Below are 71,757 nucleotides of genomic sequence, written 5' to 3'. Positions count from 1 at the left end.
TTCTGGATCTGGCTGCCAGCAGTCCTTAAGGTTCCTTAGCTTGAATCTCTGCCCGCTATTACATGGCAGTGTCTCTCTCCTTGAGTGGGCTCTTTCTGGTTTCTGCTGACCTCAGGCTTTGTACTGGGTGGACTTCTTCAACTTCTGACTTCCAGTTTCTTCTCTTTATAAGATCTCTGGAAATAAGGATTAAGACCCATGCTTATTCAGTTGGGCCACACCTTAACTAAAAATAGCATCTTCAAGAGGTCCTATATATAATGGATTTATACCCACAGAAATGTGGATTAAGATTGAGAACAAGTCTATGTTGGGGTACATGAGTCAGTCTACCACAGCCCTTGTGACAGTCCATGTACATATAACTGAGACAGCAATTATTGACCGAAGCATCAGGGTGGGGTCCCGCTCTCCTGAGGAGTGGCCTTCTCTTGGCCTGGTGGAACAGACCAGTGTTGGCCATCCTTGGCTTGAGAGGAAACAAAGGGTCTCATGCCATTCAGACCTGCTTCTTGGAAGCCATGATCATGGCAGGTTGGGATTGAAACTCAGGTCTCTTCAAGCTGCATGAGCTTCTTCAAACCACAATCTTTTTTTCTCCACCAAGGCAGAGAGAATGGGGCACCAGAAAGGTTAAGTTTCAATGGTAGAAAGGGGTGTGGAGATCTGCTCCAGGAGAGTACCCTACATACAGTGCCAGAGGGGGAAAGACAGACAGACAGACAGACAGACAGAGACAGAGATGAGAAGGTGGGAAGGTGCTTCTGAAGAAAATCTTTATGTTTGTGGCCAGCTCTACCGTGGTGACTCGGCTGTCACTCCCTACATTTCTGGGATTCTGAAGTTTAGTTCTCCCTTCTGTGATCTGACAACAGTCAGACTGCTCATGGGGCAGCTCGGGAAGCCCCAGATGGGAGCACTACCTTCTCAGGTGCCTCTTAGAAACTCCTGTTTCCTGAGAGGATGGAGCATGAAGGAGGCTGGTCAGTAGGAGGCTGGGGCTCTCTGGGCATCAGAGGCTCTTGGTTTGTAGGGACCTGTAGGCCCCTTTGACATTGACATTTTTAAAGAAATACTATTTCTTGTGGGGTCTTAGCTTGTGCCTGCAATGCCCATTCCCAAATCAACACAGATGATGTTCTAGTCTGGGGTGTGGATGGTGGAGCACAGGACTGTGTTCTAGGCTTAGCTCTGTGGTTAAGCAGTTGGGTAACCGTGGGAAAGTCTCTTTGGCTCTAAGCATCAGTTTCCTCACCTGTCAAATGAGAGACTTGGCCAGATTTAAGTGTGGGAGATTCTCATCTCACAGTGTATGAGGTTGAAGAGAGCAAAGCAGTTTTGACAGAGGAGGTTGTGTCTTCCTTGGTGAGTTTAACAAATATTCTCTTCATGTGAAACTATGTCCCTAAGGAGTCTGAAAGGAAAAGCCAGTGAACACATGGGTCTCACAGAGTATGAAGAGCTGCTGCTGAGTTCCCAGGTCTTTTTTCCCCCAGTTTGCCTGGAACTGAGCGGATTCCTGGTATGTGGGACGTTCTGGGCTAAAACCAGGAAAGTCTTGGGCAAACCAGGACAATGTGGTCATCCTAATTGTTCTCCAAACTCTCTGCCCTGAGGCTTGGGGCAAGGAACACATCCCTCCTCCCTTGGGCTAAATCCAGATGCCCTTGGCTCAGACCCGCTAGAGTCCAGCTCCGGGCCTGGACATCTCCCCTGTCTTACCCGTGGGCTTGGCGTCATGCTCTCCTTTGTATTCTGCAATTCATCCCCCTTACCCACTCTGGGAGCCAGATGGTCCTGGATTTCAATGCTTGGGTAGCTTCTTTGACCAAAACTTGTTAACTGTACGTTACAAAATGACACTTAGTGAGCTTTCATCAGGCGCCAGGCAATGCCCCAAGAAGTTTTCATGTAAAGTAAACAAATAAAGTTCTCATTATTTCTTGTAACAACCCCACAAGGAAGGTATTATTATTATTATCCCATGTCATGGCTGTGGAAACTGAGACACAGGGGTTAAGGAACTTGCTCAAGAAAACATACCAGTAAGAAGAGGAGCCAAACTTTGAACCCAGGCAATCTTTCCTTCAAAGTTTTTGCACCTAACTACTACAGGAAACAGCCTTTGTAAAAAGAGGCTGCAGTGACTTTCCTATACCTTGAGGAGTTTGGGGGGGGGGGGGTATAAAAAGAGATGTGTGCACAGTGATTCGCAAAGAGTAGGCACTCAATGCTTATTAATTCCCCTCTCTCTTCTCTTATGAAAAATGGGGCATGTGGCCACAGGGAGTCCTGGTTAATGCATCCATATTATCGTTAGACTCAGGCCCCTCAGCATCCCTGATGCTTTGGGCAGGAGGTGTGCATGCTGAAAGTGTGCTTATGATGGGGGTGGCCAGCGATGGGGGGTTGGGGGGAGTTGGGCAGGCCACCTGCATTTCTCTTTGAGTCTCGAGGTCAGACTGGGGCTGAGTCCTGAGCCGGCCCAGGAGCCTAGAGAGAGACAACAAGGCCCAGTGTAAAGCCCAGGTCCCTGCAGCGGGCAGGGAGCCAGGGGGCTGGTGGCTCCAGGGCCTTTAGGAGCATGCCCTGTGCCCTGGACTGGGGCCTTGGCATGCACCCAGTCCCCGTCTCTGCTGCTGCCCCAGTGCTAGATGCCAAGCCCTGTCTTGGGGACGTGGAACCAGTCACACAGTGATCCCTGAGGCCATCCCACTTGACCCTCCGTTCCAGGCACTGCTCCACCACACCTTGGAATGAACGGATGGAGCAAACCAGTTGTGGGGCATGTGCCATGCACCCTCTCGTGCCTGCCCTGGGCTTGCACTGGCCTCTGATGGCTTCCTGGGGGAGGCAACCAACGGCGAAGAAGTGAGCTCTGGGGCCAGCCAGACTGGGCTCCAATCCTGACTCCATTTACTAACTTTATTACACTACTCAAGACACTTTTCCTCTTTATGCCTCAGTTTCTTCATCTATAAAATGGGGATAATAATACTCATTTCTGAGCTTGTGGCTCAGGTAAAGGTGCTAACATATCTCCTAGGGCTTGACATGGAACAGGGGCCCCTTCCTTGTCTTCTCTCCTTGGAATCAATCACTCCTTGTCTGATTAAGATGCTGGTCCTGAGGCTGCCTTCCCCGACCACCTGCTTTGTCTTCTTTGAGTCAAGAAGCATTAATGAGGGCCCAAAGAACCCGGGGGCCGTCCCAGTGCTTGGAGCCACGGCTTGGGAGGCCAGGCTTCCCTTCCAGCAGCCTTAAGAGGGGACGCCCAGCTCGGCCAAGTCCGGACAGCAGCGACGGTCTCCCTGCAGGGAAAGTACCCAGTACTGTGGGGCCAGATTCTTGTGAATTTCAGTTATGTCTCCCAGGAACTAGTCCTGGCTTGCTTTGATTGATTTTTTTTGGCTTTCAAGTTATAGCACATGGGTTTATGAATTTCAAAGCCCTCTGGTGAATAGGCAAATGACTTTAATTTGAGGTGTAATAGACAGGTGGAATCAACACTCTAAAGCCAGTAGTATAGAAATCATTTGGGTCTCTTCCATTCTGAGGTCCTTTTAGGATGTGATGTTGAAGAGAAAAAAACATTTAAGGAGGAAATTCTACCAAGAAGAAACTTTGTTTTCCTGTGCTTGGATGTAACACGTATTTTCTGTGGTGGGTTTAGCAGGAGTGGGTTGGGGGCTGTTTCTGGGACCACAGCTGCATCAGCCTTGGATCAGAGAGGAGGGTACAGGCCAGCTGTACACTTTGCTAGTGCTTCGTTTGGTGATTCCTTGTCTATTTTTCTTTCTTTTTCTTTCAGCTCCTCATGGACCTTTTCTGAGACACTCTGGTTCAATAGGAGAATGGCCCTTGTTATTCATGATAATTGAATTCTTAATTCAATATCTTAATTCTTAAGATAATTGTTAAGAGCATGGGCTTTAGAGCTGGGCAGATGTGGATCCAAATCCTGAATTTTTCTACTTGCTGAACTTGTGACTATGGATCACCTTCTCTGACCACTTGCCCTGAAACTTGGTTATCTCACCTGAAAAATGGAAATAATAGCTGCCCCTGCTTCATACTGCCAGGGAGCAATACATAATACATAATGGCACAGTACAGTCCATGTCATTTATAAACCTTTCAAAGAATGTTTTAGTGGTACTATCAATAAACTTAGGAGCTCCAAACCATGTTTCTAGTATTATCAATAAATATGGGTGCTCCAGCTCCCCAGCAACTGATAGGTCACATATGGTCCCAAACTGTGCTAGGTGCTCTGGGGTAGGGTGGGATGGGGGGAGGGACAAGAAAAAGATCAGCTTGGGCCCTAAGGAGCTCTGAGAGAGACAAGACTTGTACACAAATAGAAAACGATGAGCTAAAGATCTCAGCCAGTGTTTAATAGTAAGATTCTGAGTTGAATAAGGCATGTGACAAGCGGAATGAAAGGGCAGGGAAGAGGTCTGTTCTGAGAAACAAGGAGGTGCTTAGCATTTACTGAGCATTTATCATGTGCTAGGCTTTACAGGCTTGGGTCCCTCAATCCTTACCATGGCCGTGTGATTGCCCCATTTCATTTCCAAGGGCTCTGAGGCTCAGAGACATGAAATAACCCACCCAAGGTCATACAGCTCGAATAGGCTGGAGTTGGCATTTGAATCTCAGGATGCAGGACGGGTGTGGGATGGCTTTGCAGGCAGAGGTAGAAGGGGAGCTCTGTTCTTTGGTTTGCTGCTTTATGGGGCTATGGAACTGTGTCCCATTAGGATACTAGGGGTGCTGTCTGGGGCAAGGGGAGGTCCCTTGGGGCAGACCGCTGGGCTTGTCATGCCTGGCAGGCTGTGGGCCTCAGTGCCAGCCAGTCGTGGCTGGTGGAGACCACACACGGCTTCTGCCTTGCCACAGCTCAGCCATGAAACCAGACACGCACACTGGCCCCACAAGGCGCCAGGAATTTGCCTTTTTATCGGGCTGGGCACATTCCATGGCCAAGTAGCCACCTGGGTTGCCTCCGTCAGGGTAGATCCACTTCAGGCTGTGTACGCATTTGCATTGCTGCCTGTCCTGCGGGTTTTGCAATTTTTAGAGTCTGATCTGGCAACAGGGGGCCTGGCATGATGGGCTGCTGCCCTCCCCAAACCCATGGAACTTGGGCATCTTAGGACAAGTGTTATTCTGGTGTAAGAGGACCTGGATTTGAATCCTGCATCATCTTTCTTAATTGTATGAACTTGGGCAGGTCACCTCACTTCTCTAGGCTTCAGTTTCCTTTATCATAAAATGGGAATGGTAAAAAAAATCTACCTCCCATTTTGTTTTCTCCCATTTTGTTTTGAATATTAAATATTATGAAGAGCCTGGCCTACTTGGTAGATGTTCCATAAATGTAATTATTACTTTTAATGGCATTTGGGTCAATTCTTGCTGCTTCTGGAATATTGAGAGTTTTGAACTCTAGACTAAATCACAGGCAGCGTGGGGGGGGGGCGGTGAGCAGGGATGAGTGTGGGGGCTTCCAGCCCAGCATCCTTGGTTGGCCTCAGAGGGGCACCAGCTTTAGACCCTGAGCTGTGAGAGGGTAGTTGAGCAGAGTTGGAGTGTGTGGAAATCTTGTGCTTCACCAGGTTACTCAGAAAGGGTGATAGTGATAAAACTTTGCGCCTGAAAATATCTCTATTGGGCTGAAACCGGCCTTGTCAAAAATATTTCTCAGTTGGGGACTTCAGTCTCCGAAAAGAGACTACAGCTGTAAAAATGCATTTATGTATGTATTTGCTTCACATCCATTCTATCCAGGGCCTACTGGAAAGAGGATGTAGTATGTAGCTGACACAGCTGAGTTTAAACAGCCAGTTTACCCACCTGCATGACCTGGGCAGATTCCTTAACTTCTCTCTGCCTTTTTCTCATGTCTGAGAATTGTGTTTCTTTGCTCTGTTCTTTTTCTTGGAATTTACAATCGTCCCTTGAGGCTGGTATTATTAGGATTGTTATAATGATAAGCAATCAAGTTAATCAAGTTAAATGACTTGCTCAGGGTCACTCCTCTAAGGCAGCCAGTGTGAAGACAAGGAGGGGCAGCAGGATGGAGCCCCACTCGTTGCAAACCTCAGCCTGGCCCTCAGGGACCCTGTGTAAGGAGGTGAAGCCCAGCTTTCCAGTTTGAGACCTTGAGGCCCTCCCCTGGCTTCACAATCATGGAGCTTTTCTGAACTGAATTCCTGTTCTCTGGTAATACCAACTGGATATTTGCATGGTGTATCTCCCAGAACAATCTCAGGCTCAAACCCTGATGTTTTAGGAGAAGCAGGTTAATTTTATGAGGCCCCATTGGTCTGTTGCCAAGGAGCAGAGGAGGTAGACTGACTATTTTGAAATAGTTGTAAAAATTGTCTGGACATCTATTGCCACAAAGGCTCCAAAATGACTTGCAAGGCGTTTCCCAGGAGACAGTTTAGGGGAGGGTGGGTCTCTCTTGAGAACAGTCTAGGTTGGCCTGGGGTTTTGACTTTGGTCAATTGAGCCTGACATCAATTTTATTCTCAAAACCCTGGTCGGCAGCCCACAGCTCGGAAGCACCAGTCAGGTGAACACAAAGCAGATTTGGATGAGCAGGTGAAGGAGAGACCTGGGACTTACTCTGGCGCTCATGAGCTTATATAATGCCACCTCCAAAAGGAGAACTTTGCTTGCAAAGTCTTAGAAAGCTTTCAGGAATCAGGCCCTGGAGTGAAGCCATCCAACCTAGAATGAACTCTCAGAGTAATGTCATCACGTGAGGATGATTGGTATTTGCCTTCATTTTATATATTTGGGTTTGTTAGATTAGCCCTACAAGTGTATACTGTTTCCTTCCGGACTGTTAATGTAATGTGTGTAGCTGCCTCCAAGTGAACAAGCATCTTTGGACCTTCCTTCTCAACATGTGGTCCAGGATCAGCAGCCTGAGCATCACCTGGGAGCTTGTTAGAAAGGTGGGATCTCAGCCCCGCCCGCTCCTGCAACATACTACACCAGAATCTTCACTTTCGTAAGATCCCCTGGTGGTTATCGCACCCATGAAAGTGTGAGAAGCACTCACAGCCTCAGGATACGGTGGTGAGGCCTAAGAAGAATTGAAAACAGATAAGAGATTCACAATTCAGTCCATCCCTTTTTTGCCATAGAAACATACTTCTTATTATTTAAAAAATACTTAACTACGCATGATGTAGCTAATAACAATGATGAACTCACAAGAACTGACAACCTAAAAGTACTTCTAGTAAACAGCGAGGTTTACCTGAAACCGAACAACCAGGCACACGTCATGTACTTCGTCCACTGACCATTACCTTTTTCGATCTCACACTTAGACTTTCGGAGTTGCTCCACAGTAGGAGGCCCTTGAAAGTAACTCAGCAAAGGCATTTAGTCACCCGTGAGCAATTATTGGAAGGGACAAAAATAGCAACCATTTATTAAGTGCTTCTACTTAAGTGTATTTCTATTTTTTTTGTACTTCTATTTTTTTGCATCTCCTCTGATTTACTTTACAAAGGAGTTAAAAAAATACCACTGCCCAAATCCCATCTTAGAGGTTGTGATTCATTAGAACTTGGGCATCAATATTTTTTAAAAACCTCCCCGGATGATTATAATGTGCAGTCAGGGTTGAGAACTACTGAACTAGATGGTCTCTATGTCCCATTCCAGCCCTAAATTATTATCAGTCAAATTTATCTAAACCCTTCTTGAAACTATTTAAATGTACAACTTGTAGGGGTAATACACGTTTTTAAGGCGTCCTACTCACTGCGTAAAACTTTTCTTTTGTTTGTCCTAAAGGTACCCCTTATTTTGGGTGACGGAACCTCCAGCCTCTTCCACTTTCAAGCATTGTCCACTAGCTGTATCCAGCCGAAGCTGCTGTTTTTCAATTAAAGCTCTTCTCCATGATTTGCACCTCCCACCTGGGCCACTGCTTATTGGCTGCAGCTCATCTCCTGTAAGCCCTGGGCCTCTGGGAAAAATTCAGAGTACTAAATAATACTGTTTCACAGTCCAAAAGAAAAGCACCATAAAATGAAACTTCTCACAGAGAGCCACCTTGAGAATGCACCCCAATTCCTAGTCTAGCTCCCCTGTCCTGTGCTTGGTTCTCCTTTCAGGGAAGTCCCTCTTCTCTGCATGATGGCAGTGAAATTCTTTACTGCTCCCGCCCCCTTAAGCAAAGTGATGACCTACCCATGACTTGATCCCTCTCTAGGATTCATCCTTTGCCCTCATCAGGGAAGTCCCTAGGGCTTCAGTAACCCACAGCAGAGCTCTTCTAGGGATCTCAGTGATTCACGAAGAATTACACAGTGGGGAAAGGAGGTGGTGGTTTCAGCAGGAGAGTCCCCAGTGAGCTTTGGCACTCCAGGTCCAATCCTGATGGGTTTAGGGGCAGGCATCTCCTCTTTCCTCTTGGTTACCCAGCTCAGCTGGTAATGAATGGATCACACACACACACACACACACACACACACACACCATTCCACATTACCCATGGACGAATAGCATGTTCTCTATCTATATTAAGCAAGAAAAGCCATTTCCTAAAGTACTGCATCTGCATAATGGGCACAGATTCCTGCTTTCCTTGAGTTTGGTGCTTTATTATTATGCAAAGCCATGTCAGTCTCAGATTTGTTCAGCCCCCAGCTCCTGTATCCTGCCCAGAGAACTACAGGAACAGGAGAAAGGGGACAAGTTATCCTGCCTCTTAAAGCACAGCACCACCTGCCCCTGGCCACACTAAAATCCAGCGCCCAAAGACTTTGAAGTATCCCGTAGACCAAGTCATGTTTTCTGGCCAGGGCATCTCTGCACCACTATCTGTCAGAGGAAAGAGGCCACGAGAGAGTTACTTTCCAGAGCAGCCCTGCCAGGGGCTTGGGCTAAGGGTTATGTAGCTTTGAGGACTTGGAAATGATGGTAAGTCCATGTTTATCTTAATCTATGTTATTCAGAATTTTATTGGCTTTGATCATAACTCCTTTTTAGCTTTCATGTTTCCAGACTGAATAATGGTTTTAAACATATTTTCTATCAAAAAGCAGCACACCCCTGTCCTTTGCTTTCAGTTGTCTTTATCTATACTTTGCCCCCTTGATATCCACCTGCTGGCTAGGCCTGCTGCCAACACATCACTTCCATGGGCCATTGCTTGAGGTAATAATTTCCAAATGTTTACTACCTTCTGTTTTGTCTCATCTTTTCTCTCTCAAGCTTCAAGTTTTGACTCTTAACTTAAGATTCCCAAGAATTTGAAAACCTCCCATGACTATCCTTCTATCCTTACTGAATTCTCAGTTTTAGATTTAAAAAATCACATCCCCCTTTAACCTTTGGCTTTGCATTTTGAAAGCATCTAAGCAGGCTTGCACATGATAAGCACTTAATTAATATTTTGCTTTATTAATCTCTTTATTGGTTTGCAGTAGCAAAACTATTCATTCATTTAAACTTCTATTTATAATTTTATGAGGATTTGGCTACAGATATATAAGTGATTTTTTTTAGACAAAGGCTTCAATTCCAAATAGATTATCCCTCTAGGAATAATTCTTTAAAAGCATATTGAGGCAGTTCAGACTGTAGCATCTGAAAACCTGCATTGGAGAACTCTTACCCGGCTTTATAACTATGTGACCTTGGGTGAGTTCTTTAACCTTTCCAAGCCTCAGTGTCATCATCTGTAAAAACGAAGGCAGTAATAGTACTTATCTTATGTGGTTATTGTTGGAACTTGATAAGATAATGCCTACAGTACTGGCCCTAGAAAGAGCTCAGTGCATGTAATCTATTACTATCATGGTGCTGGGTCCTCCAAATGAACAATTAAGACATTGAATATGTCAGTGTTTTTCAAGCAGAGACAGAGGAACACCTGTATCAGAATCAGCTTAGGTACGTTTAAAAACTGCAGATGCCTGGGACCTACCACAGACGTTCTCACATGAGGGCATCAGTGTCTGTAGTTTTTTTTCCCGTCTACCTGGCTTCCTGGGTGTCTGTCGATTAGAGGCCCTCTAGATAGTCCCAGGGCTGCTGGTGGATGTTCAACTGCTGTTTTCGGGCTCTTGAGTGGTTTTGTGTGAGCTGTAGCTGCAAAGAGCCTGGGAGGGCAGGGTCCATCCTCTTAGTAATATGCCAGGTGACCTGTGGCCCCACATTTCTGGAGAGGTTTTGAAAGGCCATTGTAACGTGGAGCGATACATTGTGATGCACAGTAGCTAGACTAGCCCTCATCTCATATTCTTCGTGAATCCTATTCCATACCAGATTTAAGCAAACACTAAGAGAGATGCAGAGAGAGACAAGAAACAAGAAGGTAGGAAAATGCTCTCTGTTATAGCTGCAAGATAATGGATGCAGATCACTTGTAATAACAAAGGAAAAAGAAAAAAGGAAAGAAAAAGAGAATGGCATCCAGGAAAAGGATATTTTGGTGCCAACCACTGTACATCTTTGGGTTCTCTGCTCTTCGTCATTCCGAGGCAGCTGCTGGGGGTGGGCTGGAGGGTATGTAGGGACTTTGGTCTGTGTGAATAGACATTTGTTGACAATAGGCCAGTTTCAATCTAGTTCGAAACTAATAACAGTTTAGTTTTATTGGCATTTCAGAAAGGCAGCCATTGTTCTGTGCCCTGGCACAGCTACCCCGATGAGGCAGGCTACAACTTGTCCTGTTTGCCCAAGCCTTAGTTGAGTCCCCAGGGAGAGGAAATTCGGCTGGTGTCATTTTGAAAGCAAATCTGTCTTCTAATTGGAAGAGGAACAATGAGGCAGGGGTTATTCAGCTTCTTCCTCGAGGTTCCCAAAGTGAGGGACTCTGGGAGCTCCGATACACAGCGTCACTGTATCCTGGAGACAGCCTGGCCCTTCTGGGCAGCTAGGACTTAGTTGTCATAGCAACACTTTCCATGTATGACGAAGTTCAGGTTTACTAGAAGATGATTCCACAGGTTCCCCCAAGGGTCTTCACCATTGGAGGGTTTGGTCTCTATCAGACCCAGGCTGTATGACATGAGGCAGGTTAATTAACTTCTCTGTGCACCCGTCTTCTCATTTCAATGCTATGTGAAGATTAAATGAGATGAAGTGTGATAAACCTCCTAGTGCAATTCTGGCACATAGGCAGGGCTCAAAAAATGGTAGGGAGCTGAATCTTAGGACATGGAAAGTAGCACCCCCAGACTCCACTTTCAGGATTAAGTCTGTACCTTAACACCCTTAGCAAACAGCATTAGAAAAGACAGCTGGTTATCCAATCCATTTAATCTAGAACAGTATGTTCTAGCTTTGGTAGCTTAAGTACCACCTCTTCACTTTGAAAGGGATTTGAGCTTGTTCAAATAGACTAGTAAGGGAAACTCAACTCCAAAATGAAGTTGCAATCAACATAGTCAGTCCTATAAGTCAGTCTGTAAACAATGAGGTGCATATTTAAGGAACCAAAGCAGAGAGTCAGAAATATGAAGTACAACTGGATTCTAAATCTGTGACGCATCAACTGTAGAGCAGCTCTTGAGAGAAAGAAGATCAAGTGTTTGCTCAGGAAGTTTACAAAACAGTAATTTAGAAATGAAAATAATTATCTACAGTTTAACATTGCCATAGGTAAGGTGTCTTTTTTGGTCATATTAACGTCTTGTTGACTAATGTTAGCTCCGAGAAACTGATGATTCGTGGATGTCTTTCTCTGATGTTGCTCCAAGGTGTACCCCTCCTTTAGAGGTGTTTAGAGGTGAAGCAGATCATCCCTCTTCTGCCATCACATCTGTGTCTACCCTCCATTCCCATGGGAGCCAAGGTATCTCAGCATGTTAAAATAGCTTCAAATTCAGGAATAAGTGAAATTAAACCACTGGAGAGTAATTAATTAGTGAGTTCCAGAATTAATTGATAATATTCAAAACAATTAGCAACTGTTACTGGAAAATAAAAAAAATAAAACACTTAGTAATATAAAATTATTTATTAGTAAGAAAAAGAAAGAGACTTTGTTCATTATACAGAATGGTAAAACAATTGAAAGTTCCCTATAAAAATTTAAACTGTATGCATACAAAGTGGGGGTAGCACTAAGACCGGAACTGAGGACTTGGTATCATGTGAATGCGTAAGGGTTAGCGTCAGAACATTGACAATGGTGACAAGTAAACTGCCCTTGTGATATTCTGGTAACAGGTTGCATATTTTGAGGTGTCATCTAGATGGAGTAGAAAAATACATGCACGCCATGTTCCAAATGAATGTAATTTCTATTAACTATAGCAGATGTCGCAGTTTGCTTCCCTTTTGTAGAAATCGCTGGCTGCTGCCGCCGAGGGAGTGAAGTCCACGTAGTCTGTGCTTGGGTAGGGGAAATACTCTGATGCTCTGATGGCTTCCAAGTGCTCGGCCTCGCAGGAAGCGCAGTAACAGACTGAGGAGGTGGCTAAGGAGGAGCAGTTGTACTGGGTGTGCGAGGGCAGGTGAGGGTAGGAGCAGTCTTCCGAGGTATAACCACAGTTTCTGGTGTCCAGGGAGGGGGGAGAACTGTAATTCTCTGGAACATAAGAAGGCAGCTGAGCTGGCGAATAGCCATAGTCCAAGGAGCCAGAGAGAGTGGAGGAATCCGAAGGCGAACCTGGGGTCTAGAGAAATGAAAACCAAGGAACAAAGAGCTTGATAACTTAGGATCAAAAAAAAAAAAAAAAAAAAAAAAAAAAAAAATTGCATAGTGTGGGTTTATTAACTCAGAGAAAGAAAATTAGGTATAAAAAAAATCCAACCCAACCTGTTGCAGAAGTAATTTTAGTTACTGACTATATGATTTCATGACACCACATTCTGTATGTGCCTATTTCTTTCCCAACAATAAATTGCCTTGCTTCACTGGCTTCCTTTGTTATAACCATACTTTAGAAGATGCTTTGTTCTTAAACCACAAAATTCCATTGTACTTCAAGTCACCTGCACATCAAATCCTGCTGTGCTGCACAATATAAGCTGCAGGTGGCACAGAGGATGTTTCTCCACACCCTAGAATGTGGAGACCAGGTGACCCTGCAGAGGAGAACTGGATACTCCAAGACCTGAAACTGCTCTTGCTGCCATTAAAGTCTCATCCCCTCAGGACAGAGGTAACTTCTGCTTTCCCTTAGGCAAGTCCATGATTGCTACTGAGAAAGCCTAACCTGGAAGCTGGAAGGAACTGGGCAATGGATGCCCTCTGTTTTCCAGCTGAAGATATCCATATTCCATGGAGTGAATTTCCTATCCCTTCTGAAATTTAGTCTGATACCTACACAGACTTTTGATAAATCAAACCAAAAAAAGTGTTTACATTCAAAAAAACCCGAAACAAACAAAACAAACCCTTACTTTTTAAAGTTAAAAAAGCTATACAGTAAGTCTCTGAAAGGCATCTAAAGTAACTAGTATCTCCTAATGGAAACCTTACTCCGCTTTGAAGGCTAACACATTTTCAAACGTTAGAGGTCCATCAAGAACAGACGTTAATCCAAATTCTTTCAGGAATTAAGACTTCATTTTTACTAACCATCTCAGAACCGAATGAGTTCTTGTGCCTACAACAGACCAAAACAATCAGTTTGTAGAGCTGATTCAGGGACAAAACAAAACAAAACCCCCCTATCAAAATGACAGTTTGGTACTGTATAGACACAGCCTTAATTTCAGTTTCAAGAACTCAAAATTCATCGATCAACCTACATTGGGCTTCCTAAGAGCCATTGCTCACATCAGTGATTCCCAATTAGTAGATGCCTTAATTTTACAGTTTAAAAGAACATTAAATGAATATTGTCAGGAAACCTCTTTTCATTGCCACATACCAGCTTACTTAGGATATCATAATTATGCAGATATTCAAAGGTTTGTGCCCTGCCATGTGTGGCTACTTCTACCTCCATTAAATTTTCAACAGTTCTCTACTTGTTTTTTCTCTTGATTTCCTTGTTGAAACTGTTTGTATAATTTCTCATGAGATGAGAAACTCTCTTACAAAGCACTACTATCCCACAGTAAGTGCCAATCAGTTTTTGTAAAGAACTGAAATTAATTACCAGGCTCTGGTTAAAGCAGAAAGGGGCAGCCTGGAAGCTGTCTGGGAAATAGTGTTGAGTGATTTGTGTGGAATTGAGCAAAGGGTCCAGGTATGTATCTGTCTGAAGGCAGGAATCAAAGATCTGGTCTAGGCAGCTTGAGTTTTCTTCACAAGAAACACAGCTAGAAAATTCTCGGGGTTGAAGGTAATTGGGCGTGGAAGAAATCGGTTCAGGCTCAAAGTACAGTCCTACAGAAGAAAGGAAAAAGAAAGACTTTGGTTTAGAAATTGCACTTACAGATCCTAATGGAGTTCTAGTCTATATTCTGAATATTTATTTTGTCCAGGGAATAGGAGGTTTAAGAGTTCCAGAAAAGTAAATAGGCAGGCAATTTGGAGTTTTTAGTTGTCTTAGTTAATTCAAGTCCCAGTGAAATGAATCTGGTTGGTAATGTGGAAATTTGCTGTAAATATGGCTAGGGGTAAAAAAAAGAATGGTGGTCCAAGTTGTGTCCAGCTGTCCCAGTCAAAAAATGGCTCAAGCCTTGACTTTCTTAGACTATTAAATGTCAACATCCAGCCCCTATCTGTGGTTCAAGAAAACATCTCAGAGATACCTCATAGAATTATTTGAGGCTTTAAGAAAACTTCTGATGCTGTGGTAAATAATTCTCTTAATTTAGCAGTTATTGCTTCCCTAAACATTTCATGCATACAGCAACTTAAATTTTGAGGAGAGCATTTTGAGAAGTGATATAAATGGCAATGCAAACTTCAGAAATGGAAATCAGGAATGTAGCGTACAGATTAGCACTACTTATTCTAAATTACCAAAAGCAAAATGTTTTCTTAGTGAACATGTTAACATGATCGTGGAATTAAAACAAGTTGTTAAATGCCAAAACAAGAATAATTGTGAAAATGTTACTCCTTTCCTGTTTTCTTACGAATATGCCCAATTTGTGATTATCTTCTTTAAATGCTCAAAAAAGATTGGTCTAGAGTGAGTCCATCAGAGGGACTGCAGCACACTGGGGTTTTTGAAGTTTCAGTGTTCCCTGCGGGTAAGTTAAAGTGGCATATTCAATGGGGCCCTACCGTAAGCACAGGTTTCATATATAACCTCCTTAGACTTAGCTGTTGAGTGGCATAGGTAGGAGTGTTTATGTAATAGAGATATTCGTATTGGGCTGAGAACACTTACACTTGTTTGAACTTTCTGGGAAGACAGAAAAGAAGGGGAGGGAAGCCCCTGTCAGCTAGAAACTGAATGAACAGTAGCAAAAGCATCTTCTAGCACCTTGGGATGTTCCGTGCTTCATCTTAAGTAGCACACCAAAAAAGATAAGTTTCTGAAAGCAATTCTCATTTTTCAGTCAAGTTCAGTTACTTGGAGATGAGGAACCGGAATAAACGTTTAGAGCCAACTCTCTACATTTGGACAGACAAGACAGCACAGGACAGTTCAGAAATGGGGACAAAATCTGCACTTGTTTCCTTGCTGTGCTTGAATCTGGAGTCACCGTGCCTTTTCACCTTCTGATTGGTTGGTTCCAATTAAATGGCGGTGCCCTCTCTTAACCCCTGAATGAAGCAGCGAAAGGCTTTCGAGATGAACTTGGGAAATAGTTTTGAGGCAACAGTAGCGCTGGCTGTACTGACCTGCAGAAGATGGTGTGACTGGGTCTGAAATGTCGACGCTGCTGCTTCCAGACAGCTGCCAAAGCGAGAATATAATCACAAAGCAAAGTGAAATTCAAGTTCTCTAAAGGGAAGGCTAAGACATTTTGATGTGAACTATGTTTCCTTCTGCTATAAGGTAAGCCCTATTCTTTCTTCTAAAATAGTTGCCGTCATTAAATACAACCCCTGATACAGTGTATTCAAATTCAACTTTAATGTTTTCTTGGGGATTTTTCTAATTCAGACTCTCTCACTTCAATTTTAAAAGTTGTTAATTTTTAATATTACAGAAATGTAACAGCTTGAGAAAGCTCAGCAAAGAGCCTTTTAATGAAATTATCTAATTTAACATCAATAAATTCTAACATTTTTTTAATCCCAACTATTTATGACTTAGTCAATCATTTTCCCCCAAAATCTTCATACACATATGGTCTGGCTACTTAATATCAGGAATTTATTTCCCCAAAAGGAAATAATTCCTAGCTTTGTTAATCTGCATAGCTAAAAATATTCACATGTTCTTATTATCTATGAAATAGTAAAATAGCAAATATTTTCTTAAAGCCATTAACTATGAGAGGGACTTATGTACATTCTAGCTAATGGCTGGGAAATATTTCAATTTGTATGCTTTTTTTCCAACTATTTTCTATAAAAGTTTTTTTTTCACTACTCTATCTAAATAATTGAAGTTTATGAGACCGCTCATTTTTAGCTATTGAAAGTAATGCAGCCTGCATTTTCCAATTGAATTGATAACCGGGTAATTGGCTTTTTATTTTTTTAGGTTTCAGGTGGTGGCTTTCAAGTTTAAAGGGACCAGCATTGCTGTGATTCTGTGCTGGAAGCCGCACTCACCACACCTAGCTCTTGAGTTACAGGGTATACCTGCTCCCGTGCACTGAGCCACTTGGAGAGCTATGCAATCAACCACTGCTGCAATAGGACGTGATGTTAATTTTGAAAATGATCCATGCTGTAATGTCATGAACCAGGAAGCTGGAATCGTTTACCAGCTCTTTATGCAAATATTTGGCTGCAGCTTGAGCTAAGGGACTTGGAAGGAGTGGGTTTTAAAACATTCTGCTTCATTGTAGAGCTCTCCTTAACCCCATTCCTCCCCCGGATTGGCCTGTTTTTCTGCCTCCCCATGTTATCTCCCTGAGGTATGTTTACAATATCCTACTTGATATTATCTTTCTAGTCATGGGTTCACTTTCTCCTTTGCTCCAAGAACACAAAGAAAGGCACCTCTCTTTCAGATTTCAAACAGCACAAATTATCTACAATCTACAATTTATAAAACACATCGAGGCTGTTTAAAAAAAAAAATTACTGATAAAAAAACCAAAAGGGTAAATTATATCTCTTGATAAGTACTAACTCAAGTTTCTCTATAGCCTAAAGGCAAAAGAAGTGTGTGTGTGTGTGTGAGATGTCTGCAAATTGATCTGGCTGAAATAAGTTTTTTTAATCAAATTTACAACTCTGGCACACTCACTTTTCTCCTGGCACAGTTTAAGTCCCTTCTATTTGTCTCATTCTATGACTCCCATTCTTGATTGTCTTCAAACTTCATGGTACTCTGACTTTCACAAATGTAGATGAATGTCTTCCTGCTTTGTAATATTTGATAAAACTAACTCTTCCCTTGGCTTAAAGTTTCCCAGAGGTGTTCTTCAACAACTGAACAAACTGGAGATCATGTATGTTAAGCCAGAAAGAGGAGGCATAAATTATCCCCTTGCCTACTGAGTATATCCTCGCAGCCTTCCTAGAATCCTGGATTCCTCTGATGGTTTCCAGTGAGGGATTTTGCATCTGGCTCTTGTCATTAAGTTAGATGTTTGTTACTCTTATGTTTCTGTGAGGCATGGGCTGATACAATCTTTCAGGAAGCTAAGTGGAGCAGATTCCTCTCTGTATGTTCCTTCAAGGCACTGGTTCAGATGTACTGCTTTGTTATTTCTCAGGGGGAAACCGAGAAAAACTTAGATAAGTCAAACCACTCCAGGGATCAGAATCTGGTCAGATACACAAGTGACATGTTTCACCCTTGCTTTATTTAGCTCCTGAAGCTGCCTAACAGGAATGGTGGCCAAATCTATCTTTAAGATAAATAGCTATGCTCAAATAGGACTTCTCCAGCTCAAATAGGACTTCTCCAGGTGCACCTGAAACAGATTTCTACCATGTACATCAAAACTCCTTAGCGAGAGATTATATTTTGTTATGAATATCCTGAAGATTCCCCCCTGCCCCCAGAAGCATTTTCCATCTCCCTTATACTTGGTTTTATGAATTTTATAACTATCTCTGAACTGAAGTGGTTGAGGCTACCAGACTCCTGCTCAGCACAGCTGGATTGTAGAAAGATGAATTTAAGGAGCTAACAGGTGGGAAGGGTTTTTAACACTATAGAATAAGAAGATCTCAGTCCTATTTTCAGCTCTGCCATTAGTAACTTCAAGACTTTGAACTTCAGCTGCAATAGACAATACACAGATTTCTGATCTACTTACCTCCTTTGGCTGGTATGAGAATGAAATGAAGGAAGGTACATGGAAAAGGGCTTTAAAGGAACGACCACTGTAAAACCCTCTACAAATATAAGGAAGTTTTATTGTGTTAGCTGAAATTTTGCACCTTCTGTTAGCTGAAACTTCAGCAAATGTAAAATTAGTGCTGTACATGCCCACACCTGAACACACCTGTACATGCCCACACCTGAACTCAATGAGCAAAGGGTGTGAATGGCCATTACTGAATAGCTGGCTTTCCATTCCTGGTGGGAATTTTATTTTAGTTGATTTTCACAAATAATAATAACGATAGCTAACATTTACTGAGCATTTGCTATGTGAGAAGAACTCTTCTAAGGGCTTCATCTGCAGTAACTTATTGAACCCTCACAAAACTCTGGTATCCCCAATTTAAAGGGGAGGAAATGAAGACAAGAGAGATTGGCGTAATTTGCTCAGGATGCACACTGTGGAGTAGCCAAGGCCTGAACCCCAGTCCATCTGGTTCTAGAACCTGTGCTTACAACCACTACCTTACTTGCCTCCTCCCACAGAGTCCCCTTTCATGAAGAAATGGAAGTTGTGCATGGCACATAAACAGCGCGAGGCACAAAATCCATTGTGGGGCAGATGCCAATAGGCTGGAGACAGGACCAATCCCATCCAGGCAATTCAGGCCCCAGCTGTCAGATCCCACACCCATGTCCCAAGCAGCCCTCAAGCCACTGGAGGATCGGAGGCGTACAGCAATGAACTGCCCCGTCTCAGGCGATAACCCCACCTAGTTCATATGGTTCTGCTGCTGCTACCTTGAGTGCTCTTGGCAGTACTTATCTGCTTTAAGAAGGTATATGATGTGTCAGGGTACCCTTATGACGATCTTGTGATAACCTGGATTTACCTAAAGGCCTCATTATGTCTTGAGGAGGTGGTTCTATGTTCCAAGCTGTCTCCTTTGCAGAGAGGTGGTTCCTTTCTGCTCCTTTCAAAGACTGGTGATTTACAGGTAAAGGACCTCAGAAGCTAAGTTCCAGAAAAACTGGGAAGAAGGGGATGTTTCAGAGATGTGCTGACCTTGAAGGCTGCCTGAGATGAAGAGAATTACTGGGAGAGATTTTCCATAGGTATGTGAGGGCAGATCCTCTATCTTCCTAACAGAGTAACAACCTACTTACCTGCTGGCTGGACCAACAAGCTCTTTATACTCAACTTTCATCAGTGAGGGATGGGTTCCTTGAATCCTGAGCCCCTTATATGCCCCAGATGCTCTCTGTGATTTTAGGTGGTGAGCTGAGAGGAAGCTGGGCATGGATGTTATAACGAAAGCTGAGGAAGGCCAGGTTTGGGGATGGTCACTGTGGTCTAGGGGGACTTTACACCTTAATGAGGCCTAACTGGGGATGGGGAGCGGGTGAGGTGTTTGTGCTTACGGTTCCCCCGGAGGCTGCCTGGTGTGCCCTTCTCTGCTGCAACAGCTCCTTCACCGTGATCTTCACACGGACACCTTGATACACCTTTGGTTTTTCTGGGGAAAAGCAACTGAGTCAGTATTCACACAGAAGGTGCAAGTGTCGGGTTGGGCAGTGGGTGTCCTTTCTGTAGACGATGGCACCTGAGGTCAGGTTTCTAGGTTTGGAGAACGCAAAGAGAATGCTCAAAGACACCTGGGAGAGAACCCCAAATCCATCAAACTTGACAGGATGAGGAGAAATTGGGCGGAGCTCAGGGCCCCAGTGGGGACAGAACCTTTAGAAATGGGGGGCCATCCACACCTGGCACGACCCAATCCCTAGACCAAGAGAACACAGGTTTTCCTGCTCAGGAATGTGGAGCGTAGCCCAGGGTAGCTCACACCTTGGCTACCTCCGTGGGGGAACCTGGGGTTCTGGGCCCAACCTGATGGCTGGGAGAGGGTATTAGGGAACTTGGGACTTGCGGCAGGAACTGGAGAGCGTTCTCTGATCTATAGCGGCCGACCTAGCCCATCCCACGGCCATATTCCCACTGGTGTGGAAGCTCTGAGTCCTTTCCTTCGTCACCAGGCCATGCGTGCCTTCTAGGGAGGCTCTGAATTCTGTGTGCCCTTGGTCTGGAAGCCAATCCCTAGGGCAAGCGGTGGGCAGGTGGGGTTTGGCGAACCATGTCTTTGGGCCAGTGAAGGACCTGCCAGATTGACCCTAGGAAAGGTGTCCGGCGCGGGGAACACCCCCTCCCCTTCCTCCCTCCCCCTATCTATCTTTTTCTTCTGAGGTCTCTCCCTCATTCTTTTTCTCCGCCTTTCTCGCTCTCCATCATTTCCTCCTCCCTCCTTCGTCCTCCGCGCTCTTGCTCTCCCCTTCTGTCCGTCTCTCCCCCACCCCCTCCCTTTCTCGTGCAGGCGTTTCTCCGCGGCGCGCGGCCTGGGCGCACCGAAGCTCTGGGGCGAGTTGGAGCAGCGCGAGCTCCGGGACAAGCCCTTTCCAGGCTCCCGAGGATCGCGCGCTCGACTTGGAGTCTGCCCTCCAAAAGGGGCCTCCCTGCGAGTTGGCGCGGCCGGGCCGTAACGCTCCGGACTACACGGGCCTGTGCGAGCTGCCAAGCACGGACCGGAGGTGGGGGGGGGGGGTCTCTGGGGAGGGAGGCCCTGCGCGCCGGATCCGGGGACGCTGCGGTCCCGGGCCCCGCCAAGCCGCAGTGAGTAGGTCCGGCTGGGCTGCTAGGACAAAGCGGGCGGGGCCGGGCGAGCTTTCGAGGTCAGCGGTGGCCGCAGGAGCCCAGAAGGACTCCGGCCCTGACCTCGACCTTGGAGTGAGCGCCGCGGAATCGTGCCGGGAGGGGCCGGGCCCCGCGGTTTGGGTCTGCCGCGCGCGCTCAGCCTGGGTGCCAAGCACTGGTGCCCAGGACGGCAGCGCCTCGCCTGGTCACTGCGGGGACCGCAGCCGGACAACAGGGAGCACCCCCCACCCCCAGGCAAAATCCCGAGAGCTGGGGGTCTTCCCGGAAACCGAGGCTGTGTTATTCCTCGTCCAGATCCAGGGAATCCCGTGTCCAACCCGCAGGGCCTGGGCGCCGCGCCCTCTCCGCGGTCGGGTTTCTCCTCCCAAATTCCTCGCTGCGTTAAGGGCTACTCGGACAGCGGGCGCGCCGCGGGGTCCGCAGAGGGGGGCCTCCGCCACTCAGCTCTGTGCGGCCCGCACGCCCTCCTTGCTCCCAGGCTCACGGTGAGCTTCTAGCTGCCCCCGCCCCACCCCCCGCCGCCGCTTCTGGGCGCGTAGGGTCCGCGCCGGGAAATCGCAGGGACACAACTGGGGAAAAGTGGAAGGGCGGGCAGGGGACGGGGGTACGCAGACGTCCGGAGCGGCTAACTTGTCCTCTGGGCCTCTGCTCTCGGGAGCGGACACCCAGTGGGAGCGGCCACAGCGTGCGTGGCCCGTGCCCTCTCCGGATTCCCGGCCCTTACTGCTTGCCCTGACTTTGTGCCTCTCTGTTCTTGTGCAGGAAAAGCAGTGGAAATACACCTAGATCGAAACTCCCCTGGCCCACACGACCCGACCCAGGAGAAGCAGCCGAGTTACCCGACATCGTGGTCAGCTGAAGCTGGGTCGGTGGCTGGATGCTGCAGCTGCAGGGATTCAGTGCCTAGGAGGGCTCCTGTGCAAGGAGAGAAGCAGAGATGCAACATTTTTAAAGTTTCACAAAGCATCCGGCTGCACCCGGGTCCCTGGAGCAGGAGACAAACAGAATTAATGTTTTATACCTTTGGGTATAGGTTTGAGTTTTTTCCCCCTCATGCCAAGTATTTAAAACCTCTAGAAACCCATGATTTGACAATCAATGATTGCGCGATACTTTCAATTTGAATATTCAAAGGCTTAACAAAATGGACTATCTTCTGCAGAAATCCTGCACACAGGCACCCCACAGAGAGTCCAGAGAAACAGGGAGTAAGACCCTGTTGGGTCCTGGCCCTTGTTTTTATTGCATTTTGAGCGTTTTGTCCACCTTCCCACAGACAGAGCAGGTGTCCCCAAAGATGCACTGTATTTCTGCCTCCAAGGCAGCTCCAGGGGCTCTGAGTGACCTTGGCTGCCCCCCGTGACTTCCTGAGCCAGGCTGACTGGTCAGACCGAGTCTCACATCCCCAGTCTCCATTTTAAGGGAAAATCTCTTAAAATGGAGATTTGGGGGAATGAACATGGCAGCCTACGGGTGTGGCATGGCAAGAAGTCCCTCGGGGCCCAGGTTGCAGGCCAGAGGCCCAGCGGAGCCTTACCCCTGCACCTCGTCTCCTTCTGGCCCCGCCTGGCCACGTGCTGGCTTCCCTCCCCTTTTCACTCCGCTCCCTGCCTGGGTCCCAAACACCCAGGTTTCAGCACCGATCACTGGCTCATTAAGACCCTTTATTCCTCCCTATGGAGCAGGGAATGCCCATAGGCCTCAACCTCTGCAGATTTTCTGAGGCTGGAGCTTTTCCACTGTAAAATCCCCCCTCCTTCTCTCCCTTCTCACCCCTGGAGCCTTCCCTTCCTTTTTGCTGCAGGAGCATGTTGAGAAACAGTAACAAGCTTGGCTCCTGCTCATTTTAGCCAAAAGAAGGATATGGGTCTGTGTTCCAGGCTTCTCATTTCGGGGTGAAGGTAGGAAGGATTTGAGGCCAGCCTGCCCCCTGGGTCGAGGCCCGAGTCCCTCACAGTTGCCCTAAGACTGTGCTGGGTGATCCTCAGGGACTTCTTTCTATGCTTGTGGGCAATTTGGAAGCTGGAGGAGACAAGATGGGTCCAGAGGAGGAGTGAGGACCAGGCCAAATCCTCTCCTAGCCTCGGAAGACAGAGGGAGAAGATGGAGGTTCTTTATTTGCAGGCAGTTCCCTTTGCAAATAAGCTAAAATATTCCAGTGATACCAGGCCAGGCGATAGTAACAGACCACTGCTCTTTGTCTTCTACATTCTCTGAAAGTACAAAAAATGTAGGTTAGCCCCATAGGTGACTAGAAAAATATCTGAATGCCTTGGAATGTGTCTGAATACAGGGTGGAGCTTATGTTGATGGGGGAAAGGAGCTCTTGGAGTGATGAGACCCTTGGGTCTGCGCTGGATGGGAATTTCTCGGCAGCTGAAGGCATGTCTTTGGGGGAGCGGGTCAGAGCTGCGAACTCCTGAGGTGTCACTTGGCAACGGAAGGCAGGAAGGGTGGTTTGTCCCTGGCCCACCTGGACCCTGTCAGCCTCCAGGGCCTCTCTCTCCAGAGTCCCCTGAGCCTGCATCCTGAGTTCCTCTGATGGTCAGGCCTGAGGACCAGACCCATGTGGAGTGGAAGGACACTGGCAGTTGAGAGCCGTGTTTCCTCTCTTCTCTCCTGCCCTGCCTGGGCAGTGCTCTTTTGGGGACAACAGTGAGCAAAACAGCGTCTGGACCACCCCAGCCAAGCTTCTACCTGGGCCGCAGCCTGGAATTAGGGACAGTTTCTTGTCCTCATGGCTTCATCCATTACTTCTTTTTCTTCTTCCCTCCTTTTTTTTTTGTTTTAATCTTCCTTTCTGATTTGCTTTTAAAAAGCTTGTCCTTTGTCCTTTTTGTTTATTTTCTCCCCTTGCCTCAATTCTTTCCGTGTTTCTTTTTCCATGTCTCTCTTCCTGTCTCTGCTTTCCTCCATTTCTAGTCTGTGTTGCTGTTTTTCTCTCTGGCTTCCTGTGTGTGCCTCTTGTTTTCTAGGGTGCTGCCTCACGCATTCAGGCTTAAACTCCTTCCCAGCCTTTCCTTTCAGGTGGAGATGGACAGGAGGCCACTGCGTTCCTCGGGCGACATCACTGAAGCTGGTGCTGCTGATCGGCTGCTCTGTGCAGGAGGCAGGCAAGGCTGGGCCGGGTGAGCTCCTTGGAGCAAAGAGCTCTTGCGACTCTCCACCAGGAGCCTCTGCCTAAAGCCCGGCAGCAGTCCTGAGCGCTTCTGCCTTGGTCCCTGTTGCTGAGATGGACATCCCCTTACTTAGTGCCACTGCTGACCAGTAACTTCAGGAAACTCAGGGTGTTTTGGCCCCTGCCATTTCTACAATTGCAAGTGTTTAAGAGGCAAATTCCATGCTTGTGGCAATAAGGGAGAATCCTTTCTAAGTGGATCCTGTGGATCCTTCTGACAGATCTTCTTTAGTGATGGGGCCTGAAGCAACCAGGTCTACTCTGAGCCTCCCAGGCACCCATGCACTTGGGTGTTCCTCATAGGGGACTTTTGAAAGTTGTCCTTTACAGAGGGCTTACTGGATATCAGGAATTGTATTGTAGAGAGTCCCCATTTCACAGAGGCAGAATCAGGCACAGAAGGGTTAAGCAACTTGCCCAAGATTACTGAGCACATAAAGGGCAGAATTGGAATTCAAATTTTGATAAATCTGATTCCAAAGTCCTTACTCTTAACCGTAGTTGTATTCTGCCTTCCTGATCTGTTATAACAGAGGCTTTCAAACTTTTTTTACTTCAATCCAAAGTTCATTTTACATAGTCACACACTGTAAATGTAACAGTATCTGTATTCATAAATTTGTAAAACAAACTTCTTGAAACAATAAACACCTATGTATGTGCAGCACTCTGATATTTTCTATTCTACCAATTCTATTCTATTCCATCTTTTCTGTTTCATTCTACTTATTAAAATTATATGTTCGTTGGTCACCAACTTAATTTAGTGACCCACTAATGAGTTGTGGCTAGCATTGGAAAATACTGCCTGCAAGATTTGCATTCACACTTTTTGATGTTGTGCATGTGAAAGTGTTTTGGTATGGTATTTGTTTTACTATCAATACGTGTAAGGTGACTGAGAATGCAGCACAGTGTCTTGGGAGTATTTCGTAAAAACTGGGAACCCTGGGATGGGAACAGGGAAGGAGAGGCTGGCTTGAGTGAAGGTGAGCTGTTAATCATACCAATTACACTTTGTGCCTCTCAGACTGGGAACCATTCCCCCTTGCTGGGCATTGTCACCTCGAGGGTATCTGCCTTGAAGTCCTGACAATCTCTTTGGGTTTTGGTGAAAGACTGAAGGCTTCCACAGGCTTGCTTGCTTGAAAATAGAGCATCTGGATGTTTGGATGTCGGAAAGGATCATTGAGTGCTGAGATGGACTTAGAGTTTCCTTCCAGTATCCCTGCTGGTGGTGGTTCAGCCTCTGGTACCAGTGCTTGGTGACCCACAGTTACAATGTGTGTTGAGTAAATGGGGAGCTTGCTTTTTCTAAGGAGCCTGTTCTACTATTGAAGTGCTTTAAATATAATGTTCATTGACTGAGCCCAAATCCAATTAGGTATTTATTACTGAGCATCTACTATGTACCAGTCATGGTATCAATTACCAGGGATACAAGGATAAGTAAGCCTTGGTTTTTGCCATCCACTTCTCTGTGAACAACACGGAATACCTGTCCTCCCACTTCCACACTACTGCTTTTCCAATATGGGTTTGTTTCGTTCATCCATTTGTTCATTCATTCATTCATTCATTCAGCAAGCATATTTTGATTATCTATTCTGGCCAAGCCCAGTGCTAGGTACTGAAAAAGCTATCATGCTCACCCCCCCCCCCCCCGCACCCCAAGCCTTCTCTTTTTGAGGCAGTTTCTCCAGTTTTTATTCACATATCACACTTTTTCAGCTCTCTGGCCGCCTTTGGTGACTTGCCACTGAGCTCAGAAACCCTTCAGTTTGACTTTCTTAAAGCCAGAATGATGGGTATAGAACACATTTCTTTTTAAAGTTTTGAGTTGAATATTTTAACCGAAATCTTACAGCAGCATTTTGTATGGAAACGACACTACAGAGCACTTTATTTTTTTCCCCCAAAGTAAGAAAGCTTATTAAATTTAGACACATGAATATTAAGAGACTTTTCAGTATAAGGAAAAGGGTTAGTTTATTCCCTCCAAATTTGACTACAAGCTTTAAATTCTCTTTATTAATGCAAAGTTCTTTTGTCATCTTGACTTTGGGACACAGTTACCAAAGCTTGTGGGAAATATCAAGTTCCAAAAACTTGAATACATGGAGGAAACAAGTACTTATAGGGCCCCAGCGTGAACGTTTGGTCTATATGTAAATGACCAGGAAGACTGGTAGATGAAGGTTATTTATGTGCTGCAGATCTCTTCCCATAAGTTATTTTCAAAGTTTTAATTTTTCCTTATGAAGTTTCCATGGGGAACAGGCATTTGAAAATGTACCATTTAAGTAAGAAAAGTTCATCTTTCATTTAAAAATTTTCTTATATAATATTTGAGACATACAAAAGCATATGAAGGATACTGTGATAAAAACCCATTTATTTATCACCGAGGTTAAGAAATAAAACATCAATACAGTTGCGGTGATCTTTCATTGATGAATAAAGTAATTTATTAAATATTAAAACTTTTGCATTGTTGTACTCAAGATATTTGGTTAGAGGAAAGGTTAACAGGGTCATCTATCCTTATGCAAAAGAGCTAATTCTTAGATACTATTTGTCTTTTCCACATTCCTTTTGGAACTTGTAGAATTTTTTACTATTCTCCTTTTGGCTTGTAATGTACTGGCAATGACCTTGCATATTGCAAACCTACACATCTCATTTATTGGAGGTTATGATTAGAAGATACTAATGTATTGAAGATCAAATAGAGCATGATGTCATATACAAATAACTATAGAAAATATTATATTTATTTAGCCTGATAAGTGGGGATTCTAGGTCATGAACAGTTTATCATATTTGTGTTAATCACACCCGAGATAATACCAAACATCAAATGACTTACTTTTAAGACTTCTTAGCAACGCATTAAATAGTAAATAAACATATACATTTTTTTGGGCCACTTCAAAGGTTCAGTAATTCACCTTTTTAGAAAATTTTAGCCAACTTAATCTAACTAAATCAATCATCTTAAGTATATTTCCACGGAAACCCAATATTCCCCTACTATCAGAATATGCAGAGTATGGCTGATTTGAGGATTTTTTCATACACGGGTCTCAGAGAGTTGTCAATCACAGAGTCAGGGTCCTAATAATTATTCATCTTTGTGGTATAGTCTTAGTCCAGTTTAACAGATTCACTGAACACCTAAATCATGCTGGGCGTGGAGCCAGGTGCTGGGGACACAGATTTGAGCCATTCAGGCATCCTACCCATGAGGAGTCTCTGTAGCTAGAGATCTTGCTTGAGCTAAAGTGTGTGATTTTGCATTTAATCTCTCCAGAGTCAAAAGTCACTATATCTGCTATGTAAGATGAACAGTGTAATATGGTTTTGAATATAGAGGATACTGTAGATAAAGCATAATGACAGAACCTAAAGTAAAGAGTATAATTTTGGTATATAGTTGGTAAAATCACCATAATATAATGTGACTTAAGTATCATTTGATATTTTGGTTTTTTAAAATGTAACCAATGGTTTCTTTATTCCTTGTTAATACCATATAAAATATTTGGGAAACTCTTCTCAGCCATTAATCAGGCTATGGATATATATATACACACACACCCCATAGTACCCATATATGTAGGTATATACATTATGTGTGTGTGTGTATAACACACTATTGGGGTTAGTAATTCTTTTCCCTTTGTGGAATTTCTTTTATAATACTTCACTCTTCCACCACAACAGTACTGCCAGATTGTATTATTAACTGTGCTGCAGCAATTCATGACAGTTTAAAAGCATTTATTAAATAAAGGAGGTAAAGAAGTGGTTTATATAACATTGTAAGAGAAATACAAATGTTTTCAATTACATACTACAATGTCTGTTTCCAGGGATTTATGTGATGTTTATCTGCAATGCAGCTTTTGCATTGGCAACTTTTGCTTTCAACTTCTTTTTGATATCTGGTCAACTTTCTTAAGTAGCTTGAACTTGCCATCATCTCTGCTTACTTTCAATTTTACATACATCCTATCTCTTGGTAGGAACTGAAAGAGATGGGTTTTTGAACCCAAACTCTTACCTTTCTTTGGATTTCCCAGGAAAGCTATGAGTCAAAGTAGAGTAGGTTAAGGAAGGAAAGAGAGAAGAATGTGCATTATTATGAAAAGGTGCATTAGTCCCCAGCATGTAGTAGAAAATGGAGAGTAATTGAATGGGAAGTAGGATAGGAAAATAGAATTAACTTCCAGGTTATAATTTTTGCAGCTTGGTTTCACTTTTTTAGCGAAGTATTGCAAATTCCCAGAACAATAAGATGGAACCAAATTAAAGTATGTGTAATACAGAAACACATTTTTGAGCTCTGTAAAATTCTTAAAAATCATTTGCCATTTGGAAGTGTTAGCTACCCTTTACACTAGATAACTGAAATGGATACAAGATGGCATGTGGGCCTGTGTATGCCTCCCTTTATATAAATTAATTTTGTAAAACACTATGTAAAGGATTGGATGCTTAGGAAGAATGTAGACCTCACTGAACTCATTGTATTTGCCTCTGTTCTGAATTCTGGTTGCTCAGCTCTACTTATCTGAGAGTCAGTGCATCCTCAAGTTATTAGGAGATGAACATAATACATAAGTAGATAACAGGCAAGGAGGAGAAGTGAGCATGCCTAACATTTAGTGTCATGATCAAACAACAAGGGTGGACACGTATTTATGATTTGCGCAACCATCATTGTGCTGTGTGCTACTTAGGGACAAATGGTAAGAAGTAGATAACCGTAGTTGTTATAAGTTTTACACAGCTGATCCAAATTAACCTTTTTAGGGCCAGAAAATGCCTTTGAGACCCTTGTGAAGAGCCCTGAATCTGTACAGAGGGCCCAGGTCTCGTCTTTCAGATGTGGGGCCCAATGCCGAGGCTGAGTGACTGCTGGATGACATGGTTCTGCCAAGGAGATTGGGATTCAGAATGGAGGTCTCAAGTAGCCCCGGATTTAAGAAAGAGCAGCTTCTCTCTCCCTTAGGGGAAGTTGGTCCCCTCCACTCAAGAGCAAATATCAAGCAACCAAAAATGAGGCTGCCAAAAAGGAGCAGGTGGGAGGGCACCTGCCAGAGCTGAGGACCACAAACTCTCCTTGGTCTGCTTCCCGGTGAGTGCTTTCCCAGGAGGGGGCTGAGGGGTGTGAGGGAAAGAAAGGCTTACCATCCACGCATTTCTGCTGGTAATCATACATTAGGAGTTTGTGTGCCTAACCGGAAAATACCCCTAAAAGCCTGGAGAAGAAGAATATCAATTACTCACTTTTAAGTGTGAATTAATCCCCTTACTTGAATTTCTGGACTCCCACCTACCGAGGAAGAGGAGGGGGCACTGTAACAGAGGTGGGTCCAGGATGTGATGGAGAATGTAATGAGGGGCTTTGGCAACCTGGCAGAGAAGGAAAGCATTGGGCCCCCAGGACGTGGAGGGTCAGGAGGTAGCAGAAGGGCTCAGAAAGATATGAGAAAAGAGTAAAGAAAGGAAGACAGTAGGGACATGGGAGGAAGGGTGTGGGGTGTCACCTGTGGGCCTGGACTCAGCATGACCAACTCTAAATGTGAGCCAGGGATTCATGGTGGGCTTGGCCTGCAGGGAGGCACGCTGTTTGGTGGGAATTACTCAGGGGACTCTTGGCAAAGTACCCATGCAATAAAACTTACATGATACAGACTGTTTTAGGTGTCAGTTTCTTCATTTATACATAGCAAGAACTTCCCACTTCTGACTCATAAGCCACTAGCAAGATCTTCCTTTTCTGTCAGGAGATGCTTCTGTCCCCCACCTGATAATATGTCCTTCTCAAAGCCTCTTTGTTTCTCTGAGCTCTGTTATTTCCTGCCCGCAGCCTAGTCCTGTTTAATATATTTTCCTTTGAATACGCACACTCTTATCTGATCAGAAAATACTCATTTTACACTTCCACCCTGATCACTGTACACTTATTCTGCCAGAGAGATGATGGCCAGTTTAAGAAGGTTACCACAGATCAAAGAAAATTTTCTGCCAAACTTGGTTTGGATTGGACCAACTTTTGGACATCCAGGGCTTTAGGGAAGAATCAAAACTATGTATTTATGAAGCCGTAGTCTCCTGACTTTGTCCTATTTTAATGCCAATAAAGCATTATGCATGATGTCATATTTGTTACTGGACCTTTACAAGTCACTGAAAGGAGGGACAAGAATATAGCAGTTCACTCTTTAAAGTCGCATGGTGTAAAATGAGTTTTGTTTTATGGATCCTGTCCTATATTATACTCTATACATTCTCTCTTACTAAAGAATACACAGTTACAATAACTAAGAAAACAATCAAACAGGAAAATCACTATGTTTTATGATCCACATAAACTTTTTAATGCAATTTAAGAAAAAAAAATCAGTGCCAAAAATGATACACTGAGGATAACAGAAGATTCAGCATGTAATGGGTTACTAAACTTCCCAAAAGACCTCACTGCATGGTTGTTTCAACTAGAATATGGTCCATGATATATTTATTTAACATTGTGGTGTATTTCAGCGGGTTATGGGGGGTGGGGGTGGGGATTACAAATAAACGCTATCGTCCATTAACAAAGGGTGGCATTATGGTTTATCCTGAAAATCCAGTTCTGAATGAGCCGACACGCCTAAAACAATCAGTGGAATACAGAACCCAATCTAAAGAAAAGCACATTAGGAGTCCTTTTGTCCACCCTCTCAGTAAGCTCTGCGGCATTCATAGGCCCCCCACGCCAGGCTCCCGTCGTCTTTGGTCCACGGAGAAGGGTCCTGCAGGGAAGGGGCGTCTGCCCCCTCATCTGGGGAGAGCTGCACCACTTTGGGCGTTAGGTCGTTTGCCACCGCCATGAACGGGGGGAAGGGGTAAGGGGGCGGGGTGGGGTACCCGGGCGCGTGGTGCAGCTCGTCCAGCGCGTGCAGCGAGTAGGGCGGAGCCCCAGCCAGGGTGGGCCCCCAGCTCGCGCTGCGCTGCGGGGCGGCGCTCTCCGACTCCAGCTGCGGCAGGCAGCTCGTGCTGGGCGGCAGGCTCTGCAGGGCGTCTGCGGGCCCGGCGTCGGGCTGGCTGAGACCGTCGGGCACCGTCTGCTCCCACGAATCTCTCTGCGGAAAACGGGAGGGTCACTGGGGTTATATAGGAGGTGATTCTCCGAGGTGGAGAGATCTCCCCAACACGGGCCTGTCGTTGGACCGTGGCATCCAGAGCGGCTTTTGCGTCCTCCTCTGCTGTCTGAAGCCTGGTTACCAGGCAGCTTTTCCTTCCGATGTTTGTGTGACCTTAGTTAGCATTTAAAGTTTTAGTTCCCTTCCTATTTCAGAGTTACGTTTCCTGTATATATTAAGGTGCCCGTTCCCAGAAAGCAAGGTTAAATGAGTCAAGTGCTGATGTGAGAATAATGAAAGCAACATTTATACGGCTTTTTACTGTTTGCAATGTACTATATCCTGCATTCTTCTTTGAGTCTCATAATATGCCGCCTCCTATAATGCCATTTACATAGTGGGGAGGCTCAGCATCTGGTTCACCCATGGAAGGAGGAGGCTTCCAACTACGTGGTGAGGTTTATAAAGTGGGCCAGCAAGGCCACTCCACCCTCAGTGGGCAAAGAGAGGTAGGCAGCTTGTAGGCTTGCAGCTGGAAAGATCTGAGATCAATTACCCCCTTCTTGATCTCCAGACACCTCACTTTGTTCATCTGCAAAATGGAGCTTTAGTAACTATATCGTGAGTTGTGAGTATTACATCAAAGAAGGCACATAAAATGTCCTGGCAGGGAGTAGGTACTTAATAATGTTAATTCCCACTGCCTCCCCTCTCCCGATGCCATGTGTCTAAAATTCCATCTTTAGAGAGTCATTCCTTTGTGGTTGAAGGTAGTATAAAGAGGGTAATTGACATTTTTCAGATTTTTAAGGACTCCCCTCTTTGGAAGGACTGAGAGAGAGCACAGTTCTATAGGGTAGAAATATTGTGGAGAAGGGGGAGGAAGGAGGCTGGGAGGGATAGAGAAGCCCTGATGCTGGAACAGCTCTGCCTGTCTAGATTATGGCCTAGACCTGTCTATGAGGTAACTTCCATGTGCTTTCCATACACACTGGAGAGATGACCATGGCCTTGCACTCACAGGTGAGGGAACATCTAGCAAAATCAGTAGCGAATGAACAAACTGGATGGAAGCCCTGACTCAGTTGCACTTACCGCTTATTCTGGCAGGTCCTCCCCACCCCAAGCCCTGGATAAAAGCTCTTGCTGTCATGGTTGACATGGATCTTAGAGGTGGGCTCCCTCCAGAGTGCACCCTGCCCCGGCAATTCTTTGGCAGCAGCGAGCAGCTCAGAGGTCTCCAGTGTGAGCCAGACCTGGCTTCAATCTGGTTGCCAAGCGCATGGACCGGGCCAGATCCAAGTGAGTCCCGACCTTACATTGCTCCCTAAAAATGAAATCTCTGCATACTCACATATACGAAGTGAGTGGGGTCCCCGGGGAAGGGTGGCGGCAGGAGCGGCGGCAGGGGTGAGGCAGTGAACAGAGATCCCGAGTTGGGAGTCAGGGCCGGGGGGCGGTAATCTCCGTAGGGCTCTGGGAAGTAGGAATCCAGGAGGGCCGGGTAGCTCTGCCCAGAGGAGGCTTCGCAGGAAAAATGCTTAGCGACGCTTGAGGTGTAGACGTCATTTGAAAACTGTTTAGTGTTGTGAAAGTCTGAGTCAGATAAGAAAGATCTTCTGACACCATAGTAACCTGACATAACCGGTGAACCTGTTGCCAAGTGAAAAACAAATGAGCAAAATATTCCTCCTTGTGAGGACAAAGCATCTCTGGTGCAGGTGAGCTTCTCCACATCTGAAATTGTGTTAAAGGCTAAAACTTAAATAGATAAATGCCTTGCAAAGTGTCAAGTATTCCTACATTACCTCTTTTAACTATTTCATGACTAATATGTTCACTCTGTCTTTGGGAATGAATTCACTTTAGATGGCACAATAACTGTTCAATCATCCATTTATTCCACTTACTCATTCACTCACTCAACATACGTTTATTATGCACCTGTTATGTGCCAGGCGCTGTGCTAGGAAGGGGCTAGGCTTAAAGAGATAAACAAAAGAATCCCTTAGCATTTACATTGTATCAAATGAAGCATCCTATTCTGAGCTATGTCTCCAGATACACAGGACCATTAATAAGTGGCTTCTTCTGAACTGCAGGACATCCCCAGAAGACATTTTGTTACATGAGATTCAATCTCTCCAGATAGGGTGATATGTATAAACCCATCCTCAAATCCGAGGTTGGTTGAGCTTCATATTGTAATTCTTTGCTTACTGACCTTTAACACTGTGCCTTGCACTTAGCAGGCATTCAATGAATGGCTCGCTCTGGGGGTGATATGGCTTCCGTGCAGTCAAGTTAGATAGAGACCATACACAATATATTTTCTGGCTTTGGAGAGTCTTGTGTTATTTGCTGCCCTCTTGTGGCCATACTGAACCCCCTCACTCAGCCCACAGGGAACTGCAAGTTTAGCAAGAGTGCACCTGGTATGGAAAGTTTCCCTTAGTGGAAACTGAGGGAGAAATTGAAACTGAGGAGGGTCTGCTTAAAGGCCATGACAATGCAATGGCTACAAAAAAGAACAGTTGTGTTTGCTAAACTCTTTCTGACCCTGTAGCTCTGTTATAGCAGGAATCACATTATGATTTAGAACATGTTCGGGGCTTTGACTCAAGGTCTGTGTAACTGGTGGCTTACAAATTATTTCAGCTGGTGGTGGGTAACCGGTAATTAGTTGAGACCAATGCCATGCACCCACAAAAGGGCTGAGCAGGGAGTGCTTGTCTTCCTCGACCTTCCTCCCAACCACAGAGGACCACTACTGAGTTTTGTCCATGTCTACTCTCCCACTCTTCCACAGGGAGCCAAGATTCATCAAGACCCCATATCCTATTGTCATACAGGATCTACATACATATACAGAATTTCAGCCCTCACTACATGATGTAGCACTTCAGTTCTGCTTACTACTCTTGCACTTGAATTACAGTCATCTTTCTAATTGACCAGTTTCCGTAAACCCAGTAGTATAATATTTTGTTCAACAACTACAAGTAAATTTATTCATTCATTCAGAAGAAATCAAGATTCCCTGTAGGGATGTATAGTACAATTCTCTGTATTCCACTTTCATCTTCAAGTCTATAGCCCCAGACTTCTAATCTGTTCACAAATTTGAAGGCTGCAGTAGGGGTGTTCATCGTAAGCATACTTCCCCAGGCAACATCTGTGCAAATGAAAATTTAAATCAATAAATAAGGTTCTGTTTCATGCCACATATTTGGGCCCATGGGAATGGTTAAGGTTGAGAACAGAAGGAAGATATATAAACAATGCTTCCAGGCTCTCATGTTTAAATTTCCAATTTCCAAATGAAAACAACCACAAAGGGAAAAAAACCTCTGCTCTCTTAAGCATGTATTTCTCTCCTTAAAAACTGGAAGAATGCTTCTGGGAAGCAAAGTTGCAGAAGTTTTCCTACATAGTGGGGAGCAGATGTAACCAGATTCTGATGACAGTAAATATGATTGGGAGACACCTTCAGATTCATGAGCTCTTATATTGCTCTTGCTCCTTTGCCTTGTCCAGCCCTGCCTGCCAAAACCATGGAGAAGGTCTAGGCTACTTCTGAATTCGGGATCTGAAAGGTCTTGTCTACGTGTGTGTGAATGTGAATGAGAGTCTCCAACACTGTTCTTAAGAAAACCCCTTTTCCATCCTTACAGGAGTTTTTAATGAGACAAATGTATTGAAATGAACATAGACCACTGACCTAAGTGGCTGACACACAGTGCAATCCCAGTAAATGGTAGTGCTCCCTCTGCCCTCAGGTCTCGTTTCCTTTCTGTTCTAAAGTAGATGCACAGTCCGTCACATCACAGTGTCAGAACTTTAGACATTTTTAAATTTCATCTGGGGCTTTCTTGCTATTGCCATTGCCCAATATGCGTCTGCCAGGCAAGGGATCAAAAAGGCTGCCTTTAAGATAGAATGTATTCTGAATTCAGGAATGACTGAATGAGGTCCGTCTTCACTGATTTTGTATTTTAAAAATAATTATTTTAAAGAAGCAAAATTTTGATAGTGGTGTAAGGTGATTATATAAGTATGGAAGCCTAAATGCCTGATTTAAACTCAAAACAGAATACATTAATTGCTTATGAATTAAAATACTCACTTGGCATCGGGACAAATGGAGACTGAGAGGAATTGACACTGCCCTGGAAGGCAAAGAGAGAGAAAGTTTTTCGTCTGTTAGGTGCAAATCTTAATTAAAAAAAGATTAAGAATATATTTTACAAGATTCATTTTCTGATACTCAGAAACATTATTTGGGAGATTGGTTGCAAGGTCAATTGAAAGTGAGAGTTTTTTTTTTTTTTTACAAGGGGCAGACTGAAACCAAACTTTTAGATTCTGGTAAATATGCCAAAAAGCACTGGTGAGACGAAATTAAATAATTTATCCTGTGTTTTTTGTTGTTTGCTTTAATATTCCTTCATCACATATGTACTAAGTGATATATATATATATATATAAAACAAGCATAACTAGCATCATGCTGGGCAAATGGCTTCAGCATCAGTTGCTTTTTTACTGTCTCCATATAAAATATAAGCTACACATGACTAAATGGTCCACAGTACCTGGGATAGAGCATGGTTCATGGCAGACGCAATAAGAATATATGGCATATAAGGATACAGTCTTCAAGGAACCCAGTCTGGTGAGCTTGGGGTCTGGGGGGCATTGTGATTTGAACTGATGCATTGTCCTAATCCCTGGTACCTGTGAATGTGGCTTTATTCGCAGATGTGACTGGTTAAGATGAGGTCATACAGGATTAGGGTGGGCCCCAAAGCCAATCCAACCCTGTCCTTATAGGAAGAGGAGGAGATACACAGAGGTACAGCTACAGAAGGAAGACAGCCGCGTGAAGACGGAGTCAGAAGTTGGAGTGACGCAGCTCAAGTCAAGGAATGCCTAGGATGGCCAGCAATCACCGGAAGCTGGGAAGAGGCAAGGAAGGATCCTCCCCTAGCGCCTCCACAGGGAGTGCAACCCTGTTGACACCTTAATATTGGACTTGGCACCTCCAGAACTGTGAAAGGATAAATTTGTATTGTTTTAGGCTGCCCAGTTTTGTGGTAATTTGTTCCTGCTGCCTAGGAAATGAATGCAGACTGTGACTGACAACGAAACATTCAATTCGCGATAGTGTGATAAGAGGCTTGGTGGGGGGAGGATGGGGTGTTGTGGGGGCACCTAAGCTGGTATTAGGTGAGGAGGGGTTGGGGAGCCTGGAGAAGGTGATGTGTACGCTGTGTCCAAGTGAAGGAGAATTGCATGAGTGTAGAGGCTTAAACTATACAAATGCAAATTCTGGATACAAGATGCTCAGACGCAAAGTAAGTGGAAATGTCATGTTATTGAAGTTGAGTCCTTAATGTCCAGTTCTTTGGAGCTGACTTCTTAGTTCCGACCCTCAAGTTCCTACAGACCTTCAGAGTTGGAAGAGATTTTGTAGACCGTCTCATTCAAGCACCCTAAATCCTCCCTATGGATATTAACACCAGGTGCATTTAGCTTCCAGTGATAGAGAACTCAGCATTTGCTGAGGAAGCTTATTTCTTATTTGGGACCTGTGACTCTTAAAAAAAATTCTGTTTTTTCCCCTTAGGCTGAAAACACTTTCCTAGTTCTAATGTTTTTGGTCCACACAGAATGAATTGAACCCTTCTTCTATATTACAGCCCTTCAAATATTTGAAGACAAACTCATCATTTCCCAACTTGAATACTATCTTCTCCAGGCAAAATATTCTCCAACCACTCAGAAGCAGCACAGCATTTAAGAATGGAGACTCTGGGACCAGAACGCCTGTGTTTGAATCTTAGCTCTGCCTCTTATTAGCTGTGTGATCTAGGACATATGAAGATCAAATGAGATATATATGGAGCACTTGGGATAGTGCCTGGTATATAAGTAAGCACTATATAAGTGTTAGCTGTTATTCCTAAGATGCATATTTTATGTCCTTTCAAATCTGTGATATATTCCTCTGCATGTGTTCTGATTTATGTGTTTTCCTGTTTAATAAGTTAATACTTTGAAGTGGCACAAAGAAACTCTTGGGCCAGTGGAGAGTGCAGATCAGAGTCCCCTAACATCTTGAATGGGAAGGAAAGGAGGCAGCATTTAAGCTTTTGTGCTTGGGCACATTTTTCTGTGTTGCTAGGACCCTGTGTTGTTATTCAGTTTTGCCCTCCAATTCCCAGCTCTGTCTGTCCGAATCTTTCCTTGAAGGCCTGTGCCAACGCCTACACCCTTAGCTGCCTGCCTCAGCCCCTTTCCATTTATGAGTAGGGTATGGCAGGGTGGTGCTGCCTGGGGAGATGGCCCATTGCTCTTCTCTCACCTTCTCTCCTCTGCTTCCCTTAAACTCCTCTGCCCAAGGCTAGGTCCAGCATGGAGGCTTATGTGAGAGACAGGGCACACACCTGATTTGATGAACATCAGTATCACTGACTGTCGCAGCTCTGCCTGCTGCCTCTGCCCTCGGCATGGACAAAGCCCAGTCTATGCCACTGCAACTGACGCAGCATCTTCTTACATTTCTCTTTCTTCTTCTGCCAAGGTTTCATTATTACTATGGAACTGCCAGAATTGCCCTCTTCCTAGCCCAATTTTAATAGTTGAAAGCTCCACAAAAATTATGCAATTACACATCTTGTTGATTTTATTTATTATTTGATGAAAAGAGGCCTCCTTTTTAAATATCTGTGTCTCCTATATAATTCTGCTTTCTACTTGCTTTGTAAATTTTACTTTTTTTTTAGTAGTACCAATAAAATATTATCATGCATATTTAACAAATTTTACAAACAATATCTTGAAACTTCTATTTGATAGACAAGAACCTTAGGATATTAAATCTTATTAATCCCCCCTAATTTACATGTATATGCTATTTTTATCCTGGTTCTTTTTATTAAACCTTCAGAAAATAGACATCATCATCATCATCATTTTATTAAGTAAATCTGTAGTAGATTTATTTACATATTCATAATTTTCTTTGCTTATCTTTCTTCCAGTTTGAACTTTCCTTCTGGGTTTAATTCTTCTTCTAAAGTAATCCTTTAGAAAATTCCTTTGTGATAGATGATGTTGGTGGTAAACTCCTTCAGTTTCATTTACCTTATTAGCCTCTTATTAGCTGTGTGATCTTTGGCATGTGAAGATCAAAAGAGATCATAGATCTTTTGCCCTTGTACTTGAAAGATAATACTGCTGTGTACACAACTGTAGCTTTATCAAATTATTTTTCCTTGGCACTTTAAAGATATTATTCCACTGTCTTTTGGCTTTCATGATTGCTGTTGAGAAGTCTGCAATTAATCTCATAGTTATTCTTTGTGACTTTGTTTCTCTTTAACATATTTTCTTTTTCTTTTAGGGTTCTTCAATTTCAGCTCATTTCACCTAGAAGTAGATTTCTTTTTATTTATTCAGCATGGTGTAGGATGTTCTTCATGCATCTGGGGATTCATGTTTTTCATAAGTTCTGGAAAATTTTCAACTATCATCTCTTCAAATACTGCCTTGTTTCTATTCTCCCTATTCTCTCCTGAAACTTTATTTAGAGGACTGTTAGACTTTAACAGATTATCCTATCTCTTATCCTTTCTTTATTTTCTCTATATCCATGATTCTGTGTTCTATATTTGTGTAATTTTTTCAGATTGATATTCAGTTCCCTAATTCTTTCTTCAACTATAGTTAATTTGCTGTTTTACTGATACATTGGGTTTTTAAATATCAATAGGTATATATTTTTTCATTTCTATAAATTCTATTTGATTCTTTTTTGAGTCTGCTTGGTAATTTTAAGTGCTCATTATTAAGTTATTTTGTATTCTGTATTTGATAAGTCTAATATCTGAAGTCCTGGTAGTTTAACTTTATTTTTTATTGTTTATGCTGACTCTCACTCATGATGGTTTGTTTCTTCATGTATTTGGTGATATTAGATTGAAGCCCTTATCTGGTTGACCTTAATATGCGAAAATCTGGGGTCCTAAATTAAGGTTGCTTTCCTCCAGACGATTTGTGTTCATATTTCACAGGTACCCCAGATTAATCATAGTGTCCCAGGTTCAGCTCCCCAACCTGGCCAGCAGCTCAAGAATCAATCTTCCACATGTAAGTCGATTTGGGTGCCTGCCCTTAGGGAAACTGGCCTTTGTGGTGTGCTTACCTCCTCTTAGTTCATTGCCTTGGTTTCAGCTCAATCTCCCCATGGCATCTCCCACCCTAAAGCTTTGGAGATTTCCTTTACTTTCTGCCAGTTCAACAACCCATCAAAATTTGTTTTTGCAGGATTCAGTTTTGTTGTAGGACAGCCCTCCCTCCACTCCCTAGCCATCTAGTATGCCTGAAACAGAATTGAATTCCTAAATATTGACCCTTGATGCAGATACCTTCCTTTTTTTAAAAAACAGCACAAAGACTTTGATTCTTCCATAATTTCCCACATTTTCCATTACAGATTTACATTATAGTAGAGTTGTGTAATTCATAAGCACTTACATGTAAGAATTTCATAAACATCCTGTTAGGCACATGAGCTAAATGTGTTAAACGAATTATCTCATTTAATTCTGTGACAACCCAAGAAGATGAGTAATATGATTCTCATTTTACTAATGGGGAATCTGAAGCACAGAGATAATAACCCATGTTCCTCTCTAGGATGGGTTGTTGTTGTTGGTGGTGGTGGTGGTGGTGGTTGGGAACAAACATGGACCTTTCTGATTTCAGACCCTTCTTCATAACCACCACACCACCCTCCTTTCCAAGTATTTTAATAACTTAAAATTAAAAATAGGAAAGCATTATAATTTTAAAATTAAAAAATATATAACAATTACTTGGAGACATTGAGAGACATTATATAATTGTTTATGGAGCTCACCAAGAGGGCCAGGTGGGATTGGGATACTATAAATATATATTTGGGATATAGTACATATTTCTAAATCCTTCAACAGATATTCTATTTTTTTTTTTTTTTTTGGTCTGTTTATTGAGGTATAATTTGCATATAATAAACTCTCCAATTTTAAGTGTACAATTTGATGAATTTTGACAGATGTATATACACTTGGGCAGATACCACCACAATCAAGATATAAAATGTTTCCATCATATTTGGTTATTTTGGACCCACAGTAGGTCACATGATTTTCCTCTAACTTTGCAAAGAATGTAACATTAATGCCAAATGTAACAGATTTTTGCAATTTCATGTGGTTCAATGTGTATACTTTCTCTAATGAGCGCTGTCTCCTCTATGATGGTTTGGGAAATATTTAGGTGGATAAATATAAAGAGCAATGATAATGCATCACTTCCGTTCATCTCATAGACCACAGAAGCATTCTAAAGGGTCTCCACTAGGACCAGGAAGCGTTTCACCAGGCAGATTTCATAGCTGGCACTAACTCTCCCCATCTCTTTCTCAGATTTTTATAGGGTTAGAAAAACAGGCAAAAGCATGAAACATCAGCATGCCCACTAGTTCTTATTCCCCTTGAGAAGGAAAACTTGCATTCCTTTCTTTGTTTTTTGAGATGTTACATTCCCATGGCTGCCTTTCACCATGTCAGTCCTCCAGAAACAATACTGAAATTAATATTGAAGAGTCCATAACATTTGGCCAAGCAAGATGGTATATAATTTTTATTTTGCATACTGCAAACAACAGGATCCTGCACTGCCAGGTAGCCAAATTTAGGGGTTTATATTTGAATGAAATTTGCCAGTCTGCAACTTCCTGTAGCTAATGCAGCAGCTTTACAGCTGCCCAAAAGCCCTTCCATGGAAATAAGTTAATTTGAACTAATAGGTCACCAAGGTAGTAAAATGATAAGATTAGATGTTTCCCTTGAACACATTTATAGTCATTTTTATGGCTCTATAATAATATTTGTAGGCACCAACCTAGTTGAAGGAATATTTTGAAATACACCAGGGAAGGGATCTATGACTAGCATAAGATTTTTCACATTGCTGTATAATTTATTTATTAATTGTAATGATATAGTTTCAAAAGTCTCTCTTTAACTTAAAGATACTTCTATTAATACTTGAATAATAATAATAATAGCCACTTGTCAATACCTGCTATCTCTCTTCAAGGAATTTGCAGTACTTTATACATTTAATTTCTCACTGTTGTCATATCTATGGTTGGGGAGGAGCAGATGGAGCCATTTAAATTATATTAAACAATCTAACACTGCATTTTAATATATTAATTTAGACCCATAGTAGGTCACATGATTTTCCTCTAACTTTGCAAAGAATGTAACATTAATGCCAAATGTGACAGATTTTAAATGGATACTCATGTCAGGTTGGAACACCTTCTTCCCCTAAAAGAAAATGGCATAGAGAATTAGATGCCATAGTTAATGTGACAAGTGTGTACTAGAACAAGTGGTATTATGATTGATGTGAAAGGGCTACGGTGATTAAACCATGCCAAATATGTTCTAATAAATCTTATTATTTTGTAAAGTTTGAAACAGGTTTTTATTTATGAGCCACTTATCTAAATTGCAAAGTAATTTAAACCTAAATTAGAAAAATACTCTGTGAAGAACAGAAACTATAGTTATGATCACCTACTATGTGCCGGGTGCTTTATATAATGTTCTCTTATTATAAATTAGATATTTATCATGTCAGTTCTACAAAAAAGGAAACTAAACATCAGAGAAGTTAAGTTACATGCCCAAGGTCACTTTTCCAGTTTGCTAATGATGCCAGATTGCAAAACACCAGAAATGGATTGGCTTTTATAAAGGGGGTTTATTTGGTTACATAGCTACAGTTTTTAGGCCATAAAGTTTCCAAGGTAACACATCAACAATCGGGTACCTTCCCTGGAGATGGCCAGTGGCGTCCAGAAAACCTTTGTTAGCTAGGAAGGCTCGTGGCTGGCGTCTGCTCCAAGTTCTGGTTTCAAAATGGCTCTTCTCCCAGGACATTCCTCTCTAAACCACAGCTCCTCTTTAAAATGTCATTCTCAGTTGCTCTTGGGGGCATTTGTCCTCTCTTAGCTTCTCTGGAGCAAGAGTCTGCTTTCAACGGCTCCCTTCAAACTGTCTCTCATCTACAGCTCCTCTCTCAGCTCCTGTGAGTTCTTCAAAGTGTCCCTCTTGGCTGTAGCAAGCTCACTCCTTCTGTCTGAGCTTTTATAGGGCTCCAGTAAACTAATCAAGGCCACGCTGAATGGGCGGGGTCACGTCTCCCTGGAAATTGTCTAATCAGAGTTATCACCCACAGTTGGGTGGGTCGCATCTCCATGGAAACACTCAAAGAATTACAATCTAATCAACACTAATACGTCTGCCCACACAAGATTGCATAAAAGATAATGGCGTTTTGGGGGACATAATACATTCAAACTGCCACAGTCACCCATCTGGTAAGTTACAGAACTAGGGTTTAAATCCAAGACTCTCTGACTCTCAAGTTTATGCTCCTTCTACCTCTCAATAACCTAACAGGTAAGTTCTCTGCACTAGCGGCTCAATCAAACCCCAGATCTTTTTTGGACACCTTTGATGTGCAAGGTGCAGCTAAGTGCTATAGGTGCTAGAAAAAAATGCAATTGTTGGGCTTACGCTAGAATCTACTTAGGGAGACAAGACTTTTGGGTTAAATTAAATATGGCCACAAGTTCCTTGCAGCTTCTCCCATCAAGAGGTGGAGCCTATCTCTCCACCCCTTGAATCTGAGCTGGATTTATGATTTGGACCAATAGAACGTGTTGGAAGTGATGCTGTGCAAATTTCAGAGTCTAAACCTTAAGAGGATTTACAGCTTTCACCTTTGCCTGCTTGAAATGTAACCCTAACACTTTCTCCTAAGGTAGTCTGTCTAGCTTTCTGGAGAATGAGCGACAATGCAGAAGAGAACACAGGACTCTTAGGCAGCAACAAGTAACTGATATAGACATCTAATACCCAGGAAAAAGTAGCTTGTGGCACAGAGCACTGTGTGCCTAGTTTTTGGGTGAGGGGACCAAGCTCTACATATTCTGGAGGTCGGAAAAAGGGGAAATTGATGCACGGAGGATTTGAATCGGATGCTAAAGGATAAGAGGATGCAGAGAGGAGAAAGAAAGTGAACCAAGCAAAAAGGTGGGAAGGTATGGCCCTTCTTCAAGGAATGATAAGCAATTTGGTCTATTGGGAGCAGAAGTTTCACTTCTGTGATTAAATAGAAATGTATCATGTGCCTACTCTGTACCAGGATTGTGGCAATTTCTGGAAATGTAAAGAGGAATAAATCATGGATTCTGTTCTTGGAGAGCACACAGTTTTATCGGGAAGACAGCTGCATAAATATATATGTAATTAATGCAATAAAAAAATGGGTTGAGAGGACTCACATTCCCTGACTACCTACTGCATGCCAGACTCTGTGTCAGGCCCTTCACAAATGTTATTTGTGTGTGTATGTATGTGTGTTTCATCATTTTTTTGGAAACAACTAACCTATTTGTTTGCTTTATGTATTCTGCATGCATTAAATGCTTACATGCATTATTTCATTAAATTAGCCAAAGGGATAGATTGTTATAAATTATTATCCCTGGATTACAGATTGGGAAACGAATAGACTGTCTGAAGAACTTACCCAAGGTCACCAAACTAGTAAGTGACATAGCCTGGATTCCAACCAAACACTACTTAGGGCAGGTACGGGGGTGGGGTGGGGTGGTGGGGTGGGCGACCGGGTTCGGGTGGAGGTGGGGGTGAGTTACCACCTTAGGGAAGTGCGATGCAGCACGTCATAATGTGTGTGATATCTGAGCCTAGTTTTGGAGGATGAAAGGAAATCAGAAAGCAGATAGGACCTGGGGTGTCATAGTCAGGGAGAAAAGCAAACGATCGGATGTGTGGGACAGCAAGTCACAGACACGGAAATGTGAGCAGGAAGCGTGAAGACAGGAAAGCTGAAGAGAAGCTGGAGGAGTGTGCAGGGGCCAGATTATAAAGGGCTTTATGAGCCACACTGAGGAGTCTGGACTTTGTCCTTTAACAGGCAATGGTTCTTTGGAAGTGCCCAAACAATGTAGAGCGATGCTGAAAGTGATGTTGTAGGAAATTTAATCTGGTGCTGGAAAGGATGGGTCATAGTGGTTGCTGGGTGAGCGTGTCAGCTTTTGTAGTTGAATAGAGATCCAACGATGAGAGCCTGAGCGTGCCAGGATGTGGGTGTCCAGCAGTCCAGGAGGAGGCTGGCTGGGGACGTTTATACCCTCCTCCTCTATTTGCCATCAGTTTCCAGCCTGGCATAGACTGATGCTGGCCCCGTAGGTGCCAAGGGCACTCACCACCTGCCCCAGGAGTTGCACTGAAGCAGGGCTCTCTCTTTCTTTATCACCAACGCTCCCTCTGATTCCTCTATGAAAGGAGGCAGCCGGCATGTTTTGCTCATACTACTCTATTTACAAAGAAAATAAACACTACACTCTTAAATGATTTAATTTAACAGCACATTGTAAAGGTGCAATTCTAGGGCCAATAAGAATTTTTACTTGAAACATTTATCCTCAAAAACACTTACCTTGTGTCTACAAAGCCTGGGTTATAGGGGGCTTACTCGTTGTTTTGTGCACCCTGTCCCCATTATCACCGGCCTCTGGCAACAGTAGGTACTGTGCTACTGATGTATGATTGAGACATAAAAGGAGTCGGTGGATTGCCTAGGGCTTCCAAATGTGTATCGGTCAACTGAGATTAAAAGCCGGGTTTAAGTCCTCTGGTGGGGAAGGGAATTTACCATGAAAACATTAATGCATGCATTTCTGTAATACTGAATGTAAATATCTAACATAGAGTCTGATGTACTTTAACTTATGGGTGCAGCAATTTAATTTCTCACTGATAAATTGTCACAGCAAGTTTCTGGAAGTAAACACGTGAAACTCAATGGTGGTACTTCTGGGAGGTAAAAAGAGGGGCCAGGGATAGTGGGAAGGCAGTAGACTTCTACTTTTCAACATATACTCTTTTGTACTGTTTGAATTTTTACCACAAACGTGCATTACTTTTGTAATTAAAACAACTAGTTAATAAACACCAATATTTTTGAGGTAAATCTCTAATTTTTAAAAAATAAGATCCCAAATGTTTTAAATTTCTAGCATATAAACTATTTTACGTCCTTTGAAAGGCCAGCCTGTTTGCAGAATTCCAACTTTCTGTCAGTTTCTTGAAATTTTACTGTTAAAACTCTCTTGCTTAGCACAACACTATGTCCAAGCTGTCTCTCTGAGAAATGATTTCTGTTGCCTAAGTACAAAATGAAACATTTTTTTTTTTAACTCTGGGTCTTGGTGTGCCTTTGGAATGTTATTTGTATTTTTGTAGCTAAGTTAGAACAACAGGAGTGGCTGGGATGCACTGCTGATAAATGGTCCTCCACTCTGGCCAGAACAGAATCTGCACAGAACTTCATTCTGCCCTTCCAGATGGGCTTGCTGTGGCTGTTTTGTTGCAAAACCTGATTATTTTTGCATGCTGTGTGAAAGAGTTCACCACTAGAAAATATTTTAAGTTTCATGACATTAATAAAAACAACACTGCAGAATCAACTGAACAGCTGAAAAAATAAGTTGCTTGTGAAAGGTTTACCTTTTTTACAAAAAAATTTTAAGAAAATGTCTGTGATTTTGAAGGAACAGGTGGTTGGGTGGGAAATACTGAAGGCACCAGAAATGTGCGTCACTTCTCTAAACTGGGCAGGACAGTGTGGGCTGATTAAAGTCCAGCAATAGGCCATTTTGAAAGCACTAGAAAATAAAATGTTCATTCAAATGAACGCCACGAATTCACTGTGTACCTGTATATTCAGATGCCGGCATTTTGAGTTTACACAGCATTGCCTGCTAAGAAAATGTGTTTCTTCTTTTTTAATTCTTTCTGGGCACATGGAGGGGGTTAGTTGGCAACGTTAATATGAAGCAATATGTGAAGCAATGCACTATGAGGGTGAGCAAAAGTTGGGGGAGATAGTCCCAGTGTAGACATTGAGTCCATTTATCAATAACCTATGCCAAATTACAAATAAATGTATTCTTCTGCAGGCAGTTCAGGAAAAGTAGCAAGGGCAAATGAGATGTACTTATTTAAAAAAAATTGCAGCATTCCTAAGACATTATTTATTAATCAAACAGAAAGAGAACAACAGGCACTTCTAACAATATAAGAACAATAAAAATAATATAAAAAATAAAAATCCAAGAAAAATACAATACTAAAGCAGGAAGACACTCATTGGCCCATCTAACGACAATCTGCTGCACTGAAGCAAGCATGAAAATCTTGCTCAAACCAGAAGACTCTGTGGGATGGGCTGAGTTTATGAGAGCTGAACAGATGAAAACTAATTTTATGGCAAGTTTTAAGAAATTGCAGAAGAGGAGGGGTATTTTCTGTATCAGTTGTAGTAGCAGTGGTACCTACTTTCTTTCATTCTTATGTTTTCAGTTCTTTGGATGTCTGAGTCTAAAGCTTACTCTTCTTTCACAAATAGATCAATATAATATATATGTGCTATATTCTTAGTTTTGAGAATATGATGATGGGTGTAATGGTTGCCATTTTTTCCTTGAATTTATTTATGTTCAATTCCCTAGTTTAGTGGCATGGTTAATCAGCTGTGGACTTAATTACATTCTGCATCTTTTTTCTTTTGTCTTTTTCATTTTTTTTAACCACCACCATTAGAATACCAAAGAGAAATAGCACAATAAATAAATTGTTCAAATTTTAGTAGGTTTTGGGGAGGAGTGTAGGTCTTGATTAAAGTTTGATTTCTACATTGGTAAAGGGTTACATCCATTTTTAACATGGAATAGTAAAAATTGGCTTAGTACTTAGGAAACAAGAACATTTGTAATCTCCCTCTCCCAATCTTTCTCCATACCTTCTTAAAAGGCAAGAGCACAAGGAAATTACTTTCCCTTTTCCTTAGTGGCTATTAGCTTTATTAAGGATATGCCTCTAGCAGTTTAGTACGTAAAACCATGGGAGAGTTCTGGACACCACAGGTGTTCAAAGAGCTTCTAAGAGGAGAGCCACCAGAAAAAGCCAGGTAAACTGAGCTGATAAACTCTATGTTTCGCTGGGCTCAGGAACCTCTTCCAGTCCTCAGAAGAGACTGCTGTGGGCTCTGCCTTCTCAAGTGGGAGAAAATGGCATTATACCTCTAGTCATGGGAGTGAGCCATGTGACACAAGGCTCTCTGACCTGCTCGACAATATGTGGTATAGAAATCCCATTTCACCAAAAGGCAAAGAAAGAAGATAAGCTTCAGATAAGAGGAAAAGATGAGAGAGAAATGGGTTGGGTGAGGTAGCCCTTAGGACTCTCTAGGAGAGCAGCAAAGAGGTTTCTGCCAGGTCAGTGTGGTATGTTTTCCTCTTAGGCCAGGGCCATGGAGAGTCCAAAGAGACCAGGGCATCTGGGAGTAGTGAGAATGGCAAAGAAGGACTATGTTTTGGAGAAGATTCTGGGAGAGAACTGGAGATAGGTTTTAGAAGGGAATGAAGAACTTCATGTGTCTAGATTCTACAACGTCTGTGTATCACAGGAAAGGAAGGTCCTGGGTTCTGGTTTGGGCTGGGTGTGGCATCACCTGAGCCGTCTACACTGCAGGGGTGGGTGGGGAGACAGACACGTGGAAAGAGAGCAAAAGTTGTAATTGGGGCACAACATCATGTATTAAACCTGAAGAGTGAGGTGAGGACCAAGCAGGAGGACCTGAAGGAAAGTGGTTATCCCAAAGTTAGTCCTTTCTTGGACCAGAAATATAAATGTAAGAAGGTAATATTATTGCACAGTTGGTAAAAGAAAAAACTTTGGAGTCTAACAAGCCTGGCTCCAAATCCAAGCTCCACTACTTTCTACCTGATTCTCAGTTTCCTCATCTGAAAAATAGATGAATGCCAGCTTCTTAAGACTGTTGTGCTTCTTGTTAATAAATGAAATCAATTTTAAGTGAATAACTGAAATTATTTATAAAGTTCCTATTTCAGAGCCTAGGAGTAAATGGTGGCTGTTATTATTAAGAATCCTTACTTATCCCGGAAAGAACTGAGATTATGGAAGGGGACCTAGGACTGGAAGTCACCTCAACTGTTCCAGCCATATTAAAGTTATTGTCTGAAAATTTGCACTCTACGTAAACATTCTTGTGTTTTATGTGGTTTTTCTATTTCTTGTTTTCCTTGCAAATTCAATCTGAAAAACTCTAATTGAAGCAGAAGAAAGGGGATTAAAGAGGGGGTTCAGCTTGGCCTTGGGGAGAGGTGACAGTGGGGCATACATGCTCTGAGGTCTCAAAAAAGCTACTGAGTCAGAGGGAAAACAGCTGCACCAAAGAGGGAGAAGGGGACAAACTGAGAACACTTATGAGCACTGATCTCTGGTCTGCTTTTCTTTTTTTAAATTAGAGAAGTTGTGGGTTTACAGAAAAATCCTGCATAAAATACAGGGTTCCCGTATACCACCCTATTATTAACACCTTGCATTGGTGTGGTACATTGGTTACAATTGATGAAAGCACATTTTTATAATTTTGCTATTAATTAGAGTCCATGGTTTAACTTAGGGGTCATTGTTGTTGTACAGTCCCATGGATTTTTTTTTTTAATTTATTCTAGTAACATACATACAACCTGAAATTTCCACTTTTAATCACATTAAATATATAATTCAGTGCTGTTAATTATGATCACATGTTGTATTACCATCACCACCATCCATTACCAAAACTCTTCCTTCATCCCAAATAGAAAGTCTACATTTCAAGCTTTAGTTCTCTATTCCTTATCACCCACCCTGTCCCCTGGTAACCTATATTCTAGATTCTGACAATTATGAGTTTGCTTATTCTAATTATTTCCTATCAGTGAGATCATACAGTACTTGTTCTTTTGTGTCTGGCTTACTTCACTTAACATGATGTCTTCAAAGTTCATCCATGTTGTCACATGTATCAGAACTTCATTCCTTTATACAGGTGAAGAATATTCCTTTGTATGCATATACTACATTTTGTTTACCCTTTTATTGGTTGATGGACACTTGGGTTGCTTCCATCTTTTGGCAATTGTGAATAATGCTGCTATGAGCATTGGTGTGCAAATATCTGTTTGAGCCCCTGCTTTCAATTCTTTGGGGTATATGCCTAGAAATGGGATTGCTGGGTCATATGGTAATTCTATACTTAACTTTCTAAGGAACTGCCGAACTGTTTTCCACAGTAGCTGCACAATTTTACATTCCCACCAGCAATGAGTAAATGTTTCTATTCTCTACATCCTCTCTAACACTTGTAGTTTCTCTTATTTTTAAATAGTAGTCATTCTAGTGGGTGTGAAATTTTGTCTCATTGTGGTTTTGATTTGTATTTCCCTAGTGGCTAAAGATTTGGAGCATCTTTTTATGTGTTTTTGTCCTTTTTTTTTTTTCCCATTGTATAGGTTGTCATTTTACTTTCATGATAAAGTCCTTTGAGGTACAAAAATTTTTAATTTCAATGAGGTCTCATTTATCTATTTTTCTTTTGTTGCTTGTGCTTTGGATGTAAGGTCTAAGAAACCACAAGGTCCTGAAGATGCTTCCCTATGTTTTCTTTTTTTTTTTTTTTAATCATCATTTTATTGAGATATATTCACATACCACGCAGTCATACAAAACAAATTGTACTTTCGATTGTTTACAGTACCATTACATAGTTGTACATTCATCACCTAAATCAATCCCTGACACCTTCATTAGCACACACACAAAAATAACAAGAGTAATAATTAGAGTGAAAAAGAGCAATTGAAGTAAAAAAGAACACTGGGTACCTTTGTCTGTTTGTTTCCTTCCCCTACTTTTCTACACATCCATCCATAAACTAGACAAAGTGGAGTTTGGTCCTTATGGCATTCCCAATCCCACTGTCACCCCTCATAAGCTACATTTTTATACAACTGTCTTCGAGATTCATGGGTTCTGGGTTGTAGTTTAATAGTTTCAGGTATCCACCACCAGCTACCCCAATTCTTTAGAACCTAAAAAAGGTTGTCTAAAGTGTGCGTAAGAGTGCCCACCAGAGTGATCTCTCGGCTCGTTTTGGAATCTCTCTGCCACTGAAGCTTATTTCATTTCCTTTCACATCCCCCTTTTGGTCAAGAAGATGTTCTCCATCCCACGATGCCGGGTCTACATTCCTCCCCGGGAGTCATATTCCACGTTGCCAGGGAGATTCACTTCCCTGGGTGTCTGATCCCACGTAGGGGGGAGGGCAGTGATTTCACCTTTCAAGTTGGCTTAGCCAGAGAGAGAGGGCCACATCTGAGCAACAAAGAGGCATTCAGGAGGAGACTCTTAGGCACAAATACAGGGAGGCCTAGCCTCTCCTTTGCAGCAACCGTCTTCCCAAGGGTAAAACTTATGGTAGAGGGCTCAACCCATCAAACCACCAGTCCCCTATGTCTGTGGTCATGTTAGCAACCATGGAGGTGGGGTAGGCGAATACCCCTGCATTCTCCACAGGCTCCTCAAGGGGGCACTACATCTTTTTTTTTTTTTTCCTTGTTTGTCTTTTTTCTTTCTTTTTTTTTTTTTTTAACTTTCCCTTCTTTTTTAAATCAACTGTATGAAAAAAAAAGTTAAAAAGAAAACAAACATACAATAAAAGAACATTTCAAAGAGACCATAACAAGGGAGTAAGAAAAAGACAACTAACCAAAGATAACTGCTTAACTTCCAACATGTTCCTACTTTACCCCAAGAAAGTTACATAATATAGCAACATTTCAGTGAACTTGTTCCTACTACATCCATCAGAAATTAACAGACCATAGTCATTTCTGGGCATCCCCAGAACGTTAAATAGCTTATCTGTTCTTCTTGGATTATTGTTCCCCCTTCCTTAATTGCTCTCTACTGCTAGTTCCCCTACATTCTACATTATAAACCATTTGTTTTACATTTTTCAAAGTTCACATTAGTGGTAGCATATAATATTTCTCTTTTTGTGCCTGGCTTATTTCGCTCAGCATTATGTCTTCAAGGTTCATCCATGTTGTCATATGTTTCACCAGATCGTTCCTTCTTACTGCTGCGTAGTATTCCATCGTGTGTATATACCACATTTTATTTATCCACTCATCTGTTGAAGGACATTTGGGTTGTTTCCATCTCTTGGCAATTGTGAATAATGCTGCTATGAACATTGGCGTGCAGATATCTGTTCGTGTCACTGCTTTCCGATCTTCCGGGTATATACCGAGAAGTGCAATCGCTGGATCGAATGGTAGCTCTATATCTAGTTTTCTAAGGAACTGCCAGACTGACTTCCAGAGTGGCTGAACCATTATACAGTCCCACCAACAATGAATAAGAGTTCCAATTTCTCCACATCCCCTCCAGCATTTGTAGTTTCCTGTTTGTTTAATGGCAGCCATTCTAACCGGTGTTAGATGGTATCTCATTGTGGTCTTAATTTGCATCTCTCTAATAGCTAGTGAAGCTGAACATTTTTTCATGTGTTTCTTGGCCATTTGTATTTCCTCTTCAGAGAACTGTCTTTTCATATCTTTTGCCCATTTTATAATTGGGCTGTCTGTACTATTGTCATTGAGTTGTAGGATTTCTTTGTATATGCAAGATATCAGTCTTTTGTCAGATACATGGTTTCCAAAAATTTTTTCCCATTGAGTTGGCTGCCTCTTTACCTTTTTGAGAAATTCCTTTGAGGTGCAGAAACTTCTAAGCTTGAGGAGTTCCCATTTATCTATTTTCTCTTTTGTTGCTTGTGCTTTGGGTGTAAAGTCTAGGAAGTGGCGGCCTAATACAAGGTCTAGAAGATGTTTTCCTACATTATCTTCTAGGAGTTTAATGGTACTTTCTTTTATATTGAGATCTTTGGTCCATTTTGAGTTAATTTTTGTGTAGGGGGTGAGGTAGGGGTCCTCTTTCATTCTTTTGGATATGGATATCCAACTCTCCCAGCCCCATTTGTTGAAAAGACCATTATGGCTCAGATCGATGACTTTGGGGGCCTTATCAAAGATCAGTCGGCCATAGATCTGAGGGTCTAGCTCTGAATTCTCAATTCGATTCCATTGATCTATATGTCTATCTTTGTGCCAGTACCATGCTGTTTTGGCAACTGTGGCTTTATAATAAGCTTCAAAGTCAGGGAGTGTAAGTCCTCCCACTTCGTTTTTCTTTTTTAGAGTGTCTTTAGCAATTCGAGGCATCTTCCCTTTCCAAATAAATTTGATAACTAGCTTTTCCAAGTCTGCAAAGTAGGTTGTTGGAATTTTGATTGGGATTGCATTGAATCTGTAGATGAGTTTGGGTAGAATTGACATCTTAATGACATTTAGCCTTCCTATCCATGAACATGGAATATTTTTCCATCTTTTAAGGTCCCCTTCTATTTCTTTTAGTAGAGTTATGTAGTTTTCTTTGTATAGGTCTTTTACCTCTTTGGTTAAGTTTATTCCTAGGTACTTGATTTTTTTAGTTGCTATTGAAAATGGTATCTTTTTCTTGAGTGTCTCTTCAGTTTGTTCATTTCTAGCATATAGAAACATTACTGACTTATGTGCATTAATCTTGTATCCCGCTACTTTGCTAAATTTGTTTATTAGCTCTAGTAGCTATATCGTCGATTTCTCAGGGTTTTCTAGATATAAGATCATATCATCTGCAAACAATGACAGTTTTACTTCTTCTTTTCCAATTTGGATGCCTTTTATTTCTTTGTCTTGCCGGATTGCCCTGGCTAGCACTTCCAGCACAATGTTGAATAACAGTGGTGACAGCGGGCATCCTTGTCTTGTTCCTGATCTTAGAGGGAAGGCTTTCAGTCTCTCACCATTGAGTACTATGCTGGCTGTGGGTTTTTCATATATGCTCTTTATCATGTTGAGGAAGTTTCCTTCAATTCCTACCTTTTGAAGTGTTTTTATCAAAAAGGGATGTTGGATTTTGTCAAATGCTTTTTCAGCATCTATTGAGATGATCAGTTGATTTTTCCCTTTCGAGTTTTTAATGTGTTGTAATACATTGATTGTTTTTCTTATGTTGAACCATCCTTGCATGCCTGGAATGAACCCCACTTGGTCATGGTGTATGATCTTTTAATGTGTCTTTGGATTCGATTTGCAAGTATTTTGTTGAGGATTTTTGCATCTATATTCATTAGGGAGATTGGCCGGTAGTTTTCCTTTTTTGTAGCATCTTTGCCTGGTTTTGGTATTAGATTGATGTTAGCTTCATAAAATGAGTTAGGTAGTGTTCCATTTTCTTCAATGTTTTGAAAGAGTTTGAGTAAGATTGGTGTCAGTTCTTTCTGGAAAGTTTGGTAGAATTCCCCTGTGAAGCCATCTGGCCCTGGGCATTTATTTGTGGGAAGATTTTTGATGACTGATTGGATCTCTTTGCTTGTGATGGGTTGGTTGAGGTCTTCTATTTCTTCTCTGGTCAGTCTAGGTTGTTCATATGTTTCCAGGAAATTGTCCATTTCTTCTACATTATCCAGTTTGTTGCCATACAGTTGTTCATAATATCCTCTTATAATTTTTTTAATTTCTTCAGGATCTGCAGTTATGTCACCTTTTTCATTCATTATTTTGTTTATATGGGTCTTCTCTCTTTTTGATTTTGTCAGTCTAGCTAGGGGCTTGTCAATCTTGTTGATCTTCTCAAAGAACCAACTTTTGGTGATATTTATCCTCTCTATTGTTTTTTTGTTCTCTATGTCATTTATTTCTGCTTTAATCCTTGTTATTTCTTTTCTTGTACTTGGTTTAGGATTGGTTTGCTGTTCATTTTCTAGCTTCTTCAGTTGATCCATTAGTTCTTTGATTTTGGCTCTTTCTTCCTTTTTAATATACGCGTTTAGTGCTATAAATTTCCCCCTTAGCACTGCTTTTGCTGCATCCCATAGGTTTTGGTATGTTGTGTTCTCATTTTCATTCGTCTCTATATATTTAGCAATTTCTCTTGCTATTTCTTCTTTAACCCACTGATTGTTTAGGAGTGTGTTGTTTAACCTCCAGGTATTTGTGAATTTTCTAAGTCTCTGATGGTTCTTGACTTCTAATTGTATTCCATTGTGGTCAGAGAATGTGCTTTGAATAATTTCAATCTTTTTAAATTTATTGAGGCTTGTTTTATGTCCCAGCATATGATCTATTCTGGAGAAAGTTCCGTGAGCACTAGAAAAGTATGTGTATCCTGGTGATTTGGGATGTAATGTCCTGTATATGTCTGTTAAATCTAATTCATTTATCAGATTGTTTAGGTTTTCAATTTCCTTATTGGTCTTCTGTCTGGTTGATCTATCTATAGGAGAGAGTGATGTGTTGAAGTCTCCCACAATTATTGTGGAAACATCAATTGCTTCCTTTAGTTTTGCCAGTGTTTCTCTCATGTATTTTGTGGCACCTTGATTGGGTGCATAGACATTTACGATTGTTATTTCTTCTTGCTGAATTGCCCCTTTTATTAGTACGTAGTGGCCTTCTTTGTCTCTCAAAACATCCCTGCATTTGAAGTCTATTTTATCTGAGATTAATATTGCTACACCTGCTTTCTTTTGGCTGTAGCTTGCATGAAATATTTTTTTCCATCCTTTCACTTTCAGTTTCTTTGTGTCCCTGTGTCTAAGATGAGTCTCTTGTATGCAACATATTGATGGTTCATTTTTTTTGATCCATTCTGCGAATCTATATCTTTTAATTGGGGAGTTTAATCCATTTACATTCAACGTTAAAACCGTGAAGGCATTTCTTGAATCGGCCATCTTATCCTTTGGATTATGTTTGCCATATTTTTCCCTCTCTCTATTAATATCCTTTATTGTACCCATACCGAATCTCTTTAGTACTGAACCTTTCAACAAGTCTCTCTGTCCTGTCTTTGTTTCTCTGTCTGTAGGGTTCCCTTTAGTATCTCCAGTAGGGCAGGTCTCTTGTTAGCAAATTCTCTCAGCATTTGTTTGTCTGTGAAAAATTTAAGCTCTCCCTCAAATTTGAAGGAGAGCTTTGCTGGATAAAGTATTCTTGGCTGGAAATTCCTCTCACTCAGAATTTTAAATATATCGTGCCACTGCCTTCTTGCCTCCATGGTGGCTGCTGAGTAGTCACTAGTTAGTCTTATGCTGTTTCCTTTGTATGTGGTGAATTGCTTTTCTCTTGCTGCTTTCAGAACTTGCTCCTTCTCTTCTATGTTTGACAGTGTGATCAGTATATGTCTTGGAGTGGGTTTTTTTTGGATTTATTCTATTTGGAGTTCGCTGAGCATTTATGATTTGTGTATTTATGTTGTTTAGAAGATTTGGGAAGTTTTCCCCAACAATTTCTTTGAATACTCTTCCTAGACCTTTACCCTTTTCTTCCCCTTCTGGGACACCAATGAGTCTTATATTCGGACGTTTCATATTATCTATCATATCCCTGAGGTCCATTTCGAGTTTTTCAATTTTTTTCCCCATTCTTTCTTTTATGCTTTCATTTTCCATTCTGTCATCTTCCAGGTCACTGATTCGTTGTTCAACTTCCTCTAGTCTTGTACTATGAGTGTCCAGAATCTTTTTAATTTGGTCAACAGTTTCTTTAATTTCCATAAGATCATCCATTTTTTTATTTAGTCTTGCAATGTCTTCTTTATGCTCTTCTAGGGTCTTCTTGATTTCCTTCATATCCCGTACTATGGTCTCATTGTTCATCTTTAGTTCTTTGAGTAGCTGCTCTACGTGCTGTGTCTCTTCTGGTCTTTTGATTTGGGTGCTTGGGCTTGGGTTATCCATATCGTCTGGTTTTTTCATATGCTTTATAATTTTCTGTTGTTTTTGGCCTCGTGGCATTTGCTGAACTTGATAGGGTTCTTTTAGGGTTTGTAGACCTATTGAAGTCCTTATCTCTAATTTATCAGATCTACAGCTTCGTGGAGTACACTTTCTCTAACTAACCAGCAGGTGGCGTCCACGAGCCACCTGTTCTCCACAAGCCAGATCTCCCCTGCTTAGCCTTTTTGGTGAGTGGGGGAGTGAGTCTTGTGGGGCCCAATTGGTGTACCAAGCTTGCGTGTGTAGTTGGTGTTGCCTGCCCTGTATGTGGGGCGTGTTTCTGGGCAGTCGGGGAGGGGGGGTGGCCCTAACAATCAAATCTCCCTGATGATCCTAGAGTTTTAAAGCTGCTGCAATAGTCTAATCCTTCAGTTCAGTCCTGCCACAGTTTGTCTCTGCCACTGACCCACAAGTCTTTGGTATTGGCGTATGGCTCCTGAGACTTGCAAGTGGGCCCCTCTTCCAGGCTGTGCACCCCGGGTCCTCTGTTGAGGGATGACTGTGCTATGTCACAGGTGAGTGCCGTCCCCCCAGGGCAGTTCTGGGCTGCTGGGCTGTGTAGGGAGGCTCCCAGTCTGCTCAAATGATGGCTGAATGGGGCTTTGTTAATTCACACTGCTCCACCTTCCCAGCTCTGGGACATTCAGCTGAGGTTGCAGGGAAGGCTAATGTGCACGCCCAGTTTTGTGGTGTGTGCCTGTTATTTGAAGCACTTCCGTCACACTGGGTTGTCTGGGGCAGCTCTGGGCTATGGGGCTGGTGATGGGCAGGAGTGTTTCCTGTCCACCAGGATGGTGGCTGTGAGTGGACACCCCCCTTTTCTTGGGAAGTTGTGTTGTTTAGTGAATTTTCTCAGCCACTGGATTATTGCCTTTTGTCTCAGAGCTCTCTTAGTTCTGCTCTTGACTTGACGTGCCCAAATTGCAATTCTTTGAAGCTTTCTGTAATGAGCTTCTTAGAGTAATTGTTGTAGAAAAAGCAAAAAGGATTTAAAAAAACAACAACAACAACAACAAAAAAAAAACGGCCCTCCTCAGAGATCTAATGGGTTATTGAAATGCTAATAGACAAAGCAACCAGGGCCATTAAGGAAAAGTGCACAGGGCAGAGAGATCAGCTTTGCTTCGGGATTTGCATATGCGCCTCAAGGCCTGAGCTCCACCCTTCCCCTTTCTGTGTTCACCAGAACTCCAAAAATCCTCTGCTTTTATTTTGGAGTTTTTCGTGTTGTTTTTTTTCTATGCCTGTCTCCTCTCTGCTGGGCTGGCTGCTCTCAGAGTCTCTGGTGTCTGGTCTCAGTCTATCTATGGTTGGAGTTTGAATCAGTAGAATGAGTTTTCGATAAGAGCAGCCACTGCAGTTCTCCCTTCTCCTTCCCGGAGCTGACAGCCCCTCCTCCCCCGGGACTGAGCCTGGCAGGGAGGGGCGCGGGTCCCCTGGCTGCAAAAACTTACAGATTTCGCTGATCTCAGCAGTTCCACGTTTTCATGCGTGTTGTATGAAGTATGCCCAAAGACAGATTGCTCTGTGGTGTCCAGTCCACGCAGTTCCTGGCTTTTTACCTACTTTCCTGGAGGAGTAACTAAAACTTACAGCTCACCAGTCTGCCATCTTGCCCCGCCTCTCCCTATGTTTTCTTCTAGGAGTTTGATAGCTCTGGCTCTTATATGTAGGTCTTTGATCCATTCTGAGTTGATTTTTGTATAAGCTGTGGATAAGAGTCCATCTTCATTCTTTTGCAAATGGAGATCCAGTTTTCCCAGCACCATTTGTTGAAGAGACAGACTAAATTTTCCCAATTGAGTGACCTTTGCCCCTTTGTCAAAAATCAGGTGGTCATAAATGTGTAAACATGAAGGTTGATTGCTGAGCTTTCAATTCTATTCCATTGGTCCTTGTATTAGTTAGGGTTCTCTAGGGAAACAGAATCAGAGAGCAATATATACGAATATAAGATTTATAAAAGTGTCTCACGCAACTATGGGTATGCATGAGTCCAAATTCCATAGGGCAGGCAGCAAACCAGCAACTCCAATGAAGATGTTCGATGAACTCCTCAGGAAACGAACTGGCAACTTCGATGAACTCCTCAGGAAATGAGCTGGCAACTTCGATGAACTCCTCAGGAAACGCTTCGCTGGGCAGCCAAAGAAGAAGTGAAGGTCCTCTATCTGTCTGGCTTAAAAGTCTTCTACTGATTGATTGGATTAAATCCAGCTGACTGCATTCTCTCATTGTGGAAGACACGCCCTTCACTGATGTCATCAGTCACAGCTGCAGCCAATTGACTCATGATTTAACAAACCAGCCTATTGGTTTGTTGACTGAATTTGGTTTCCTAGTTCTTTGTTGAGTAATTTTGTATTTACAGTTATATGAGAAATTGATCTGTAATTTTCTTGTGGTATCTTTATCTGGCTTTGGTATGAGGGTGATATTGGCCTTGTAGAATGAATTAGGGAGTATTCCCTCCTCTTTAATCTTTTTGGAAGAGTTTGCACAGGATTGGTGTTAATTCTCCTTGGAATTTTTGGTAAAATTTCCCTGTGAAGGCACCTGGTCATGGGCTTTTCTTTCTTGGGAGGTTGTTGATTACAAATTCAATCTCTTTGCTAATCATTAGTTTGTTGAGATCTTCTATTTTTTCTTGAGTCAGCACAGGTAGTTTGTGTGTTTCTAAAAATTTGTCCATTTCATCTAGGTTTTGTCATTTGTTGGTGTACAGTTGTTCATAGCATTCTCTTATATTCCTTTTTATTTCAGGGGGTCAGCATTAATGTCCCCTTTTCATTTCTGATTTTAGTTATTTTTGTCCTCTCTCTTTTTGCTTCATCAGTCTAGCTAAAGGTTTGTCAATTTTATTGAAATTTTCAAAGAATCAACTTTTGGTTTTGTTGATTCTCTCTTTTGTTTTTTTAATAATTTCATTTATCTTTGCTCTAATATTTACTGTTTCTTCCTTCTGCTCACTTTGGGTTTAGTTTGCTCTTCTATTTCTAGTTCTTTCAGTTTTGAGTTTAGGCCTCTGATTTGACATCTTTCTTCTTTTTAAATTTAAGCATTTAGAGCTATAAATTTCCCTTTTAGCACTGCCTTTGCTGCATCCCATAAGTTGTAGAGTGCTGTATTTTCATTTTCATTGCCCCAAGATATTTCCTAATTTCCCTGGTGATTTCCTCTTTAACCACATTGGTTGTTTAAGAGTATACTGTTTAATTTCCACGTATTTCTGACTTTTCTGTTTCCCTCTCTGTTATTGATTTCTAGCTTCATTCCACTGTGGTCAGAGAGGACACATTTTTTTATTTCAATAGATCTGAATTTATTGGGACTTGTTTTGTGACCTAAGATATTGGCTCTCCTGGAGAATGATCCATGTACACTTAAGAAGAATGTGTATTCTGTTGTTGTGTGAAGTGCTTATATTTGTCTGTAAGGTCTAGTTGGTTTAGAGTATCATTCAAGTTTTCTATTGTTGATTTTCTGACTAGATGTTCTATTCATTATTGAAAGTGATGTATTAAATTCTCCTACTATTATTTTTCCTTTCAAATCTGTCAATATTTGTTTCATATAGTTCGGGGTTCTGCTGTTAGGTTTATATATATTTATGATTTTTACATCTTCCTGTTGAATTTACCCCTTTAACATTATGTAATGACCATCATTGTCTCTTGTAACAGTTTTTGACTCAAAGTCTATTTTATCTGATTTATCCTATTACCCAGCTCTCCTTTGGTTACTACTTGCATGGTATATATTTTTCCATCCTTCCACTTTCAACCCACTTGTGTCTTTGAATTTAAGATGATTCTCTTGTAGATAGCATATAGTTGGTTCATGCTTTTTTTTTTTTATCTATTCTGCCAATCCCTGCCTTTTGACTGAAGAGTTTAATCCATTTACATTTAAATTCACTACTGATAATGAAGGACTTTCTTCTGCCATTTTGCTGTTTAGCCTTTTTAAGTCTTATTCCATTTTTGTCCCTCATTTCTTCCATTAAAACCTACCTTCTTATTTATTCGATATTTTTGTATTGTACTATATTGAGTTCCTTACTTCTGTATCTACATATTTTTCATATATATTCCTTGTCATTACCATGGTGTTAAAATCCTAAACATATAACAATCATCTTTTATTTGATACTAATTTGGCTTCAATAGCATATCCATACACTGTTTCTATACCCTTCCATCTCCCAAACTTTTTTTGTACTGGTTACGAATTATCTCTATGTATATTATATGTTTGGACAAGACTTATCATTACTATTTATGCCTCTGCCATTTTAGCACTTACAGGAAGTAGGAAGTGAAGTTACATACCAAAAAGTACAATGCAATAGTACTGGTATTTGTATTTTCTCAAATGGATACCTTTACTAGAGGTCTTATTTGTTTATGCTGCTTTGAACCACTGACTAGAGGCCTTTCCTCTCAGTCTGAAGAACTGTAAGCATTGTTTGTTGGGTAGGAATAGTGGTGATGATCTCCCTCAGCTTTTACTTACCTGGGAATGTCCTAATGTCTCCCTCTATTTTGAAACAGTCTCACCAGATATAATGGTTGATTCAGACAGTTCCTGCCTGTGTAATAGTTGTTCTGGTGGAGGGACTGATTCCTGGTGCTTCCTACTCTATCATCTTCCTACAATTCCCTCTCCTTCTTCCTGAGGTTTAATATTGGATTTTTCATAAATGGCAGCTCAACATGAATAAGTATGATACCTGATTTGCTAACAAAGGCTGATTTTGTCTTTGGATATTTAAACCTACAGAATGGGAATGTACATTAATGAAATGCACCAAGTTGTAGCTTCAATTCTAGCTATAAAGTCCTGCTGGTATATGGAGGAGGGTGGCATTGCTGAGTCAGAATAAACTTGTTACATTTGACCATAGTGAATCGATTTTTCATACCTACAAAAGTTACCAGTGGCTTTTCTAATGGTTTGACTTATTTAACATTATATTAGGACTTGTAGTGATGAAGGCAGCAGTATGTCAACTCCCCAGGCTGTCCTTTAGAGCTCCCCAGTCTTGCCCATATCCACCTTTGTGCAGCACACCTTGGCTATGACATTTATCAAGAGCTGCCATATGCCAGGTACATGAAAACCATGAAGGCTGCCCTAATTGAGCACTTAACAGTGTGCCACGTGCTGTACTAGGTGCTTTGCAGACATCATCTAATTTCATTCTCATGACAGCTTGTGGGGTGGGTATCAAACCCATGAACATAGGAGGAAACTGAGGCCAAGAGAAGTTAGATAACTTTCATACTGACATAGAGGGAGAGCCAGAGTGAGTGTCTTGGTCTATCTGACTCTAAAATGCAAGCCTGTAACCATTCAACCACACTGCTGCTCTTCCCGGACTGGAGGCTCCAGAGGGAACAAACAAAAACATCAAGACAAAAATCAGTTGGCGAATAGATTTAAGCTAGCAAGCAGATACAGTGCAATGTCATAAGTGTTACAGCAGAAAAAATGCTGGAGGCTCTGAGAGCAGAGAGAAGTGTCTGGGAGGACTTTGCATGCAAGGCTGGAACTGAATCTTGCAGAATGATGTACACAAACTTGTCTTTCACTTCTTCACCCTGTGGACAAGTTGGCCCACTCACTGTGGATCACAGGTTGAGTGTCTTTCCTCCCTTTGGGCCTTGGCCTGCTCTGTGTGTTCTGCTTGGACTCCACCCCTCCTCATCTCTCACCTAAGAGATCTTCATCCTTCAAAGCTTAGTGCAAAGCTCACCCTCCTCCAAGAAGGCTTCTTCTTCCCATCTGGTCCGTGCCTTGTTCACCCTTCTCTGAACCCCCATAGTGTTCACTGATGGTCACTAAGACTCATTTGGTACTTGGAGCAAAAGCCACCTTCTTATTTTTAAGCACTCATTTCACATATTGAACAACTGAACTGTCCACTTTTCAAGGATAAAATTTTTTTTATATTGCTTTGAGTTCCTCACATGCAGTAAACATTTAATAACAATAGTATTATTGAGCCCTTGGCAAAGTACCTTGCAAGGCAGATATGATTTTCCTCCACTAACACCATGGTTAAGAGACTTTCCCATCATCATACAGTTGACAGGTGGCAGAGCTGGAATTGAAGCTCAGATCATGTTGCTCCAGAACCCAATTCTTTGCCATGCTATGCTGCCTCCCTTACTAACTGTGTCTCTGGAAGATGAATGTCAGTTAACCTAAGTGCTGTAAATTCTCGATCACAGAGTGATTCTTAGGGGAAGAAACATCAGTTACAAGATGCTTCAAATTGGGTATGAACCGGTTTTCAGAGATTTAGATCTATTTAAATCCTCAACAGTGAGATGGGAGCATTTGAAATGTGAATAACAAAAATTAAGACGGTAAAGGAATGGAATAAACTGCATAAAGTTCAAGTTTGAATGAACAATGAAATGAGAGGGGCCTTAGAGATGTGGCCTGTCTCTCTACTTTTATAGACAAGAACACTGAGTCCCAGTGAGGAGGAAGTGGATTGTCCAAGACCACTTAAGTAGAAGGAAGGATTCAAACAGACTGAGAAAGGGGCAGTTTATCTAACGGTGTAGAAAAAAAAGTCTCTGAAGTAGTTTCCAAAATTTCAGATATCATCTGAGATGATATAATTACAGTTTCCAATTGTGTCTCTTCTTTTTTTAGTAATTCAGAAGAAATCCAAATGCAAAGCACAGATATGGACCTTACCATGTTTACACTCGGTTGTAATTGAGGTGTGTGTGTGATTGGGGCAGTGAAGCAGCAGCTGGGTATGTAACTAAACAAATCTCCAACTAACAGTCTTGATGGAAAGACAGAAAGTTAGTAGGGATGGAACTCGGTAATGCACATCTGTTCCACAGTTGGAATTTACCCATTCCTCAATAAAGATCAAACACTTTGAATTACTCTATGCCATAAATGCACTGTGTAGCTCCCACTTACCTTCTGTTCATCCAAAATTTTCCATCAAATATGTACTATCATAATGCTTCTTTCTGTGCTTACAAGTTTCCCCTTCCAAGAATAATTAGGAAAGATTAACAAAGAAGCTTAGCTGACAATATGGCCTTTTCTTGTGTGTTCCTGAAGTACAGATTTTAGCAGCTAACTTAAGTAGGGGTATTTAGGAAAACGTAGAAGAAGAAAATAACTGTGATACTGATTTGAAAAGCAAACACTTGAGGTTGGTACAAAGCAATCATGCCAACGAGGAAATAGTTACATTTTGGCTAATATAATCCATAAATATTTCTTAGAATTCTCCCCAACATTTTCCTCAGTTTGGAACTTCCAAAAGCAGAGCCAGTAACCTTCCCTTATTTTTCCTCATGTTTATATAGAATCTTAACTGAAAAAAAATTTTCATGTCTGTTTCCTTATTGTTCCTCACAATATCCTTTTAATGCATGAGGAGAGCAGGGTAGCTATCAGTGTGTCCATAAACAAATAAAATTGATTTAACATCAAGCCCTGGTTCCCAGACCCATTCTTATTCCCCCCTATAATGCACTGCACTCACCTATTCTACAGTTTTAGTTCCAAACTGATTTCCATTTCCCACTCGGCAAGTTTTTAAATTTTTCCCTCATGCCAGCTGCTGTATATTCAATGGTTTTAAATGAATCTTTATGATAGTTTAGGAAAAACTTGATTAGCTAGCTCAGGAGCCTGCAATTTCTTCACTGAATTTCAAATCAAAACTGAAAAAAATGTGGTTATTAGGTTTCCTCACTATGGATAGCAGAGTTAACTGAATTTTGTGATGTTATTAAAAATGTTCAATAATTAGCTTTAATGGAACTCAAATGAAATAGTGTAATTGAAAAAAGCAGCGTAAGGGGACCTCAAAAGCTTGATGATATATTTTTGGTCCTAGATGTTGGCGAATGGCTTTTATTTTTAAAATTCTGGGGAAAAATTTAGTAGTGTAATGAAGGATGACATAGAAAACTTTAAGAAAAAGAGAAAAGCCATTATTTAAAAATAGATATACACAACAGTGGCTGTGAAAACGCTTCATTATAGCTAAAAGGATAGAAGTGGTTTTAATTTCCAGTTTTTGGTGAAAGTCTCTTTTGATGCAAGGGATTCTTTTTTCTTTGATTCTTACTGCAAAGATGCAAAAAACATTTCATGGTATCAAAAACAGATGCTCATAAGGGAAATGGCGGTAAAGATGGATCAACCCAGCCCTGAGTAAATGTCAAAGTGTTGCCACAAAGAGAAATCAATAATTTGGATATCAAACAGATACTTCTGGGAGGCTACTTATCCACAGGGACATAGTTTTCATAATAAATGTGTATTAGTTTCCTGTGGCTGCTGTAACATATTACCAAAAACTGGGTGACTTAAAACAGCCAAAATACATCTTCTCATAGTTCTTGAGGCCAGAAGTTTGAAATTAAACCATTGTCAGGGCTGCACTCTCTCAGGAGGCTCTAGGGGCAAAGATGCCGTTCATGGTATCTTCCAGCTTCTGGTGGCTGCCAGGGGTCCTCGGCTTGTGGCTGCATCACTCCACTCTCTGCCTCTGTGGGCACAGTGCCTCCTTCTCTTTTGTGTGTCTTCTTCTCTGTATGTCTCTCTCTCAAAACTCCCTCTGCCTCTCTTATAAGGATACATATGATTGCATTTTTGCCCCACCCAGATAATCCAGAATAAGCTCCTCTCCAGATCATTAAGTTAATCCATCTGTTGCCATATAAGGGTAGCATTCACAGGATGTAGGGATTAGACATGGAAACTTTTGGGTGAACTTTTTCCAGCCTAGGACAGTATGCTGACATCAAAACTGCATGGCAGGACACCTAACCTTCTCTAGTTAGGCTTTGGTTACTATCCATATTGTCACTGGCAAATTTGAACATGGATGGCTTCCTTATCTGACCTTATCCAAGATATTAGACTCATCACCTAGTGCTTTGGTATGAAAAATTGGAGGTAGACGTGGTGTTACCCATGCAATTAGAACTCCACAGATGCCCACCAGCAATATGATTTTCCATGCTTTCTGCTCATTGGGTCACATTTGTAACAGGGCTGGAAATAGGTATTTTTCTCAAGTGGATGATTAATAAATACGATATCTTGAGATACACAAATGTTCTAAAATAGTGGCCGAGAGACTGAAACTTGGATGGATGGATAGTAAAATCAATTCATGGTCTATTTACTTGACTTTTGGACTGTTTACTATTAATTAACACCCAAATCACCATGCTTCTATGTTTGCCACATTTTGAGCTCTATGCATTTAATTTAAATTAAATGCCAGTAAGATGCTAGCATTGAGACACTGAGTAACAAGATGGGGATATGAAGTTAAGGCTGAGTTCATACTCATATATGATGGATGCCTGAGAATTACTGCCATGGCTAGAGCTGGTTTGCACTTTTCTAGTGCCACAAGTTCTTTCCAAATGATATATTTTCTTATATTTTGACTTCCTTTGATTGCATGGATCAGAAATTCTACTCCAGTCTGCATTGATCTTTCCCTTTTCAGTCCACAGTATTAAAATGAACATGGAATTAAGAGTCAGAAGAGCTGCCACTTACTACCTTGCAATTTGGAAACAATTACTTCCCTTCTCTTGTTCTCAACTTTTTAATCTGTAAAATGGAACATCATAGAAATATCAATCTCACAGGACTGTTGTATCTATCAAATGAGTTAATACACAAGGAAGTGTGCTTTAAACCGTCCTTACATAAATATTTTCACAGCCTAAATATCTCATGGCTATGCTGCCTGGTCTTTTATTTTTAGCATTCAATCTAGAGCTTAGTTATATGGTCTTATATTTTTAAAATATGTAAGTAATTTTCTTCTTCACCAGATTGTTTGGTGCTTAATGGCACAAGACTATTACATGCATTATATGTTTTCTGTACCAACTTTCTTATAACAAAAAGTCACTTGGCCAATTTCATTAGCTCAATAAGTTCTTGTCTGGGTAGATACAATAACCTCATCTGTGATGTGTGAGGCTTGGACGTTTGCTCTTTGCTCTAACAAAGTTCTCAAGCTGTGATGTGCAAAGAAAACACCCAAGAAGCTCGTTAAAAATGAACATTCTCTGACCCCAGTAGGTCTACATTAGTAGACATGGGATGGAGTCCAGGAACCTGCATTCTAAAATTAAATCAGGTAATATGGCCTATGATTAATTGTATTGTTATACCTTTTAAAAAGTAAAAACTTATAGAAAATAGAGAAACACACTATTTGATGGTGTGCCGGTTTGAATGTATTGTGTCCCCCAAATGTCATTATCTTTGTAGTCTTCTGGGACAGACGTTTTGGTGCTGGTTAGATTTGCCTGGAATGTGCCCCACCCAGCTGTGGGTGATGATTTTGATGAGATGTACCCATGGAGGTGTGGCCCCGCCCATTCAGGGTGGGCCTTGATCAGTGGAGCTATATAAATGAGCTGACTCAAAGAGAGGGAACGGAGTGCAGCTGGGAGTGATGTTTTGAAGAGGAGGAAGCTTGCTAGAGAGGAACATCCTGGGAGAAAGCCATTTTGAGGCCGGAGCTTTGGAGCAGATGCCAGCTGCCTTCCCAGCTAACAGAGGTTTTCCAGACGCCATTGGCCATCCTCTGGTGAAGGTACCCGATTGCTGAGGTGTTACTTTGGACGCTTTGTGGCCTTAAGACTGTAACTGTGTAGCGAAATAAACCCCCGTTTTATAAAAGCCTATCCATCTCTGGTGTTTTGCATTCTGCAGCATTAGCAAACTAGAACAGATGGTTACAGATCTTGAACAAGAAGTTATAGATGATTTTTTAAAGAAAAAAGTATTTACATCTCCCAATTGGATATATGTCTTCCTGTCTTTTTCTATAACTCTGTCTGGTGTGGTGTCTTATCATTTGTATATAGAATGCCAAGGGGTGAGTCATAGCCTCATTGGGCAGGTAGAATGTCTGCTCCTTGACAATGGGTATTATCCCTATGTTTGACTCATTTTTCTTCCCAGCTGGCAGTTTGCTTGAAACTTTTATCAAATTTCAAACATAATTCATTTGCTCTCTCCTCTTTTAGCTGTGGTTGTAGCCAAGCAATCCATATTACTTCCACTTAAAGCTGAGGTTCATTTAGAGAAGACTTTCTATTCTCTCTCTTTCAAAGGACTAGGTTTGTATTGAGATTTTAACACACATTCCAGTTGATTCTGAGCAGCTAGTATGAGACCCACTGCACTAGGGCCTGACAAGGAGCCAGTTATTGAGATTTCTCTGTATTAGCTAAACTACGTTTGTTGAGCTAGGAGAGAGGAGGTGGTTTAAAAGAAAGGCAGGCAGAAAAAGTGCAATAAAAGGTGTTTTTGAATGGCAGGAAGTTGAACCTGGAGTTGCTTCACTTGGAATGTGATCCAGAAGCTTGCTTAGAGTTAAGCATGGTGCAGATATGCTGGAGGAACCAGGGCTTATGTCTGCCAGCCCCTGCACTGGGTCCTGTACACAGTTGCCTCATTTATTGTGGTATATGCTTTCATGACCTGTACCCAGAAGATTCCCAACAGATGCCTGACATTTGTGTTGCTTTATTTTACTTAATGGAATGGGTGGTTATATAATGATTTTGATACCTAAAAGCTATCTCCATCCTAGAATCGATTTTGGAGATCTGGGTACAACTACTTAAATATTTTAGACATAAAGAGGAGCTATTTATGAAGACATAAATGGCAGAGGGAGGTTTTGGATTTATGCCATCTTCTACCAGGTTTGTTAAAATCTGATTTTGCATGTTACAGAGAGGATTTGTTACAGAGAGGGCTTTTCTAAGTTGCTTCTATATCTGGTTTAGAATGAACTCTGCCTGAAAGCATTATTTCAACCAACTGAGCTTGTGTCAATCATTATTAGGTGAAAATGAAAAAGTCAAGATATGTCATCATGCCATTGCCATTGGCTGAAGTAACCAACCAACAAGATCAGAGTTCCTGGAAAGTTTGCTTATAGCTTGACAAACCCGTCAAAATGCTAATAATAGTCAGGCATTTTTTATAGCTGGAAGGGACCCCGGAGATAATTTCATTCAACTCATTTCTCGTTGGGCCCAGAGAAATAAAATGACTTGTCCAGGGCCTCATGGCTAGTTCATGGCAGGACTATGGCTCTCTCTGCCTCCACTCCTACCATTCCCCCAGACTCCTCAGGCAGGAGCTGAGCTAGATTTATTGACTATTGTTTATATGAGGAAAAGAAAATTCCATTTCCAAGGGCATATAATCAACAAAGAGAGATTAAAAACCTAAAACAACAACAACAAAAAACTCTTCCAAAAGGACATGAAAACAGTGTAAAAATAGACCAGCAGGAGGAGCAAAAGAGGGGAGTAGTAATTAAAGTACAAACATTGGCACCGTTAAGGGAGAAACAGGAAGTACCAAGAGGGTTTTCTTGTCAAGGAAAGATGATCCATCATGGAGAATAATGAAAAAGAGAAGTAATTATATGGTGTGTGCCAGTTAAAGGAGGGCTTTGCTACTGAGAATATCAGAACTAAGGGCTGGAGGTGTGGATAAAGGGGGGATGGAGATAATTAACCATAATAGATTTAAATCCCGAAACACTTCAGAATGCATTGAATTGGGACTTACGTTAAATCTTGAATTTGTTGTCTGCCTGGATCGTTTTTCTGCCAGCAGATCCTTGACCGTGTGCTTCACTCTCACACCTTGATACACTCGTTTGCTGTAGTCTCCTGGGACTTAAACAAACCGAATAGTTAACAACCAGATGTGTTTGGCACGAAGAGATTAACCTCCTGCAGGACATATTCAAGGGATGATTATTGTGATGCTATTTTCTCATTAGAATGATAGAATTCTTGAGTTTGAAGCAGCTTTAGTAGAGGGTGTTTAGTCCTATCTCCCAGTCATTGATAGGAAGTTATCCAAGCTCTGCTTAAGTGAAAGAAACCCACTTTCTTGAGAGGCAGCTTCTATCTTCAGTGGTTGTTCTAGAGTTTTGGTTCTCTCCTAGTTTGAGTCTGAAGATATTCCTTGTAATTTCCACTTGATTCTAGTTTTGCTTTGCAGGGATCTGTGGGGGTTTGAGGTACATATCTACAATTTAGGCATGTTCTTGTTCTTACTCCACATCCCCGTGGGTGTAAACCTATTGTAAATAGGATCTCTTGAAGATGTTATTTTAGTTAAGGTGTGGCCCGACTGAATGAGGTTGTTGGGCCTTAGTCAAGATTACTGGAGTCCTTTATTAAGCAAATATAATTCAGACACAGGGGAAAAAAAAGCCACATGGAGGAGCCAGAAGCCAGAAACCTGGAGAAGGAAGGAGAGAACATCACCATGTGATGGGAAAGTCAAGGAACCCCAAAATTTCAGACCAGCCAGGATGCTGACAATACTAGGAGGAAGCAAGCCTTCTAGCTTCTGAAACCATGAGCCGATAAATTCTTGTTGTTAAGCCAACCCATTGTGTAGCATTTGCCATAGCAGCTGGGAAACTAAGACAGACTCTATCCCATCTTCCATACTACATTTTGTCAAACATTTGAAGGCAAGTTGTTCTTTTGCTCTAGGCAATGATTCCTTCAATGATTCCTCCTTACACCCAATTTCCAGATTCTTTGCTAACCTGATGCCCTCTTTTTATTACTCTGACTTGTCAAGATTTACTCCAGCAAGAGTTACCATTTATACCTTAATCACAAGATAAAGGACTGGATGCAACTTGAAATAATGCTATTTACTACATGAGGTGGAAATTAGAGTTGCATGATTCAGGTTACAGTGTGACAGTGTTCCTTCCACCATCATATTTGTACCTAATGTGACTGAGCAGGTCAACTAGACTATTTTAAGATTATGTTCCTAAGAAGAAAGTAATTTGTTACCTGTTTATTGCACTAACTAAATGTTTTTTTGTTTGTTTGTTTTCCAAGGTACAGCGATTGAACATGAGAATTGCTGCTTTCAAACTAGGATAAGGATAAGAGAAGAGTCATTTATTCATTTAACAAATTTAGTGAGTATTTAACAAATTTAGTGAGTATTTAACTACATGCATGCACTTACTGAAGATACTACAGTGCTGGACAATTTACATGCATTATTTCACTTAATCCATTTTATATATGAAGAAACTGAGGTTTGGGCTAAATAGTTCGGTAACAATAGAGCTGGAATCCAGACTGAGGTCAAACTGTAGCACTAACAACCAGAAAATTCTGCTATTTTCACCATGAGGAAATTATAGTGATAACCAACTATAAAGAAAAGCTTTTCCCTGAGGTTCTGAAGTTGGCAACACTGCTTTTAGGACTAGCAAATTCCTTATCACTGCAGACAGGCAAGCAAAGATAGGACACCCTTTATGTTTGGACTAAAACAGGAAACATTCAAGCACTGGTTGAACTTGAGGAATCCTAAAACATTTTCTAACTCTGAAATTGTTCTTTGGTAGGTTGGATGGCTTCAGTTCATTTTAGTTGAGGCGCTGACTTACCAGCAATTTTACCTGGCACAGACTTCAGCATCTTGTGTGTGTGGCAGAATACACTAAAATATATGCATGTTAGGCATATAACCAAAAATATTCTCTAATCCGGTTGAATTTGTAGATGGTCTAGGATCTCTTTGGTCTGAGTCAAATTGTATTACAAAAAAAAGGAAGGAAGGAAGGAAGAAACTAACACCACAGCCAGAGGGAGGTGGCGTATTACGATAAAAGATGTTGTTGGCCCAGGAGTCAGGAGCACAGTCACATATTAGCCACTGACAGTGGAAAATCACAATCTCTCAGCCTCATTTTCTTCATTTGCTAACTTCAGAGTTTTAAAAGGAAAAATAAGATATGCATATTGTTCTAGTTTGCTAATGCTGCTGGAATGCAAAACACCAGAGACAGATTGGCTTTTATAAAAGGGGGTTTATTTGGTTACACGGTTACAGTCTTAAAGCCATAAAGCGTCCATCAGCAATCGGGTACCTTCACTGGAGGATGGCCAATGGCGTCCGGAAAACCTCCGTTCGTGGAAGTGGCAGGCGTCTGCTCCAGAGTTCTGGTTTCAAAATGGCTTTCTCCCAAGACGTTCCTCTCTAGGCTGCAGTTCCTCAAAAATGTCACTCTTAGTTGCACTTGGGGTATTTGTCCTCTCTCAGCTTCTCCGGAGCAAGAGTCTGCTTTCAACCGCCGTCTTCAAACTCTCTCTTATCTGCAGCTCCTGTGCATTCTTCAAAGTGTCCCTCTTGGCTGTAGCAAGCTCACTCCTTTCTCAGCTTATATTCTGCTCCAGTAATCAAGGCCCATGCTGAATGGGTGGGCCACGCCTCCATGGAAATTATCTCATCAGAGTTATCACCTACAGTTGGGTGGGGCACATCTTCATGGAAACACTCAAAGGATTCCAATCTAATCAGCACCAAAACGTCTGCCCCACAAGATTGCATCAAAGTACATGGCTTTTTCTGGGGAACATAATACCCTTAAACTGGCACACATATGAAAATGCTTTGAAAACTACCAAGTTTTATACAAAATACCTGTACAAAATGAAGGAG

The 71,757-nt window shown here is 41.9% G+C and overlaps 3 protein-coding genes across 3 annotated transcripts; 1 reads left to right on the top strand and 2 right to left on the bottom strand.

Moving 5' to 3' along the window:
• Window positions 1-12,034: 12,034 nt before the first annotated feature.
• On the bottom strand, window positions 12,035-20,385 carry COLCA2 (colorectal cancer associated 2; the record flags this gene model as incomplete). The annotated part of the gene is made up of 5 exons (XM_037839799.1): window positions 12,035-12,662; window positions 14,097-14,326; window positions 15,740-15,794; window positions 19,716-19,810; window positions 20,325-20,385. Coding segments are annotated over 5 exons (813 nt in total), but the record flags the coding sequence as incomplete, so codon positions are not given.
• Window positions 20,386-20,425: 40 nt separating this feature from the next.
• Window positions 20,426-24,842, top strand: LOC119537298. Its single transcript, XM_037839798.1, has 3 exons — window positions 20,426-20,435; window positions 20,663-21,485; window positions 21,763-24,842. Exons 1-3 carry the CDS (start codon window positions 20,426-20,428, stop codon window positions 21,857-21,859), a joined length of 930 nt encoding a protein of 309 aa, XP_037695726.1. The 3' UTR covers window positions 21,860-24,842.
• Window positions 24,843-30,539: 5,697 nt separating this feature from the next.
• On the bottom strand, window positions 30,540-70,733 carry C6H11orf53 (chromosome 6 C11orf53 homolog). The gene is made up of 5 exons (XM_037839797.1): window positions 70,703-70,733; window positions 68,833-68,942; window positions 35,441-35,483; window positions 32,669-32,967; window positions 30,540-31,314 (listed from the first exon to the last, which is right to left on the bottom strand). The coding sequence occupies exons 1-5, from the start codon at window positions 70,731-70,733 to the stop codon at window positions 30,913-30,915; spliced, it is 885 nt and encodes a 294-aa protein (XP_037695725.1). The 3' UTR covers window positions 30,540-30,912.
• Window positions 70,734-71,757: the final 1,024 nt, after the last annotated feature.

The sequence above is a fragment of the Choloepus didactylus genome, chromosome 6 (assembly GCF_015220235.1).
Source record: "Choloepus didactylus isolate mChoDid1 chromosome 6, mChoDid1.pri, whole genome shotgun sequence".
Classification (NCBI taxonomy): Eukaryota; Metazoa; Chordata; class Mammalia; order Pilosa; family Megalonychidae; genus Choloepus; species Choloepus didactylus.
Note: the sequence above shows the minus strand (reverse complement) of the source record. Positions and strands in the feature narration are given on the sequence as shown.

Bases quoted from the DNA above. Each gene is read 5' to 3' on its own strand.
- LOC119537298 (XM_037839798.1), top strand. The intron at 21,486-21,762 runs GTGAGCTTCTAG...GTTCTTGTGCAG, and splicing joins TCCTTGCTCCCAGGCTCACG to GAAAAGCAGTGGAAATACAC.
- C6H11orf53 (XM_037839797.1), bottom strand. From the start codon at position 70,733: ATGCTGAAGTCTGTGCCAGGTAAAATTGCTG. The intron at 68,943-70,702 runs GTAAGTCAGCGC...GGTTTGTTTAAG, and splicing joins TGTGCCAGGTAAAATTGCTG to TCCCAGGAGACTACAGCAAA. The intron at 31,315-32,668 runs GTGAGTATGCAG...CGTTTTCCGCAG, and splicing joins ACCCCACTCACTTCGTATAT to AGAGATTCGTGGGAGCAGAC.